Genomic DNA, 72,089 nt, shown 5'->3' with positions numbered 1-72,089 from the left:
AAATAGTGAAATTTTATGTATTTGACCCTGACCTTTTGACCTTTGACCTTTGACCTCATGACCCAAACTTTCACCAGAGAATCTTAATTGGGTAATACATGTATACACTAAGTTTCAAGAAAATATCTTCAGGCATTCAATAGATATGGTGGAAATAGTAAAATTTTATGTATTTGACCTTGACCTTTTGACCTTTGACCTTGAGCATGTGCACCCAAAAGTTGATAGGCACAACTTCACTTCCTAATACACATACATGCCAAGTTTCATTAGGATACCTCAACAGGTTTTGATAGTTACCTTGTCCACAAAATTCATTACGGACGGATGGAAGGACGGACGGACGGAAGGACGGACGGACGGACGGAAGGACGGACGGACGGACGGAAGGACGGACGGACGGACAACCCGAAAACATAATGCCTCCGGCACCACTTCGTGGCGGAGGCATAAAAACCCAACAAAACAAAAATAAGGGTCTCAAATAGCACATTTCTTGCGGGAAAAAAACCCACACACCTTATAAGCACCCCCTTTTAATGAATTGTGGTAATATGAAGCTTGACGCTTCTCAATATTATAATTATTTTTAATTGGTCCCATAATGCTGTATCAGGGCTTTAATCTTAAAATCCAAATTGTCCCCCTCCACAAATTTGCAATACCGCCCATGTGTATACAATGAAAAAAAAAACCCCAGGCAAGCAAATACACAATACCAATTCAGCATGGAGTGCCCGGACCGAAGTATTCTGACCATTTATGAATGGCACGAGCTGGAGTGGACGTTGGGGGGAGAGAAAAAAAATTACATTTGCATCTGGTCAAGGCAAAATTCATCCCAGCGGTTTCCCTTGGCGGCCACCAGACAAGGCAGAACAAAAGAAATTCCCAGAGGCCCGTGTAGTGGACATAGGCACTGGAAATGCGCCTGTGCATAGATTGGATTGCTGTGTAGCATGCTTGTTGTACACAATGCAAATTGTAGCTTGCCATGCTCCGTCAAACACTTTGAGCTTCTTCATCTTTCATTCCTGCTTCTCTTCAACCCCAATCTTTTTTTTTTTCTTTTTCTTGTCATCTTTTATTTTGTGTGTGCATATACGTCATCACGTACATGTGTATTCACAATTTCGTCTCAAATGCAAAATTATGCAACTACAGCATAGCGACGTTGGGTTTTGTAAGGTGGACTTTTTTTTTTCCCCCATGATATTACACCTGCCAACAAATAGAGAGACACCATTATTTTCTCTCTTATTCTATTTTATTGTATTTTTTTTTTTTGGCATTAAACTTTTATCAGATTCTCCCAGGAATACTGCAAGCGGGTATGAATATGGTCTGCATTAGAATTCAACCTACATCACTGGTATCTTTGTTTTTGTGGGATTATACAGACATTATTTTATTTCATCTTCAAATCTCACCTCCTTTGAATGGATAGCTTCCAGTAAAAATTGTTCATAGTGCCCACCGAAAAGAGCCATTCCATTATATCACTAACCTTTTCCTTTCTGGAAAAAAAAAAGAAAAGAAAAAAGGACTGCATAAAAATCCCCTTGAATCTTTTATGATCCAGGCAAATACAGATGTAACAGCTTTAGTCCCACACATAGGCCTACACAAAAATGACAGGGAGTAAGAGTGGAGCTCATAAAGACTACAAGATAATCTACGTACAATTACATGTAATTAGAGAATGACATAGGATCATTGCCAGTAAGGTAAGTCATCAATGTAACCATGAGAACAGCTGTCTATAGGTATACTGTATCATTGCAAACTGGTGGACTAATGACATGTAGTTTCATAAAGTGGAGCACTTGCCCACACAAGAGCAAGTAGAAGGAAATATAAAAGCAGTGTACAGAATGGCCGGCAAAATCCATTATTTATCACTGCATTGAAACCGCACACTGAAGAAAAATGTAAAGGAAAATAAAAAACGCAGGCAAAATGGGGAGTGCGGAGACAGGCACTTAGAGGAAAATGAAGTCATAGATACATCATCCACTTTAAAAGCTTGAGACAGCCAGACCAGTGGTCACTCTGTCCACTCTGCCCATATGATGCTGACCACTGTATATGAAGTACAATTTCCAACCCCCCCTTTTCCCCTTCAATTTTTACCCTACCCCCCTTGAGGCATCATGCATATTGCATTTACCCAGCCCAGCCTATGGGGGTGGGGTGGGGCGACAGAAAGCAAGCTCTAGTTTGTCCAACTGCTGTGGTCAGCGGCCGTTGGTTGGTCGGTTGGTCTGTTCATCAGTCAGTCGCGAGCGAGCAAACAAGCGTCCGGAGGAGTTCATCCCCGGTTACTGTACAGCTACTCAAGCTCCAGGTCAAGGCTGCTCCAATAATAGATTAGTGTTACGAAACCGAGGAGAGGGCGAGAGAGAAAAAAATACATACAGGGGACAGTGTATACGCATAAAATGCACACGAGTACACGCACAAACACACACACATATGAAAAGGATCGGTGATGCCAATACCAGACAGCATAGCATAAAATGAAAAATCCATAAAGGGGGAAGAAGGCAGTTATGAAAATACAGTTCAGCCATATTTCAAAGAAGATTGCGCAAGCTTTAAGTGCTATTTTATATGGCACCCCATTCTCCCCCCCAAAGGAAAAACAAAATCAGACGAAGAACATCATCTCTTTCACACATTTGAAAAAGAAAATGCATGACACATCTGATGAAAACACATCTCTTCTCACTTTAATGGTACACGCAGCTAAAAGAGAAATTTACTTCAAATAATTAGGTGAAACCAGGACAGCACTTCCACAAATTGTTTAAATGATATCACAAAAATGAATCTGGGGATAGATGTGGTTTAAATATTTGAACAATCATCTCAAATCATCCAACATGGCATACATTGTACATAGTGTATCCAACAATGGAACCACAAATGAGTTTTTCACACTGAGTCGCTCTAATTTTATGTCATAAGATTGATTTTCAGGATGTTTTGTGCGCATAATACTTGTATCAAAATAATGTTATGTTGTGGTATGGTCTGAGTACCTACAGTCCCTTCTTCAATGTATGTATACAATTATGCATCAATTCATATACAATATCATTTGTAATTCATTGATTACATACGTACATTACTTGTGTTATCTATCTATTCATGCATCAATGCATCTACTTGTGTAATTAGTTTTGAATTGTATATTTATTTTTTCCTGTGATATGTATTGTAATTTGCTGTGAAATATGAGAAGTTGCCCATCTTCGTACTTTCATTTCGCTATAGAAATGCAACTTTCTTTGCACAATCCTACCCCACATCTGAACTCACGAGGGAACTACCATAGGATTTTTTTTTTCCTTCTAGTATCCACTCCTCATGTCTGGGTCTTTTCACCATATGTTGGCTGAGATGGCATCAGGCAAGTGCTATTAAAGAGAAGAAAAAGAAAATATCTGGGGATAAGTTTTGATGCAGTTATGAATTACTTTGGCCAAGGAAGCACGGGTTGGACTTGGACCCACTACGAAATATCACTCGATATAGCACAGCATACACTGCCACAGTTTATTCAGAGTGGCAATGTACAAAGAAACACTCCCTAGCTTGAATACATGTTTGTAGTCTTGTTTGATGTTGACTACTATCCTTTTGTTTTATTAACTGTAAAGCAAGATATGTATTTTTGCAGTATGAAATTTTCACAAACTGGAGCCGACGGCCTATTTTTGCAGCATGAAATTTTCTCAAATTGCCCCTGGCATTCAATGCATATAGTATAAAAGAACTTTTACGTGAATTTTAATTTCAAAAAATTTCATGAACTTGTAAAATGCATGCAAACATTTCTGGTTTTACAGAACTTATTTCTCTATTTATCTATTAATTCCACAATTCATTTATTTATTCATTTATTCATTCATTTATTATCATTATGTTTTTGTTGTTGTTGTTGCTTCTTTTTCTTGTTGTTGTTGTTGTTGTTGTTGTTTTGTTTTGTTTTGTTTTTGTTTTTGTTTTTGTTTTTGTTTTTTTTTTTTTTTTGGGGGGGGGGGTCATCTTTCTTTCCTGTCAAATATTTCAAGATCCAAACTCCATAGACATACATTCCTGAGGAAACATTCTGTCCTTTGCTCTTTCTTAATAATCAGCAGATGTTTTATTTGTAGAATATATTCCTTCAGTATTGGGCTGCACAAAGGAGACATAATACAGTGGCGGAGGCTGCATCAACATTTTTCATACCTTGCCGGGACGATCGATATCACACCAAGTCGCAAAATTTCGGGCCTCAATCTCTTGGGTCCCTTTTTGCACAACTGCCACATGTGACATCAGGGATATTGAAATTCAGCCAATATTCGCCAATGACAATCCACGTCTCTTCATAAACACCTGCCTGGCAATAAAGGCTAGTTAATATCTTTTTTTCTTTTTTTTTAAAACAAATATTGATGACAATTTTCAATAAAAGTCTTTGAGTCAACTTTTTTCCTGAGTATAATACCTGTTTGCTCACAACTGACAAAGCTAGCCATATACCTACGATTAAACATACATGCATGAGAGGGCAAAAGCTATTTTTCTCACCCTCAAATATGAGAAGTGAATTTTTCCTTTGATAGTTGGCCACTGTTGTTGATACTTACCAGTATGCTCTCGGCAATAGGCAACAAAATGTCCATCTTCATTCAAACATAAAAAGGGACAAAGTATCTCTGACACTGAAAATAATTTGCTTTTGATTCATTTGAATAGAAATACACTGTAGACATCCTTATATAAACCTGTGCTGGGTCGTAAACAGTGCACCTAAATTACACCATAACATAGGCCTACGTGTATTTGCAGATGATTCTACATCCATTCTAATTGTGAGCTCAATTTCATTCTAAAAAGCATGTGTGATTTACCTATCACCACACAAATGTCCATCTGACGATTATTCTGCAATATATATCTTAAAAGATGGCGGCAAAAAGGCTTAACTTTTTCAATGCATTTAAATGGGAAATGTATTATACTTTTGTATTTTAGTACAAGCTAAGAAGCAGCATCAACGTTTTTGTATAATAAAAATAGAAAAAAAAAAATGTGTTATATTCATGTTTAAACTCAGGGACCCCTTCAATCTTCATACCAGTACTTGCACTATGGCATATTTAATTTTGTCAAAACCTGCAAGTCCCAAGGAAATCTGTAAATGTGATGAAATGTCACAACATTTCTATAGCAACAAGAGAAGGCATGCAAGGAAATTCCACTGTAACATATTCTGGATAATATCAATGGGAAAATAGAAACAACCACAGAAAAATAAAATCAATATTAGGGACCTGCCAACAAGTGGAAGGAATGTTTTTTATTTTAACCAAAAAAAAAAAAAGAAAGAAAGAAAGAAAGGAAAAACCCTCATAGCTGCACAGGACTGTGAAAAACATTGCACAGGCACCTGGCCATATTTTCATCCAGAAACATTTCTGTAAACAATCTTAATGCAGGTGTCTGCTTTCATCCAATTTGGCAACAGATGGTGAAATTGTGCAAATCTTGTCCTTATAATCTTTTTCTTTTTCTCTTTTTTCTTTTTCTTTCTCATTTTTTTTTTTTTTTTTTTTGGTGTGGTCTTTTTGTGGTCACTCAATGCTATGTTGGTACATGAAAAGGGAATTTCCCCTCATTGTTGAGAATGACATGACAGTCTGTTAGTCAAAGGTTACATGCAAATACATGTATGAACAGATAAAAAGACACTAGCAGTACATTAGAAAGTCACCTTCTGCAGCGTACAAGAAAGGCACGGAAAGAGGGAACGTGTGTCGAGAAATTTCATTTTTGCCCTTTCCACATTCATATGAAGAAAGGGGCAAATGGTTGCTGTCTTGGAGGACATAATCATAAGTTCTATGTATGCATGATTATAAAACATCACTTATATACACTCCATATAATCATTGTCTTGTAAAACTGGCAAATGCAACTGTGACTTATATTACTGCTTTTGGGGAAAGCATGTTAAAGTTTGGAATTCTGCTTCCTCACATTTTGTCCAATTTCTAGAAAACAGTCACTGCTTTTTTTTAATATGATATGCCTGATTGCCTGTTTCATTCTACATCTTCTATGAAAGTCAGCTTACATGATATGTATGAGAGAGTATGTGGCTGTCAACCCTTGCAAGTTGCAGAGCACAAAACGTGCTGGTGTTCAGAAACAAAAATAGCTTCAAGACAAAAAAGCATATATTTGAGTTTAACAGTTTTAAACTTGCACATACTGTATTAAACATGGAAAATCAAAAATATACAAGAACATCTTTTATCTAATAAAAAATGCATTTTCTTACTTTTGGCTTGCTGTAGAAAAAATACTAAATATTGTAAAAACACTGAATATTGCAAAGATACTAAATATTGTTTTAAAAAAATGCATATAGTCGGTAGCTTTGCGAGTGGAGTTTTCCTTGGAGGGACATGCACATCTAATTGTGGCTAAATGATACGGATGCTTTAAAAAATCAACTTTTTTATCATTACTAAAAGATGTGGAGCTGCATGCAACAGGATGACAAGCCAATGCCTGTAAGGTACAGTTCCCACACTTGGTTAAACCAGGAAGGTGGCTACCTCCCTGGTCAAACCATGGAGGTACAAAGTTGTACCTCCATGGTCAAACTCGGGACAGTCTGGCCACTGTGATTTTAAGGACATGGGGGAAATGGAGGGGAGGGGGTTGGTCAAGAGCTGCTAATTCATTTCACTGTCTGCAGACTTTGAGAGGAGAGAGAGAAATTAGGTTAATGCCAGGTCAAGGCGAAGGACCAAGTTGGCTTTCATTTCCAGCACAGCCCTGGTGCATTTGCTTTCTTCAATATACTTCTTCCCTTTTCTTTCATTTCTTTCCAACTTTGTATTTGGGGGGGGGGGGGGGGCAGGGGGGCGGAGGCTCTTTTTTTTTTGTCTATGGGATATGGTGAGGGGGATGAGGAGGGGAAAGTTTGGGGTGGGGAGGAGGTAGGCGTCACCTGCTTTACTCCCAGAATTCAGTGACAGTACAATTCCAATATGAAACTTTGCAGGTGACCTCTTATCTTCTCTCTTTTTTTTCTTCTTCTTTTTTTTTTTTTGGTTGTTGTTGGTCATCTTGAGGGCCATATGTATCTCACACTGGGGCTGGGGGGTGAAAAACTGGCCATGACCGATATATGTACACGTGGCAACACAGGGAAGCTTGGACTGGGCAGGACAGAATCAGAACACTCTGAAAGGAAACAAACACGAAACAAACACAAAACAAGACAAAAAAAAGTGGGGGGAGGGGATAGAAATTAAGAAACAGGAAGAAAGAGTGATGAAAAATGAAGCAATACCTGGTCAACTATAAAGCGAAATGGGTTGATTGAAAACTTGTCCCCAGGAAGAAGAAGAAGAAGAAAAAAAAAATAATATGGTGTCAGCTTGCATTACAGTGCAGTGTGATTGAGAAAGATCAGGATTCATTTTAAAAAGGAAGGGTTCTGCTTCCTTTATCAACGCTGTTCTTTCTTCTTCTGTTCTTATTTGCTATTCCCTTCTGATCATGAGGCTATGGTTTATAAATCAACAGCAAGACTGATTGAAAAAAAAAATCTCTCAATGGATAGATGAATTAATCATTGCAGAATTTCTCTCCGTACTGCATTATTTAATATTTTCTCTCTTTCTTAAACTCTAGTTAAGCCAAAGCAGGTGATGAGCTGTGAAATGCATAGAAAATGACACCAAATTATACTCTTATGCCTGTAATCATTAGCACACCTCATTCTCCAAGAGAATTAACCCCACAAATATTCTATATAAGCCTTCATCATCATTATCATTAGTATTCCTATCATCATAACTACTGTAAAAGTGGAAAGTTTCACGGTGTTAAAATTTTCATGTTCTCGAAAATAAAAGCACATGAATATATTTGCTTGTTTTATGTACCAGTACTTGTAGGGCATTAAATGTCTGGAGTCTGCAGAATTAAAAACATGCAAAATTTATCTTACCCAGCCATGAGCGAAAAATCGCTTGTGTGAAAATGTCCACTTTTATAGTAGTCGGGAATTATCATCACTACTGTTTAATACGATCACCATTCTTGAAAAGTCATATCCTTTCCCCTAGTACAAGTGTAGCTCGCTTGGGCATACACACACACACACACACACACACACACACACACACACACACACACAAGCATCCACACACATACTATACCAACATTCACAAACACACACCCAAGCACACACATGGCTAATGCATTCTCATTACCTGTAACTGGTTGACCTCAATCCAGGTCACACCATGTATGGAGGCAGAACAAATATTTTTTCTCTGTCTCACATTTCTTATCCCAGTATTGAGTAAAATGGCCCAGCAAGCCATGGCTGCATTCTCTCACCTTAGAAAAAAGGGTCAAAGATCAAACATCATTTTCAGGAATGGGAGTAAAATCTGTTTTTAATCATGAATTATATTAAAGCGAGTCACTGGTAGTTTGCATAGATATTTTGCATGAAAATTAGGATCTTTACACTGATGTTTTGCACTTTTTTTCCTATCACATAATATCCCCTCTATTTTCTTCTTTCACTGTATGTCATTCCTCTTTTTTCAACTGTGCATATTAAAGATTTGTATCTGGCATGAATTGCCAAAATGAAAAAAAAAAAAATATATGTACAATAAAGAAAAAACACCAAACAAGCAATTGTGATAGATTCTAATATCACTTCAGCTGATATAATTCTTATACAGGAGCCATCTTTTTTTTCTTTTTTCTTTTTGAACTATCATTCGCAGATTTGCGAGAAATCTGTACTTTTAGGATTTCTCTCAGGAAAAGAAAAGAAAAATCTGTGCAGGGTGGGGAAGTTAAGTACTGTAAAAGTGGATATTTTCGCACGACTAATTTTTCGCGCTTTGCCGGGTGAGAAGAGTTTTGCGTGTTTTTAATTCCGCGGAATCAAGACACCAAGTACACGAACATACGGCGAGCAAAAATATTCGCGTGCTTTTATTTTCGCGCTGGCTTCTGGTTGCGCGGAATGCGCAAAAATTTCAACACCGCGAAAATTTCCACTTTTACAGTATTACTCTTCAGTGTCGCTTCATTGTACGTGCATTTTGGATATCATACATTTCAACAGGGCCACTATAGAACTATAGACACACTTGATTGCTTATGAGCAGCAAGCTACATTGTCAGACCTCCCAACCTTTCTGACTGAAAAATATGCATGATTTGGCTCAGTAGTAGGAAAGACAGAGCAGTTCCCATAGGAGTGTGTAGTAAAATCATCATAAAGAATATGGAGTTCCCATTGAAACAAGAGTTGAGAATTTCCCTTTTAGATGTAGGCCTACAATGTAGCCACCATAATGTTGAAAAGTACCTTTAACTGGCAATTAGGTGATCTGAAATACTGGATGGTTTGCCTGCCTGCCATCAGAACTAGCCACAATTCACTTGATATCATGAATTAAAGTTTTAATTTTCAATCACCCTCCTACGCCAACCAGACTGCCCCCCCCCCCCCCACTTCCTCACTCCAAAGTTCGTGGTTGATAAATATGGAGTGGGTGTGACCACTGCAGAACTCCACAGGTTTTCAGTTCATCCAACACCCATTCAAGAAGGGGAACTTCCATGCCAAGGGGGCAATCTGACGCCCATCTGGGTCAAACCAACAGCGAATTCGAGCTCCGCAGAACCCACCCCCCCCCCCCAAAAAAAAAAAAAAACATGAGGGAGGGGAATATCCACAGAAAGCACATGGCAAAAGTAACTATACTCTTAAAAGCACACGCCTCCACAAAATATTCCCTCCCCCCCCCCCATACCTCCCTCTGTCAACTCCAACAAAACAATTTTTGGCGGGAATTTATGGACAAAGGCGTCTGCCACCACACCCCCTAGTCTTGTGCCTTCCTGAGGTCAGCGGGTCCATTGTTCCGGGCACTCATATTCAATGGCCAGTTTGGTCATAAGAAATACAATCCTGGCGGCATTTTTTTTTTTTTTTTTTGCATGGCAGTCTAGTCTGCGCAACTAGACATGCGCATCGTTTCTCACCTGGATTTCTGTATTTCTTTATACCTCGTGTTTCTTTTCCTCACTCAGGAGAGACAAATGTAAAGCGCCTACAAAATCTTATCCCTAGTGCTGATTATAGGCCGAATTTCACTAGTTCCAATCCTCATATGTCATAGAAATAAAGGAGGAACTTTAAAAAAAAAAGTTAACTCTTTAAAGGAATTGTATGGTTTTGGTTGAGACCTAATTTCAGGTTTCTAACATTTTTTGGTGAGATAATGAGAAACCTCTTATGAAATATGAAAGAGCATGTATTTTCCATGAGGAATTGAACGTTAATTTGATGAAAATTGGTTTTGAAATGGTTGAGATATCCAAAATAGAGCGATTCTAATAAAGTGTGGGACCAACATTTTATTACGATTGCTTTGTTTACTTTGTTTTTGAATGTTTCAGTCATTCTAAACCAAATTTTCATCAAATAAACATTGAATTCCTCTTGAAATGGTATGCTCTGTACTATTTCCCAAGTGTTTTCTTGGTATCTCACAAAAAGTTAAAAGCCCAATTCTCATCTCCGTCAACACTGTGCCAGCCCTTTAAAACAATCTGGAATATTATTTGGCCTAATTTTTCATAGACACAAGTGTATTAAATAACTGAGGTGTTCTCAATCTGACCACAGGCAGCATTTAATTATCACCATGCGTTATTCCGGTTTTAAATCTTTAACAGTATTTACCGTAGCATGAGAAATATCATCCATTAGGCCTATATGCAGAGGTAGACAGGTCTGTTTCTGTTCAGTGCTCAATGAACAACATTTATGATGTATTCCTTTTTTTCTTTCCAACGTTGCAGACCACATGGACTCAAAAAATTCATAAACTTTTTGAGAAGACGTTAGCCTTTAAGGAAAAGTTATTTCAAGTGGATTCAGTGTGCTTGAATGTAAGAATGGGAAGAATTGTAGCAAAACTGGGCAGGTGCAAACTATATGAGGGCCTATACAGCGTAGGTCTAGATATATTGTAGAGCATGAAATCAAAAGGAACTGTTCTTGGCCTGCCTCGAGCATCTTCCTTTCAACTTTCCCAACCAGCATGCCTTGTAACTATTTTAAGCTACACAGTGTGTATTCTATAATTTGTAAACTTATCAGTTTCATGGATATATGAGACAAGTGGTCAGTGTCTATGATGTGTATCTCTCACAAGAATGCCCAACACGGGATGTCGCTGAATTAAACAAAGTCAGATGAGAGGACCACTTAACACATTTATTACCAGTGGCAGCTTTTCTGTATGCAATGTCTGTGGCACCTTTAGACTGTGGTTGTACACAAGGATATTGAGGGTTAAAGGGGATGACTAGTAACCGATCAGAGGGAATCGGTGGGAATGCTGAAGGATGATTGTTCCAATCCTTGTGGGATTCATGTAAGAGTACATTATATATCTACTGTTGTGTGAAAATTATTTGCTTCAGAACGGTCTCATAGGGCCCTCTGGTAGAGCAGTGGCAACACTGAAGAGGCTACCCTGGGTAAATAAGACCTTATTATTATTATTATTATATTTAAGTAATGAGCAGATTAATGCCCCGTCACTGACCAGGCACGCTAACCTGGAAACATTAAACTGCACATTACTTGAATACGAAACCATTCTGAAGCAAATAATTTTCACACAACAATAGATGTATAATGTACTATTAAATGAATCCCACAAGGATTGGAACAATCATCCTCCAGCATTCCCACTGATTCCCACTGATCAGTTACATGTACTAGCCATCACCTTTAAACCAAGTATTGTCCTATATACCTATAGCACAAATATCCAGTAAAATATGTCCATATATTGACAATGGCTCAAACATGCTCAGGAAAAGGTCTGGGCGGCTAAGTCTACACCCATGGAACACATGCCCAATGTTGGCTATTTATGGTAATAATTCCAAGCTGAGCCCAGGATATGGGTCACTGATCAAATTAATCAAAAAAGATGCAGTTTCATAGGAAAGTGAATAATACAAAGCTGGGGCCCAAAATTGATGGATTAGATTGATAAGGTGGGGAGAAAGGGAGTACCCGGTAGGAGAGAGGTGCAGGAAAGATTACTGAGTACATTGTAAAAAAAAAAAAAAAAAGATCGAACGCTCAATATTCCGGGAGCAGGTGAGCGATGCTGTCACTCCTTCATCAACCATGATGAGGAACATTTTACTGACACAGTATAAGGATGAATCACCAGAACTCAATGTTGAGGAGAAAATGTCAAATCGAAATCATTTTTCTCCCTCACATGCCGCATTATTTCGTCAACTTTATTCTTTTCAAAACTTTCTTGTCTTCTCACTGACTTTGAATGAATTGCGGAGGATTTAATCCCTAGATTAAAATCATTGACTCCAACTCTTTTATTGCTTCAAAACAAGTTTATTCCAAACTTTTACCCTGATTGTGGCCACATTGCATACTGACACAGGATCTTCACTCAGTCTTCTCAAAGCTTTTGCAGAGAGCTAACAATTCACTGGCCTGCTTGCGGGGGTGGGATGGAGGGAGCGACTAAAACTTGATGCCACGCTACTGCAAGCTACTAAAATGGATGGCACTTGCATAATTCAAGGCTCTAGTTCATGATATTCCTAATCAGGCGAGGAGAAATCTAAGTTGTACTGTCATGTTTTATTGCGTACACTACATGTAAACTTATAAAAAAAGATACAAAAGGGATGTCCCTGAATCAAACGATGATTACCATTTGAGACATTTATGTAGATTTGCAAACAAATTAGTCCAAAATATTTGACATCCTAATGGAAAATGTTCAAAGTGGATTGTGGAACAAAATAACACTGAATGACATCCAATCTGAAAGGGAATTGTGTAGGAAAATTCTCTTATTCCTCCATTTCCAGACATGCTGTTTATGTGGTATGTGGAGAAATTGCTAGCAATTGCTTAATTTTTTGTTAATGACATCCTGTTTTGATACATTGCATTAGTCAGCTGTAAGGTGATTATGTATTCTCTGAATCATGTATAGCTAAACACAGGACCTTCTGTAATTCAAATCTACTTTGAATGTTGAAAGTCTGGCTCCATTTATTACAAATAGTGTTGCATTTACTAGTCATTGAGTAGTAGGGCCTACCCTTCGTATTGAATATGTATACAGTATAGGGCCTACCTGAGATCAGGAGAACCACAAGCAAATTACAGACGTATACACTGCAGCCAATTAGAGAGGTTGCGTGTGAGTAAAAATGGGCTGTGTGACCACAGGACTGGCAGTCTCGTTGAGAATAGAATGGGAGCAGCAAAAAGTCTTACGCATGGGGGGGGGGGGGGGGGGATGGTCATAATGTGGATTTCTCATTGAAGCAGTGCATTGTACACACACACACACACACACAAACACATGTACTCCCTCCTCTCCTTTAATATATTTCAATCTTCTATTCTCCCTTTCTCCTTCTCTCCCTCCTTCTCTCCATATATTCATTCTCTCTATCATTCCCTTCTTTTTTCATTTTGTTCTACACTTGTAAATCTCCCCCATCTCCTCTCTGTAGTGTGTATTTCATCTCTTTCTCTCTCTCTCTCTCTCTCCATATAATTACTATGCTGCGGCCATGATTCACCATTTCTTCATGCCCTGACCTTGGCCTGACCCCATGCGGCACAGTACATTTAGCCCCCACTGCAGGCCTATACATCCTGGTCCCCTACGAATCACGTTCATCCTTATACTCCGCCAGCATACACTGTACATACTCCACTTATAGGCTGTACGATGAATAAACCAGCATTTTCAAACCACAAACATGTGTGCATCCACCGCACGTGCTATAGGCCTACGCTGTAGGTAATGAGATGGGACCGGCTAGAACATTGCCACAGATTAAAAAAATATATATCACCTGGACCCAATACTATGAACGAGGGGGAAGGGGGAATACCAATCTATACATCAAATTTGTCATTACTATTGGCGACTTGATTGCATGCAATATCAGTGGATTCTTGAAAGTGTAGTTGCCTAATGGTTAATCAGGTTAACTAGTGATGAAGATGCTCATTCATAAATCGGGGCTGCCAACATTCACACATCAAAATCATGGCAGTTTCAAATTGAGCAATCTACGAACTGCTTGTGTGCGATATAACTCCCAAATCAGGGAAACTTTTGCATGGAATTCACTTTTCGTGTCGTATTAAAGAGATGTCAGTTTCTTCAGGGTGCCTTGATTCTACAGTCCGAACCAGGGAGCCTTGGACATTAATCAGTTTAACAAATTTGATGCTCTGGCAAAACTCCTGAAGATTACACTGACAAGCTGTTCAATGGGAAAATAAATCATACCGATAATGATATGATATACTCAAGGCAATTATGTACAATATTCAATCACCCTCTTGACCTGTTATGAGTGATCACAGCAAAGCAGGTAAATATTGAAATTGTCTATCATGAGTAAATACTGTCTACCGTGATCTTGGTAGCAATGGTGATAAGGAAAACAAACTGGTGTTACTTTAACATTGCAAGCAAAGAATTCCATAATAATCTTATTGGATACAACTGATTCTGATTAAGCTTGTATCATTCATTCCATTTCATCTGTAAATACTTTTCAGTCAACTATACCTATACCATGGCTCGACACTAACTTTTTTGTTTGGTGGCCCGATGGGGCCACCAAAATCCTAAATTTCAAATTTTTGGTGGCCCGAGAGAAAAATTTGGTGTCCCCCCCCCCCCCAAAAAAAAAACACAATAAAAAACATTAAAAGTCCTTTTTTTTTATGAGTCAAATATTTAAGTTTATGATAGTAAGAATTAGAAGTTGGACATATCTACTCATAAATAAACTTCAACAAACTTGCAACACTCACTCTCAGGCACTCATTCAGTCCTTTTCATCCATCCTTTAAACAAATTTAACTGCTAATTTCCGGCGCAAAAAGTTACGAATTTATTGACATACTTTTCAAAAAATTTTGGTGGCCTGAGGCAGGCCACCAAATTTGCCCTTTTTTGAAATTTGGTGGCCCGACTTTCATTTTTGGGGGCCCCGGGCCACCGGGCCACCATTAGTGTCGAGCCCTGCCTATACTGTGGAATTGCATTTTGCATGTCAATCTGGCACCAATGTCTTTTTGACATGGCATACAAACCCCATTGCCGTTATGGCAGTTGTTGATTAATCAAAGTCTCTCTGGCGCTGAAGTCCTCCATTTCAAAAAATGCATTTTAAACCACAAAGACAAATAGCACGGCAAGAAATAGCTTTTAAACCAATGGGTAATGCTTTCAAAGTCATGGCATCTCCTTCTTGCTCGTCCCTATAGCTATTTATGATGTTTGCTTTGGCATTTTATCTGTTCTTATTTTACCAAAAGTCTAAAGTTAAAGCGGATTGCCCTCTGCAAGAGTATGGAGTACACTCAAACTATGAGAGAAGCACTTAAATTCAACAGAAATGTTGCCAACCTCCAGAAAATGGCAAATTGTAAATGACAGGCAGCACTTTTTTCTTAACTATTATTTTCATCCAAAGTTTCATCTAAATTCTCCTTATTTATGATGTATTTTATCCACATGCATGCCATCAAGTTCATTAGAATGAAATCCATAATTTTCAACCAGGCCAGAGAGTCTGAAAAGGCAGGCACATATTCAAACTTGACATGGGCAGAAAATGCATGCATGATGTAGAGATTCCCCCCCCCCCCTGCTTTTTGGATGCATTTAGGTGTACGTAGGGGGATGAGTACAGCACTGCAAGACTGAGTATGTGATACTTTTGATGAGTAGGCCCACATCATACTATACACCTGCTGTTTTGGTTTCATATGATTTTAATTCATTTCTAGATTCTTAACTGTTTGGCTGAGGTTCAATGTTCTGACGCCCTAGACATTTGAACAACCACAGCGATGCTAAAATCACATTGTGGGACTTCGATGACTCTGAATAACAGCTAAACCAGCACCTGAAAAACACTGTTCCACAAAAGGGGGGTGTGCAGACATAAAGATGTTGTATTATATTAAAGGCACTGCTCAGGAATGTTTCCTAATATTTGGTGTTATGATTAAGTCTTGATTAGATGGTCCTACATACATCCAGAGTCTTGCTATTATTATTGTGCTAGTATGAAACTTACAAACAAAAAAGAGTTGGCTATTAAGAAAATGATTTAATTTTAAGTATTATGATATTCTTTCATAGATCAAGTGACAGTGACAGCCTAGGCGTAATTCTCCAAACTTTGATACTCTAGTCTGTACGGTCTGTTTTCAGGCATTGGAACATTATCACTAACAGAGCTTCATAAGTCTGCAAAAATTGACAAGATTTCTAAAATCGAGCCAGCTCAATTTCAAACATATTCTTGAACTGACAAAGAGGCATCCATTTTTAGTCACTTCTTCGATCAATACTTGCGGTTTATAGTAGAGAAAAGGATGTATACATGTACACAGCCAGCAGTAAAATTATTATTGTCATTATTTCAATTCTATTACTTAATCATTACCACAACTTTTCTTGGTCAAATGCTTCTTTTCTTGTTATTTACAAATACCATCCTGGTTGATGTCCTATTCTTTTCCCTCTTTTTCCTATATATTTGTTACTGTCATGGTTAATTTTTGAAGCACACATACAAACTGCACCTTCACTGCTCAGTCACAGTTCAAAATATTTGTATTGTTTCTTTGCACAGAATTCCTTTGTCCAGTATTTGTGTTTATTTCATAGGGGGTTGAATGAACACTATAAAGGTACCTAGAGTGAAATCTACATCATTCAGCACCAGAATATGTTGCTTATACTGCATGGAACATGTGGAACACATACCAAATGTATGTATTCAGGTGTGCTTCACAATTCAGCACAATAGCTATCAGCACGTAACAATGTGTGTGTGTGTGTGAATATCCCATTTTCTTCATAGACATCGTGCATCAGCGACATTCACACATTTGAGAGTGTGTATGTGTGGGGGCAGTACACACACTGCCACAGCAGGCACTTAAAGGTCAATGAATGTCTGAAAACTGCACAAGCTCAATCCTGTGTATGTGTGTAAGTTATCGCCAGTGTCTGGAAAGAGTAGGAGAGAAGGCAGGGTCCATTTTTGGGCAGTTACTAATCAATACTCTCTACAGGTGACTTTGAAGAGCTTCCAGTATCCCCCCCCCCCCCCCACACCCCACTACCACCACCACCATCACCATCCCCATCCCCACTCCAACCACCAACCCCATCCTCCTTGTCCATTCTGCCTTCTTGGGGAATAAAATTTAAAAAAAGAAAAGAAGAAGAAGAAAGAACAATGATTATGGTTTCATCATCCTTGCTCAAAGGTTTCTGGTATATTTTGTATGCTTGCATCCATCCATCTTCAGCTAATGTTTGTGAGTGAAAGTGTGGGTAGGGATGGGGGAAGAGGAAATAGGGTGGTATACCCTGGGACTTTCATATGATATGCCAGATAACTTTGAACTGAACTGAAGGTGTACTCAAAAGTCTGCTAGTGTCACATGATATGTACTACATTCCACTCAACGAATCAGGAAACATTTCTCTACAAGGGGGGGGGGGGGGGGGGGGATAGACAGATGCAAAATTATGCCACTTCAGTCATTCCCTAGTCCAAAGCAAAAGGGTTCCATTTCCATGTGCATCAGACATACATCAAGTATATTTATAGCGTCATTGCCAGGACAGGGAGAGATCCAAAAACATGTGGGGGGGGGGGGGGGGGGGGGGCCTCCATGTTTTTTCCTCCAAGATGTCTTGTCAACATCAGACAAAACCTAATTCTCTGTAGACTATTAAAAAATGTAGGAAATGAATGGGGAAAAAAATCCAGCCCATATTTTTACATGGCCTACTTGTTTCAATTTCTGACATATCAAGATTCTTTTTTTTTTTTCCATTGATAATGCACAGGGCCTATGTAGGCTTAGGCCTACATGTTCTTTTTTTGTTTTTTGTTTTGTTTTATTTTGTTGTTGTTGTTGTTGTTGTTGTTGTTGTTGTTTTTTTTGTTTTTTTTTTTTGGGGGGGGGGGTTGGTTTGATCTAACCACTCTACTGGATGCAACCATTATTTGCTCTTTTTAATGGGTTCTTAAACAGCAACACAGACATAAGAAAACGAACAAGTGATACAATCAGTGAATACATCCAAAAAAAAAAAAAAATAATAACATAAAATAACAAATAAATCATACCAGCCACACACTCAGATATGTGGACAGCTGCCATCTATAGAAGATGCACACATCACACACTCCTGAAAATTATTTACCAACAGGGAGGATAACTTTTTCTACTTTAAATGCTGTCATCAAATAAAGTTTTAATTTGAGCCGAGTTCATAATACATATTGAATGACATTTGATGAGATTTCCGATACAAACACATGTTTTTAAATATGAGGCATATTTTCATTCCCTCGTCGTGAGTAAAATATGATGTTAACATTTAACAGATTCCTTGAGTAAGTGGGCGGGAAGATTTGTGAAATCCTCTAATCGGTGTGAAAGGAAAGCAAGTACAGTGTACCAAGAAAGGATATTGGAAAGGACACAAGACCTCGTGATTACCAATATCTTGTCGACTGTACCGACCAAAATGCACTTTGTCATTATATCTCGCGTCTCAACCCTGAGCCAATCAGTATATTCATCCCTCTGTCAACAATTGGGCACCAGACAGGCACTTACTATCTTTTAAAAACATAATTCCCTTTTTTTTTTTTGGGGGGGGGGTTGTGGGAGAAGAGTGGCAACACAATATGAATTTATATCATTTTGCCTTTAGAGCTGATATTCTGTTTCAAAGTACAAAACAATAGCAAAAGCAAACTGATGCCTCTGATGCCCTTAAGAACAGTCTTAAAAATCTCTTTCTTTATTCCATAATGGTAGGTCCTATGGAGATACAATGTAAATGATGTAGTCCCTATGTATTTGATATATACATGTGAAAAAGAATGGTTTTCAGGAGTGACTTTATTGTGTCACAGCTTCAACTGCGAAATAATGCAATTTACTTTCAAATTCACAGGCACAATTGTGTGTTTCAAGTTCTTTTCTTGGCAAAGAAGTTTCCCAACCGTAATTCTTTACAACATCAGAAGCAGGTCAAAAGGGTGTTGTGGTCATACACACACTTTCATAAGAGATTCTTTTTTTTTTTTTTTTTTTTTGTCTTCCAATTTGCTCATTTGAGAGAATGAACATTTTGTTGAACTTTGTAGAAATGGCTTATTTGCCTGACATAGATTTCAGACAGTTTAGAATGACATCCTGGTTGCAAAATCCATATCACATCTTTAATCCCTGAATAACACAGAAACCTTGAGCGCCCTGTCTGGCTGATTATAACGGCAACAAAAGCGGTCACAAACATCTTTGATCGGAGCAGCACGTCACCCAGCCCAAACGACAGCCCACGAGGACACTCTAGATATAATGCATTTTATGTCACAGAAGGAAAAAAAAAAAAAGGAGAGAAGGCCATCAAGAGATGGCGCTGTTCACACCGACATCAGGCTTACATCAAGCTTCAGTGACTCTGTCGGACATTGGTGAAATCCCCAGAAAGAATTGGCCATAACAAAAAGCTATTTTGCACTTAAATCCTCTCATTATATCTCTGGAACTTCAACAATGTCGTTTCTCATTAATTTTCATAAGAGTATTTTTTATTCTATGTCTTTTCTTCTTTTTTAAAGTGAGGAAAAATGGAATAAATGCTTTGAAAAGCAGAGTGATTGCAACAGCTGTCTCACATGACACTGACCACTAATAATGAGTTCCGAAGTTCCAAAACAGTGACTGTCCCAACACACAACTCTTCTTTTGTAAGGTGACAACCAAAGGGCTTACAATGACTACATACTAGAGTGCAAAGTATGCATGATATGCCCTGTAAAATTGCTCTTTGCGCAAAAGGGGAGCACAGGGAGACTTGAGGCGCTAGGCTCATCCCTTATGAAACACAATAGCATATGAGCAACCAAGGAGCAGCCAAGTTGTGCGTACTAGTCATCAACATATCTGCGTAAAAGTTCAAAAGTTCAAATACGCGCTGAAAAAAACAGTTCTTTGAGCGCCCAAAGTTCACCATTACTAAGTGTGTAATGGCAGCCTCCATGAAATCTCAGACACCATCGTATAGTTCGCCCTCTAGTGGTGGAGAGGAGGACAAAAATCTCTTCGGCGACAACACACTCCCTAGCCCCTGGAAGCATATCTCTTGGTCAACACTAGAGGGGGCTCTTACACAAATCTGAGCAGAGCCCTTTACCACATTTGGCTCTGAATTGGTTCCACTTTTAGCTGGGCACTGTCTAACATGCAATCTCACTAACAAATTATCAGAGAAAAATATTCAACATGATCTTAAAATGCCTTTTTAAATGAGTCCTGCTTTCCTGTTTTTTTTTTCCAGCTTTTGGTGCTTTGGATTTGTCAAACTTGTTGGCATACTCTAGATATATTGGCCCCATCACTGTAGGTCCTACTAAATATTATAAGGCCAATAAAGCCCTTAGAGCTTTAATATCCCTCCATCTACCTGGCAAGACTGTTCTATATTCATGAATTCAGTCCCACTGTATGGCATTCAGCAGTCCATTAGCACAGCGGTGGGGCTTTCTTGCACAGCATAATATTTTGTGAATGTGGTCCCACCAAACGGTGTGAATGCACGACTGCTTCAGCGGTGGGCTGATTTGCCCATTTTCTGACTTTCCTCTCTTTTCTTGTCTTTCTTTTACCTTTCTTTTGTATCTTCCTTTTATTTTCGGAAAAATTTCTTAATGTTCCTCCCCTAAATTTCGTTACAACTCTACACTACCCTAACCTTGCTTGATTATGCACGGATGCATGCACTACCTGCGCCATGAGGTGGGGCATATTTCGCCAACTTGTCAGTGTAACATCCTTCCGCAGAAACAACCTGCAGTTTTCGAGCCAATAGTTGCCTAAAACACTGATCTGATCTGATCTGATCTGATAGATGTTCCACAATGGAGTGTTACGATCAAGTCTGTAAAAGGTGAAAATCTTACCTCTCTCTTCATCGGCATAGAGAGTATGGCATTCCCTCAGAATTTTTTCGTTCAGAGAAATGGTCGCCGAATCTGTAGGATTCGCGGATTCCCGTCGTCTGACTCTTCCTGACATACTAGTAATGTTCTTGAGTGTCTGGACGCAGAATTGAATGGACAGTTGTCTGTATCACTATCACCACCACACAACTCAGCTCACGTCACTGCAGATAACCGTCTGTGCGTGGTTTGGCCTGGTTCTTCGGATAGAAGGTTGAGTGATTTCTGTTGTCGGAACAGTTATTGTCTATCTGTACCAGAAATGAAAAAGAGCAGTAAAATGCCCACTGTCAGATGTTCTGTTTAGACCTAGAGCAAAAGCAGTCTAAAATGAAATTCTGACAAGTTAGCAAGTATATATGTAGATGCCATAATGATGTATAAAAAGTACATATAAGTGTATGTATCTCTCTTATCCAGCAAAATCATCCAGATCCAGATGGCTGCCGGTCACGACATGGGCAGGTACTGTATTGAGGTTGGACTGGATTTCCCAATGGACAAATCAGATGGCAACCGACCATACATTATGCAAAAGACCTCGTCCAGGCATATTTCTGACTGTTTCTCTTCACTAACAATGTTTTAACACACATCCTTGTCAACACAGTGTAATTGCTAAGATTGATAAGCTGTTGCTGTTACATAGTCCAGTGTAATTATTCCCATTTGTGACAGGGTGCCAATTTGCAGTAGGGGCTGTTTCATTCATTGATAAACTAGAAATGTCGCTACGGCGACTGATGCCTCCGCCATAATGCATGATTCTCCCAATAGGTGTATAGTACAATGTCTTCACAATGTGTGATGACAGTTTCACATTACTGGCAAAATATCGAAATAACAGGTTTGTCAGAAATATCTTGAATGTTCACTTTCCACGAATTGGGTTTGCTATAATTGTCTATTAAAGAGTGCAGGTACACATATTTGGGAATTGAAAATTTTTACTTGACTTCTGACCGACCTTACTATAGGTTTATGCATTGAGTATAATTTTCAAGGTATGAAGAAAGAGTGTAATTACAGTACAAAATATATCTTTTTTCTTCATTTAAACCTGACCTTTGACCCTTAACCTTTGACCTTTGACCTTCTGGCTGGAAATTTCCAAGAGAATCTCCATTAAGTAATACATGTACATATATTAAATTTTAAAACTAATAATGCAATCATTGCACATATACTAGTATATGAGGGAAATAGTAACATTTTGAGGAGTTGACTTTGACCTTTGACCTCCTGACCCATGGCCCCTAAATTCCCTAGATAATCCCTGCAAGTCAGTACATGCATATGTACCAAGTTCCATGAAGATACATTGAAACATTTGCGAGAAAAGTGATATTGCAACATTTTCACCTAACCTTTGACCTTTTGACCTTTGACCTTATGACATGAAACTCTCTCTGGAGAATCTTTACGCAGTAGTACATGTCTACACTAAGTTTCAAGAAAATAACTGCGGGCATCGCATAGATATGGGGGAAATAGCAACATTTTTAGCATTTGACCTCGACCTTTTGACCTTTGACCTCTTGTCAATGTCACTAAAATCTACTCAACTAATTGTCCCATCATACATCATCCTTGGACCAAGTTTGGTGAAAGCTGGTTCATCCAGTTTTGAGGTATCACGTAAACAGATAAATTTTAGGATTTGACCTTGATCTTTGACCTTTGACCTCTGTCCAATTTCACTGAAAAACTAATCAAGTAATTGTCCTATCATACATCATCCTCCAACAAAGTTTGGTGAGATTTGCTCCATCCAGTCTTGAGTTATCGCGTAAACGGATACAATTTCATGATTTGACCTTGACCTTTGACCTTTAGCCGATTTCACCCAAAATCTAATCAAATCATTGCCCCATCATACTTGGACTAAGTTTGGTAAAATTCCAGCAAATATTACTCAAGTTATCGCGTAAACGAAAGCGGACGGACGTACGTACGTACGGACGGACAACCCGAAAACATAATGCCTCCGGCACCACTTCGTGGCGGAGGCATAAAAAATGCTCAATCAGGTGTGAGATCTTTAGAGTACAGTACCCTCACTTCCCAAAACATTTGCAAGTAACTCCTGCTTTTGGTCTTAACCCATTGAGGATGGACTGATTTTGCTGCAACACACATTTCCCTTTAACAGAACCCCTGCCCGAGAATACTCGGAACTCGTCCTCAAAAGGTTATAAAGTGGGACTATGCACACTTGACTCTTGTATGTAAGCTGTTTTATCGATCAATAAAACTGCCCCTACCACAAATAGCTATCCTGTTGCATACAACAGGGATAGTTACTTTATGGTTTGTAGCTACATTGTATGCCTGAGACTTTCATGGTAGGCCTAAAGATAAGTAAATTATTGCTAGATTCTCTGGATAACAGAGCACTGCAGAAGATAAGACTACTGTAAAAGTGAATATTTTTGCATTGTTGAAATCTTCAAGCATTTCATGCAACCAGAAGCTAATGCAAAAACAGGATAAGCACGACCGGTGCATATTTTTGTATGCAATATTTTTCAATACTAAGCAGTAGTTGATGTCTTGATTCCGCAGAATTAAAAAAACCCATGAAACTCATCTTACTCGGCAGAGCACAACAAATTACTGGGGCGAAAACATCCCCTTTTACAGTAGTCAAAACCTTGTGGAAACGGTGCACTTGTTGATGAGGAAAGTCCCAAGTTCATGTCAATGCAAGGGCTAGGGCATATGACATATCAATACAGTGAAGAATCCAAGGTACATTACTCACAATCATACAGTAGCTCTATAATTTACTTGTGCTACACATATGTACATGTATAATGTCCGTATAAATGCATGGTGATGGTGATGTTAGACTCTTGATGTCCGTATAAACGCCTTTTCTTTTTTGATGAATTATGCAGATTTTCAAAAACTGTGTGGATGTGTTGTGTATACTGTATCACATTTTATCTTTGAATCTCAAATCAGAACAAAATTTGACTACCGGTATTAAAGAAGATACAGCATGCTACAAAAACTTTTAGTACATATTTCTATGGACGCAGACATACATGTGTAGTCATTACGGGGTACACTACAAGAGGTGGAACTACATGTATAGGCAAGCATGGTATTACCGGACACCATGGTATTACTGGACATGCATATTTTTGCGTACTGATGACATTCTGCACGCCCAAGACTTCGTAGATTAGCCTAACAGAACTTTGTGTGGACCGAAATTGCTAAAAACACGACATAAAAATGTAAAAACACGAAGAAATTCACATTTTACCTCAAATTTACAGTTGAGTGACCCGCACCTCGTCATAGTTAATATATTATGCATGTTTGAATCACGTACATTTCACAACTGAAATTCTGTGAAATCCCATTCACAAACAGGAAAAATGCTGAAGATTCCAATAGAACCAAAAGCTCACTGATCGACTTCGGAAATTTGTAGCTATCATCCTCAGACGCAAAAGATGCAGAATACATCCTCAGACGCGAAAGATGCAGAATACAAATTTAGTTGTGCGTTAAGGGGCCCGCAACTCGTAATCCGCGTGTGCAGCTCCCATAGACAAAGCACGTAAACTAGAAGTAGAGTCTAACCACTTGTCTATTTCTCATAAGGTTTTTTCTCATAAGGTTTTATTGCGTGAACTGTTCGAAATGTTCAAGACAGACATTTTATTTACCGTAAAATACGAAATTTGGGCCTCATTTGCCGATTTTTTTCTTTGTCATCCGCTTGGTGAGAATGTACACAGTGACTTGTGGGATGAATTGTGATTCTGGTGCAAGGACTACGTGCGAAAGACCTCGATTATTCGATTACTAAAATCGCGTCCGATAATACAATGCGATTTTGCACCACGCAAAAAACAACTATTTTTAGAGGGGTATGTTTGAAGCATATTTTCTAAAAACTGGAATGAACAATAGGCATAAGTTGGCTGAATTCGTAATTTCCCGGAGTCTGTGAATATAGTGGTGTTATTTTTAGCCGACATTTCATCCTCTGAGTACGGAATTCAAAGCCACGAAAAAAAGCTTCCCGTAATTGGATCTACCACCCTATCAATGATGTATGATGTACAGCTGTAGTCCAATGTTCACATTTCCAAACAGAATTGTTTTCTTCCGATGACATATTAAAAATGAGTCTTCAATTTCATTCACAGTATGACAATAACATAAGTCATAATTTCCACTCCAGAAGTAATTTTAGTGATTTTACATAGGTTCCTATGCTTCAGGCTAGGGCCTACCCACGTGTACATGTTCTTAATATAGAATCCTAGACAAGTAGATCTAGGCCTAGATATATGTGTAATACAACAAATGCTACATACAGATATAACTAGATATGTAATACACATAATGACATAAAGATAAATTATGTGTTGGCATTAATAAAAAAGAAAAAAATATCTTTGAATGGCTACTAGATATATATAAATGTCTTTGAAAAAAAAACAGTTTCTAAATTAACAGATTCTAAATTGGAACACAATTTCTTATCATATCAATTTGATATGATCGACTCCTGTTTTTTTTCCTGAATACTTTCCAGGGTAAAACAAAGGTGTTTTGATTTTCATTTTTTCACCCTGGCCTTAATGTGCCTTGTTAGAATAATTAACGTTAAATTAGATTTCTAACACGTTAGATTCTAGCTTCAAACCTTGGTAACTTTTTTTTTTCTTCCTTCATGGTCGACCCGCGTGTTTTTTTTAGACGGCACAGATTGGGGAAACTAAAAATCTATCGGGGACCCTATCCCTAAACCTAACCCTAATCCTAATCCTAACCCTAACCATCAAACCCTAACCCTAACCCTAACCCTAACCCTAACCCTAACCATAACCATAACCAAAAACCCTAACCCAACGTTTTTCCCATAGGTTTAACACGCGCCATGCCCCAATCTGTGCCGTCTTAAAAAAAAACGCGGCCGGGATTGCCCCTTCTGCTTGTGACTAGCTAGACAGAAAGATCCGTCTGTCTGGAGGATCAAAGAGTCTTTTATTTATTTATTTTATTTATTCATTCTTCTTTTTTTGGGTGGGGGGGGGGGGGGGGGGGTGGGGGGACGTTATTACCTATGTATTGGTATTGCTCTTATCAGGAGAGGGGATTCCGTGAAGCCAGACGCAGTCTCCGCGGAACATATCCCCGACTACCGCCACCAGATACAGACCGATCTTTCGGTCAAGTGACCACTGACTAGCCTACTATTGTAATGTTCTTTTAGTATTTACTGGATATAAGAAATAACATGAGCCCTACCGTACCGATAGTCTAGGTCCGTCTTGAACCCTATCTTGTCATTCTAGAGAAAGACGAAATGCTTGAAAACACCAACACCTGGTGCTGCAGTGTCCACGTGGATGACGTCCAACCTACCGGCAATTTCACACTTTGAAGTGTTTTGACACGTCGTAGATGCGATGCTACTCGCTCCAGCAGTACACCAAAAGAAGTACACGGGGCAACGCTAAAACCAGTCTAGTAACTCACAGAAGATACCTTCGATCGCATTTGTACCACGCACGTCAAACCAACCAGGGAGGTCATCCGAATGACTTTCACAGTTCGCTCGATCGCTGGCAATCGTAATCTTGCTGGCAGAAAATTTAGCGATTGCACGTTGCATGCAGAAACATGCAGCAAGCATTTTAGTCTGCAATTATCAGACCCATAATTATGTGATTATGAATATAAAACGTCGAAAGTTAAAAACATATCCATTAATGTAACCTGCGTATTGGAATATCAAATAAACCAGATAGTGAACAGCACTCCAACGAAAAGAAACAATTAGAACATTTCTGCATACAGAAAAAAAAAAACAGACTAAAGATTATTTGATGGCAGAATTAGGCTGAGCCATATTATATTACATAATTACCACATAGATTATATGAGATAAATTTTTGAAATTGGCTTCATTAATCTAGAACTTATTGAGAAAAAATGCATTGCAACACATCTGGAACATTGACGATTATTTTCTGCATTGAAGTTGATAAATTTCCACAGTTTTTAATTGGTGTGTAGTAATGATTTGATATCAATAGGCCTAATAATAACAGTTGTTACGACCAAAATCACTCTGAGAATGATCGCACAAAAGAAACAATCAACTGATGTTCAGGCGGTTTATTAACAGTGATATTGTGGGTACAGACTGGTAATCGGTTTCACATCAGTACAATAATGATCAATAGAAACAAGTATAGTCAGTAATGGAATCACTTACGTACGCATTACACGCAATATCCCTGGAAATGTCCAAATACGATGTTCGATGCACAAACGAATGATCCGCGATGCACCGATGAATGATTCCTCTGACGTAACTCCAGAGGTACAGGTTACGATAGTCCACGGTATAGATCCGGGGTAAAATCCACGATATACGTCCACGGCGAAACGTGCAGAGTCCAAATGTTGTGACGACCACGTCCAGTTGATGCGTTGAATGATGATTCACTTAATATTGTCCAGCTAGGAATCCAGCCCGTCACAGCTTTTCCGTAGCAATGTCCATTGACATAAAAATATGGAGTCTATCTTCAATGTAGGCAAATTAATTATCTGCAGGCAAAATGTCTCCCAGGCCTTATCTCCACAAACATAACAGGTCAGCAGGTAACACAGGACTGACTATAACAAGTCGCTTCAGAGCCAGAAGTGACGTAACTCTCAGAGCAGAGGTGTTGGGTACTCTGCCTACTGCAGAATTTCTCTGGCTTATATACTATCCATTCATCCCCTTCTAGCACATTCTATAACTCTCTCCAACCTACTAGCAAGCCCAAGTTCCAGGAAACCTGGATGACTCACTGCCTAACTATGTACAAAACATCATTGCCAAAATTAACTACCAATCAAATTGGGCTACAGGGACAGTGCCTCACTCAGCCAAATATGTTAGCACTTCCCAGAAGATTCTGGAATGGGTGAAATCAATCTAGATTGAGTGAGCTATAATGTATTTCCTGTTACATGCATGTACTGTATAGCTACATTGCATACCACCTAGAAAATTCTCCACTGATCTGGTCAGCCTGTATGTACTATATCTATACCACATAGAATGTTCTCCATTAATCTGGCCAACCTGTGTACATACACATTAAAACAACCATGCATACAGTACATCATACATGTACATAACTACTAGTGTGTACATTTGTGACACCATCCCCCATGGGAAAAAGAAAGCCTTGCCGTAGCAAGGGTTTCTTTTACCTTCACAATATCTCATTATTATTTATAATGAATGTGAGGTAAAATCCAAATCAAGCTACAATAATCACATACTATCACATGTCTTTTGGATAGCTGTATTAATTCCATGTTCTCTTTCCATGGATACTATTTACAATGATATTGCTTGGATTCTCGGAGCTTATACAATCATATCAAACTGTTTTGCACACATTAATGAATATGCTTAACACATACACTGGAAATGATATGCGGTGAAAACTTTTCACCTTTAATACTCTCTTCATGTTACACTCTTGACAGAGCGTCGGCAATTACATTGTTTTTGCCTGCCACATGTTTGATTTTGAGTGCATATGGCTGCGTCATCATGCTCCATCTGAACAATCTGTTGTTCTTCATTTTGAACCGGTCTAAAAAGACCAAGGGGTTGTGGTCAGTATAGACTGTGATCTCCCCTTTGCTATTTGTCAAGTACACTTCGTATTGCTGGAGGGCAAGGATGAGACTGAGAGCCTCCTTCTCAATTGTGGAGTACTTCTTCTGGTATGTGTTCAATTTTTTGGAGAAGTAGCTAACTGGTCGTTCAGTGCCTTCTTCATCTTCTTGGAGCAAAACCGCTCCCACTCCTACATCGCTAGCATCTATTGCCACCTTGAATGGCTTTGCGAAGTCAGGAGCTGCCAAAACAGGCTCATTAGCAAGGACTGCCTTTAGTTTCTCGAAGGCTCTTTGACACTCATCAGTCCAGGTGTACTTTGCCTTGCCCTTCAGCAGGTTTGTTAGGGGGGTGACTACAGTGCTGAAATTTGGTACAAATTTCCTGTAGAAACCAGCCATGCCCAGAAATCTGAGCAACTCCTTCTTGGATTGGGGGATGGGAAAGCCTAGTATAGCCTCTACCTTGGCTTCTCTTGGCAATACTTGTCCCTGACCGACTACATGCCCGAGATACACCACTTTGGCCTTTGCAAATTCACTCTTTGCCAGATTAATCACCAATCCGGCCTCCTGGAGTCGATCAAAAAGTTGCCGCAAGTGTGTAATGTGCTCCTCCCACGTGTCACTATACACGAGGATGTCATCAATGTATACTACACAGTGGTCAAGTCCGGCAATGATTTGGTTTGTCAGCCGTTGGAAGGTGGCTGGAGCATTTTTCATGCCGAATGGCATTACTTTGCATTGGAACAAGCCATCTGGTGTAGCAAAGGCAGAAATCTCTCTGGCTTTGTCGGTCAAGGGCACCTGCCAGTATCCCTTTAGAAGGTCTATTTTACTGACATATGCAGAATTTTCGACCCTGTCAATGCAGTCTTCTAGTCTGGGAATGGGGAAAGAATCTGTTTTCGTCACGGCGTTTACCTTGCGGTAATCAATACAGAATCTTTGAGACCCATCCGGTTTGGGCACCATGACGATTGGGGAGCTCCAACTGCTTTTACTAGGTTCTATTATGTCATTGTCTAGCATGTATTGAACCTCTTCCCTTACTTTTTTCAATTTGCTTGGGTTTAGTCTGTAAGGGTTTTGCTTGATAGGGTCAGCATCTCCTACATCGACATCATGTACAGCCAGAGGGGTGCAGCCTGGCTTGTCCTTACACAATTCTTCGTACTCGTGTAACAGACTAGTCACATCTTTCCTCTGATTTTCAGGTAGGTAGTTCAGTGCCTCATCTACTTTCCCTAACATCTCTGAGTTAGACAACCTGGCACTAGAGGGCTCACTTCCATTCTCATCTTGAGCTTCTCCCTCTTCATCTACTTCTTCTACTACCACCTGAGCTACGCCTACCGGCTGACTAGCCTTTCTCTCGTAGTACTCTTTCAGCATGTTTATGTGACACACCCTCTGATCTTTTCGTCTATCTGGCGTACTGATCACATAGTTCACATCATTGAGTTTCTTTTTGACACTGTATGGGCCACTGAACTTGGCTTTCAGTGGTTCACCTTGTATGGGCAGCAGTACAAGAACTTTGTCACCTGGGTTGAAAGTTCGGGCTTTGGCATTTTTGTCTGCCTTTCTCTTCATAGAGTCTTGTGACACTTTCAAGTGTTCCCTAGCTACCTCACAAGCCTTTGAAAGCCTTTCACGAAACTTTGACACATAGTCAAGTAGGTGGACCTCATCATCCTCAGTCATGAATTTCTCTTTGATGAGCTTCAGTGGGCCCCTAACTTCATGACCGTACACCAACTCAAATGGGCTGAAACCCGTCGACTCATTTGGGGAGTCCCTCGTTGCAAACAGCAGGAAAGGGATGCCCTTATCCCAATCCTCGGGATACTCCTCACAAAATGCCCTAATCATTGTCTTTAGGGTCTGGTGGTAGCGCTCCAACGCACCTTGGGATTGGGGATGATAAGCTGACGACTTCAGCTGCTTCACACCCAAACGATACATCACCTCTTGAAATATGCCTGACATGAAATTTGACCCTTGGTCAGACTGCACTTCCTTGGGCAACCCATACCTAGTGAAAAACTGCACTAGAGCATCTACCACAGTCTTAGCAGTGATATTTCGCAATGGAATAGCCTCTGGAAACCGTGTAGACATATCCATGATTGTCAAGAGGTACTTATGACCCGACCTAGTCCTAGGCAAAGGTCCAACACAGTCGACTAGAACCCGACTGAATGGTTCTTCAAACGCAGGAATCGGAATCAATGGCGCCGGTTTCACTGAATGCTGTGGTTTACCAGCCACCTGACATGTGTGACAAGTCTTACAAAACTCAGCCACATCCACATTCAACCCTGGCCAATAGAAATGCCTCATGATCCGATCCTTTGTCTTTCTGACGCCTAAATGGCCGCCAACAGGTAACTCGTGAGCAATCCTCAAGATCTCACCGCGGTAACTAGGAGGGACAACAACTTGACGGACCACCGTCCAATCCTCATCAGCTGGCCTATGGGGAGGTCTCCACTTCCTCATCAAAATGCCATCTTTGACATAATAGCACTCAGGGACCTTTTCAGCCTCAGCCTCAGAACACGCCGTCTGAGACAAGCCTTTCAACTCAGAGTCTGCCTGCTGTGCTTCAACCAAGGAAGACTTGCTAAACAGTCCATCACTGTTAGCCTCGGAGCCTAATACAGCAACCCCATCATTCAAATCCTTGAAAAAGGTTTCTGCCAACCAAACACCGGAATTCTCCTCCACATCAACGGAATCCGCATCATCTTGAACAGCTCTATGAGCCTGAGACCTAGTCACAACACAATCTGGGAAAATCCCAGGAAACTCCTCCTGCAACTGCTCAATTTCAGCAACCACCACTGGCTTATCCGAAACAACTGGAGACGCAACCACCTTGTCCCCAGCCAAGTCATTCCCCAACAAGAAGTCAATGCCTGCCATGGGCAACTCAGGAACAACTCCAACAGTAACAGGACCAGAAACCAGGTCACACTTCAAATCCACTCTATACAGTGGCACTGACATATAACTGCCATCAACAGTCTGAATCAAGACTTTTGCATTCACTGCACTGTCTGGTGGAAAAGTCAAACCACCATTCACCATCAACGACTGAGAGGCCCCCGTATCCCGCAGGATGACCACTGGCTTACCTGCCTCACCAGAAGTACATGGGGTCACCTCACCATCAAACAAAAAGCTACGATAGCTCTCATCCACCTGTTTCATCCTATCTTTGAATTTGGGAGATTGACTTTCAATGGCCTGTGTTTCACTGAACGGGACACTGTTTTCGGGTAGGACACTTTTTGACATAACAAATCCCAAGTCCTTCTTTGTTTTGTTTTGCAACTTCCAACACTGTGACTTTACATGCCCTGTCTTGTTACAATGAAAACATTTGATGACATTTGCACTTGTACTGGACCCTTTGTCAGATTGAGGCTTTGGTGCCGATGAAGTTTCAGAACTCGTGCCTTTTTCAGAACCAGCATTCTTTGGACTGCTCGACTGATTTTTGTCTCTCTTATTTCCAGAGAAATTCCTGAAAGGTGGTCTGTTGTCATTTCTGTGGGTCAGCTCATACTCATCAGCCATCAAGGCTGCTTTATGAAAACTTGTCACTTTGTGATCATCCAAATGTGACCTCACACTGAAAGCAACACTCTTTTTGAATTCTTCCAAGAGAACAACCTCACGTAGGTTATCAAAGTCCTGATCCACTTTCAGGGATCTGTACCACCTATCAAACATCATTTCTTTTTCACGAGCAAACTCAACATGTGTCTGGCCTGGTTTGCGGTACGAATTTCTGAACTTATGTCTGTACGCCTCTGGCACCAATTCATAAGCATTCAACACTGCTTTCTTGACTGTAGCATAGTCACGTGATTGCTCTTCAGAGAGAGATGAGTACACATCAGCTGCTTTGCCGACAAACACACTTTGAAGGAGCAAGGGCCAAAATTCCTGTGGCCAGTTCAAACTGTTAGCTACCTTCTCAAATGACACAAAATATGCATCAACTCTATTTTCTTCAAACTTTGGCACCAATCGAATGTTCTTGGCCAAATCAAATTTAGAGGGAGCCCTTTCACGATTTCCAACAGTCTGTGCATGAGTCAATTCTATCTCACGCAACTTCAGTTGTTGCTCCATTTCCTTTTCAATTCTCTTCATTTCTATTCTTTCCTTCATTTCTAATCTCATCTTCTCTTTCTCCATTTCCAATCTAGCAAGTTCAAGCCGTGTTTGATCAGAAATTTGAGCTTGATCTGGAGTGTCAATTTCTTCTTTGAGCTCCATGTGACCAGCTACTAAGTCAAGAATCTCTGCCTTTCTTGCACCTTGTGGAACATCTACATTCAAATGCTGTGCAATAGCAGTCAAATCACATTTGCGTAACCTTTGCAAATCTTTGAGGGACAAATCTGTCCTCTGAACAAATGCCTGAACATCCATTGTACTGATTGACATTGTTACAATGTATAACACACAATATACAATTGAACAATCAACTCAACTGGTATTATGTCTGTACCAATATTCTGGATTCCGGAACGTTCCAAATTCTAAGTTTTGGCTTTAAATTCAATTCTCGGACACAAGCCCCCAATTTTGTTACGACCAAAATCACTCTGAGAATGATCGCACAAAAGAAACAATCAACTGATGTTCAGGCGGTTTATTAACAGTGATATTGTGGGTACAGACTGGTAATCGGTTTCACATCAGTACAATAATGATCAATAGAAACAAGTATAGTCAGTAATGGAATCACTTACGTACGCATTACACGCAATATCCCTGGAAATGTCCAAATACGATGTTCGATGCACAAACGAATGATCCGCGATGCACCGATGAATGATTCCTCTGACGTAACTCCAGAGGTACAGGTTACGATAGTCCACGGTATAGATCCGGGGTAAAATCCACGATATACGTCCACGGCGAAACGTGCAGAGTCCAAATGTTGTGACGACCACGTCCAGTTGATGCGTTGAATGATGATTCACTTAATATTGTCCAGCTAGGAATCCAGCCCGTCACAGCTTTTCCGTAGCAATGTCCATTGACATAAAAATATGGAGTCTATCTTCAATGTAGGCAAATTAATTATCTGCAGGCAAAATGTCTCCCAGGCCTTATCTCCACAAACATAACAGGTCAGCAGGTAACACAGGACTGACTATAACAAGTCGCTTCAGAGCCAGAAGTGACGTAACTCTCAGAGCAGAGGTGTTGGGTACTCTGCCTACTGCAGAATTTCTCTGGCTTATATACTATCCATTCATCCCCTTCTAGCACATTCTATAACTCTCTCCAACCTACTAGCAAGCCCAAGTTCCAGGAAACCTGGATGACTCACTGCCTAACTATGTACAAAACATCATTGCCAAAATTAACTACCAATCAAATTGGGCTACAGGGACAGTGCCTCACTCAGCCAAATATGTTAGCACTTCCCAGAAGATTCTGGAATGGGTGAAATCAATCTAGATTGAGTGAGCTATAATGTATTTCCTGTTACATGCATGTACTGTATAGCTACATTGCATACCACCTAGAAAATTCTCCACTGATCTGGTCAGCCTGTATGTACTATATCTATACCACATAGAATGTTCTCCATTAATCTGGCCAACCTGTGTACATACACATTAAAACAACCATGCATACAGTACATCATACATGTACATAACTACTAGTGTGTACATTTGTGACACAGTAACGATAATAAAGATAATAAGTATGATCTTATTTACCCAGGTCAGCCACTTCACTGTTCCATCACAGGATCCTGCCAGGATCACACTATCACCAGAATTTCAGATACGAAACTTGGGCCTAAGGCCCGAGGACATTGTAAACCGTTCATCTGTCACTGGATGAACACAGCCGGACCAGGATTTGAAGCCAAAATCTTCAACATTAAACTTACAAATCCAACACATGCCCTATGTAATAATATTATTTCCATTTCAACTCTCTTTATATGTTTATTTTCCTTTTTTAAGAAAAAAAAGATAATCAAAAAAAAAAAAATAATAATGATCGAAGTAGCAAGCATTTCAATATCACATCATGACAGCAGATGCGAAAGGGTGGGGGAGGTATAGTGGGGGAGGTGTCTACCACGAATGTATCCTGTGATCGTAAAACCCAATTAGTACCCTTTTTACTTGTTTAATCTTAATTATCTGTTCAGTTCCATTCAATTTTGTGCCGAAGGCTGTAATATAAACTAGGACAACTACTGCACAAAGTAACAAAATTGTATAATTTGACACAGTTACCCAAATGAAGATATTTTACACACTTACACACACACACACACGCACACACTCACACAGAACACACACACACACACACACACACACACACACACTCACTGAAAATGTCTCATGGCCTGATCATGCGCTCAGAGGGTAGTAAACTATCATTGTGTGACGAATAATGATCAAAGAAATATAATTCATTCATTTTTCTTCATTCATTTACTCATTCATTTATTTTTTTTTTCATTTCCAACAGAAAGCATTGGACCCCGACCTGCCAAAAACATCGAAAATCCTTCATAAAATCCATAAAAATTTCCAGATCACTACCAAAATTTAATCATCTCTTCTTTGTGTCAGTTTCAAGCTTTCCTGCAAGTTTCAACCTTTCCTGCACGTTTCAAGTTTCAAATAGAGATATGCTACTTTGAGTTGGCCCCGCCATCCATTTCAAGCTTCCGTCCTACCTTCGGCCCCATACATTTCAACGAGCTTTATCGCTCACAATGGTCGGGTCTCCTGCATACACTTATCTCTGTACATTGCCGAAAATTGTTACTATCTATCTTGTCACGAGTGGAGTGACAGACGCTCTTCTCCACTGAGGTCAATTTGCATGGAATTTGTAAATAAGCACTTAAGCATGTAAATTGATGCAAACTGTTTAGCATTTCAATAGTAGACATTCCAGACCGCTCTCGGTAGAGCCACGATAGTGCTATGTGTGGCAAGGAGCGGCAGTATGACATCAGGCCGTGAAGGGGACATCACGCTGTGGTGCTGTCTCCGTGACACAGTGTATGTGAATGGCCACTCGGTAACGGTGACAGGGGCCGCCACCCCAGTCAGTATTAACTGAATTGAGAGTGAATTGTGATAAAGGTTTCAGTTAATATGTGATGTAGATATAATGGTTATTGTTAAACGCTCCAGATAATATGTGATATAGAATATAGAATGGTTGTTATTTATGGTTGCATGAGCTGAGATACATTTGTATATTTATAATGAGGTAATTTGAACGTTGATTAGGATAATATGAATGTGCTCAAGTGCTCTGGCTGTAAGTGATCTGAATATTTTAATATTTGAAGGGTTTCCGGGTTTCCCGAAGGGTCAAGGGCCCACTGACACTGCAAGAGGCAGGTGCATAAAGGCGTCGTTGACTGTCGACCAGCTCCGAGGCAGTAAGGGAGCATAGACTGTCGACTGAACTTCATTCCTGGATGCTGAGGAGACATCGCGAAGACGTCCGTCGGGAGAGCGACCACGCGAACGGCAATCGCGAAGAGTTGCTACGACAGACCACGCGACAGTCCATACCAGCACCAGCGTAACGGGGCCCCGTCATCGACTTACATTGTCACCGTCGTACGTCATCGTCATACGTCGTCGTCATAAGCCATCGTCAAACAACTTACATCCATGACAGCCAGTTGCATAATCGAGGTGAAATAAGTCCAATTTAAGTTAAACATAAAGTCCTAAGAGCCAGAAAGCCACTGAATAGGAAGAATTTTATGTTCGTTTTTTCTCTTTTTATAATTTGCTGTAAAACCAAGATTCACAGTTATAGACAATTAAAATATTTGAGTTAACTGAATGCACATTGTTTCCTCCGTTTCATCTTGTATGAGTTACAGCCTGCCAACAGTTCTCAGAGGTTATGAAAATTTCTTTGTTCCGTTTATTTCCATATAAAAGGATGGAAATCGGGCAAATTCTGTGACACTGTACATCTGCTCAATACAATTGTTTATGTGTATCATTATTGAGTCTAATTTTATATTATCATTCTAAATCATCACTGCACTTATTCTTTGTCTTTGTGCTTTTGAAATTTGTATTCAATTTGTATTAGATTAAATGCGGAAATAAATCAAATCAAATCAAAATCAAATCCAAATTGTGGATGACTCAATGTGAAAAAACCCCCAAACAAACAAGTTCTCAACTCCATCATGAACAGTTTCGCATGGATCATTGTTTTTTAAGAATTAAAATGACTAACATAAAGATGATTTGTTAAAAAAAGAAAGAATTAATGACTGAAGCAAACAGAAAAGCAAAAAGAAAGAAAAGACAAAGTGAAGGGGAGAGAAATAAAGAAAGATAGGCCTAAATCTAAGCTAACAAATAATGAACATAGACCCCCTACCCCCCCCCCCCCCCCAAAAAAAAAAAAAGGTCAGGCGTAAAATGTAGTGACTATATGAGTCTCGATTGTAGACTATCTTACTTGCCAGACCAGCGACACGCAATGACAGTACGAGGAGTCCACCTGTTGCGCAATCGCGTGCTTTTATTGTAAATGCTCTTGACACCCTCATTCTCAAGCAAGCAGGTTCCACGTAGAATACGCTAAATGAATGAATGAATAAATAAATAAATAAATAAATAAATAAATAAAACACTCCCACATTTTTTCTTTAATATGCTATAATAAAATCAATTTGCAAAATTCAGTGACGAGCCTTACGCAAGATCTTTATTCAATAGGCCTTTGGAGTCCTTTGAAAACGTGGGCAAACTCAAATTGCACGGTTATCATGCTTCTAATTGCCTTCATGTTTGTTATGCCTCGTTCAGTATCATCCGTCATTACCATAAAAGTCATTCATCAAATGCCCCAGTCACATAGACATCCCGGATCACCCCGGACCACCCCGGATCTGATCCGGGGAGAGATCCGTGTTGACGCCGGGAGGCCAACACGGCAACTTTTGGAGGTCAAAAACATCCGGCGTCATCCGGGGATCGCCGTGTTGGCAGAGCAATCCGGGATGGTCCGTGTGGCTGCCGTGTAGCTGCCGTGTTGATCCGTGTAGATGCCGTGTTTGTCCGTGTAGACGCCGCGCTCTTCCGGCCTTATCCGTGTAGCTGCCGTGTTGATACCGTGTGTACAATCATACCAAAATCCCGGATCTCCCCCGATCTCCCCGGATCACCGTGTAGATCCTTGAGCATCCGTGTTTAATTATGTGACTAGGGCGTAATATCACAACCCTTGCTACAGATAGATATTGCTCATGATGCTTCACAAAATTCTTACCATGATTACTATTATGTAGAACATGTGGAGACCTTGGGTGTATTCCTTTAATTTGAAAAACAACAATATGAGAAAGTTGGAGAAACGTTTATAAAGAATTGAGTATCTGAATATAAGAACGACCTAAGTCCATGGAAGACCATTTCGAGTAAACTTAAAAAAAAACTTCATATATTTTTTATATGTCCAATAATATTATGTTTAACTTTGATGGGAAGGCAACATTGCATATACAAATTAGAACACATATTATTATGACAATAAACATTTACATTAATTGTGGAGAGGCCATTTTGTGTGATGGACTTGGGTCGTTCTTTGAATCATACGAACTTGGGTCGTTCTTTGATTCATATACATGATATTCTGCTATAGAGATGAGAGAAGGATGAGAGAGGGCGCTATAATATGAATGACCCAAGTCCTTCATTCTTACATTCATAAAAGATTTAACTCATTCATTTCAGGCACTTCCTGGGATAATTAGGATTTATCATTTATACACAAGATGAGTCAATGCATAAGCTACAATTTCCCATGTCAAACTGAATTTGGCCAAAAATTGAACTTGGGTCGTTCTTATATTCAGGTCTTCAATTCACTACGCACCATAATCTTTCCATCTAAAACAATCAAGCTTTTACTTTGGCAGAGCTACCAAGTCTCACGCATTCTGCGTGAGACTTAAGCATTTAGGGACCATCTCACGATCTCACGCATGACACCCATTTTTCTCACGCATCGGGCGAAGTCTGCAACTTGGGCCTATAATAATGAGCATAGCTCAAAAGATTAAAGTGATAGTTGCAATTGAAGGTATATTTCCCTTTTGTCTTTCAAAATAAGCAAAAAATAGCCACTTACGAATGCACCTGATCGCACCATTAAGAGCTAAACATTGAAAAAGCTCCCTACTGTGGGAGGCCGCAGGGGGAAAAACCCCTCCCACATCCTCGCTCATATCGCATTCGCATGCCTAAATGCCGAGTCATGAGAATCTCACTTATAATTTTTTTTTTTTTTTTTTAACTTGGCATCCCTGCTTTGGGGCCGCGCACATTCACCCATGCCAGGCAAGCAGAAATTGAGAAAAAGACAATCAGATAAAATATGTAGATTCAGTGTTGGCTGTTGTTTTGAAATCCACAGAGTCGTGATTCAGGACTGACCCATTATGATTTGATCATGGGGTTTATAGGGCCTATTCTATGAGCATTTCAATAGGCCTACACTCAGCAGGTAGGTCATACCAAGGAGGTTTAACCTCCTTGGTCATACAAGAAATTTAACCCACACTATCCTAACGGGAGAACCATGTGGAAGAAATGAGCATATATAGATTCAGAGCTACCAAGTCTCACGCATTCTGCGTGAGACTCAAGCATTTAGGGGCCATCTCACGATCTCACGCATGGCACCCATTTTTCTCACTCATCTGGCAAAGTCTGCAACTTGGGCCTATAATAATGAGCATAGCTCAAAAGATGAAAGTGATAGTTGCAATTGAAGGTATATTTCTCTTTTGTCTTTCAAAATAAGTAAAAAATAGTCACTTAAGTATGCACCTGATCGCACCATTAAGAGCTAAAAATTGGAAAATCTCCCTACCGTGGGAGGTCACAGGGGGAAAAAAAACCTCCCACACCCTCGCTCGCGCGCACATTCGCGCGCCGACATGCAAAGTTATGAAAATCTCACTCATGAAATTTTTTTGAACTTGGCATCCCTGTAGATTATGCATTTTCTAATTATTTCGTGTGTTTCATGTCAGCCTGGATATCATAGAGCCTAGAGGCTCTCGCCGTCTCGTGCACATCGGGTTTGATTAATTGACAGGATCAAGTTATGCTAATGACATAGCCGTTGTCGTTCTTGACTTTTGTGAACTTTCCGTTCTTGCTTCTTCTTTCTTCTCCTTTTCTTATACTCTTTTATGGGCAGGACATAAACTGGAACAGCTGTATTGTCATTTTTCCTTGTTTTGCGTCAAAGCTCGCTGAGTATTCAGTGAGCACTGCTGCATGTTCACAACACAGGGGAATCCCCTGCCTGTCGATCGATCAATAAGCAACACCAAAAGAACCACCACGCCAAAGCGGTCAGGCGTGGAGGCGTAAGCACTGGGGTGGGTGGTCAGGTGCTAGGTGCAGGTACCGTTTAACACACTGATCTGAGATCAGTGGTTTAACACCACATCTTACTTCAAAGAATATCATTATTATATGTCTTTTTGTGGACCTAATTATAATTTCGGATCTATTGTGGTGTCGGTAATCCACGCAGCGGCGCTTCCATGCTGATTTCTGATTTTTGTTACTCGACACTGTGTAGTCCCATGTATTGAAAATATTGTTCGTAAATTTAGAATACATTTATGTTAGAGATTTTGATTTATCCAGGTGGCGCCTAGTATGATAAAATCGTGTAATTAAATCTGTTCGACTGACTTACTTGTTAAAATGTGATGAATGAATGAATGATTGAATGAAGAGGGATACTCTACGAACATGAATCGTGATTCTCTTATATTAAAATTATAACTTTAGTCCTACAAAACTTTAATCGTTTAGGTCTTTAAATTTACTGACTTTGTAAAAGGGAACAACATGATTGCTCAGCTAGACTGTAGCTGTTGTCATGGTTGTATCAAATTGGGAATCAAACCCAAGCCCTGGCCATTTGGATTGCGGATAGTAGACGTGTCGGCTCATAATATTGTGAATTTATTTTACTTTTACTAAAAAGTTTTAGTGTGATAATTCGCATTTCAATTGATGTTCATTTTTTACACATATTGTGATGCAGGTCTCATTTCTGACTGGACAGAGATCTAGAAGTGAATGTTGACAAGTTGTCAGACAGTGATTGGATTTGGATGAAGGAGGCATGGAGAAGCTAATCAAGGAAGCTGTGAATGCCAGTCGCATTAAACGTTTTGGTGGTGGTGGAGGAGGATGCATCAGTGACGGCCAAAGCTACGACACAGACAAGGGCAAATATTTTGTGAAAGTTAATGGCAGGGATGAGGTGAGCTCTGTATTGTGTTGGCTGTTACTTTTGATAAAGACTTCAAATCACACTATGTCGTGATATGATATTGCTTGTTAAGAATTATTTGTATCATTGTAAAGAAATAATAACAAATCCATCAGCTGCTCGCCTGATAAACTTACCATCAGTGGAATTTCTTCTCGCCAGAACTATGAATTTGTGAAGATGACCTAAGATTTCCTTATGCCTTCCCCCCACTTATTTTGCCTTGCCACTCTACACTACCCTACCTTCCTTAAGGCCGTGTCACACCAGCCTTGCGTGCGACTTGCAAAGAACAATTTTGACTTTCCCGGAGGTCCCCGTAGATGATCCGCACATGACAGTACCTAGCATGTATCTCAAAAGTAGTCACCTGGAGGTGCGCACGCATTTTTTTTTACCCGCAACCGTGTTTAGGCCCTGTCACACCTTTCCGGGCAAGCTACTCGGGCTTGTTACGTGTAGGGATTTTCTAGCGTACCGGACATTCCTGGGGGCGGAAAAGGATTTGTGCAAGTCAGCGCATGTGTCTTACTTGCTGGACGCGTTATACTTGCGAGTATACTGTGTGACCTTTGTACCAGTCGCGTGGGGGCTGACAACTCAGTGAAGGAATGGCTGAAATCTCACAGAATTTCATTATCTTGGCTGCCCCTTACGAAAAAGTCCTGTGGTACTCCTGTGGTAATTACCACAGGATGGTACCACAGGACAGTACCACAGGACAGTACCACAGGAAAGTACCACAGGACAGTACCACAGGAATTGTCCTGTGGTATTTTGGGACATACCACAGGACAGTACCACAGGAATTCCTGTGGTATTTTGGGACGTACCACAGGGGAGTACCACAGGAAAGTACCACAGGACCGGTACCACAGAGTAGTACCACAGGACAGTACCACAGGAATTCCTGTGGTATTTTGGGACGTACCACAGGGCAGTACCACAGGACTAGTACCACAGAACAGTACCACAGGAACTGTCCTGTGGTATTTTGGGACAGTACCACAGGACAGTACCACAGGTCGATCATTACCACAGGGCACTACCACACAGCATTTCCATGGTACCACAGGAGAGTACCACACAGGATAGATCGAAAAAAAAAATCTGGGAGAATTTTAGCCACATATCAAGGAATATTCCTGATAGGTGAGTCATGGATTTCAGGACAAACATGGCCCTACTTAATAACCTGTCCTACTCCTAACATATAACCTCAAACGAGAGTCTAATGGCCAAGTGCCATTCTAGTCCTATAATAGATCTATATAGACTTCCTAGTCATATTCTATTCCTAGGTAGCCATTGACCGTATCAGTACATATATATATGGCCGTCTATCCGTAAAGCATTAAGGCATGGTTACTAAGTCGATTATACTTTATTATCAAGATATGAAATTACACTTTCATAACAATATCTATGATATTGGGAATAACATAACATAATCAGACAATCTTTCATAAAGTTCAAAGTAAGTCCCATCATTAATACTTTGACTTTTTAAGTCATATATGTATTTTCTAAAATCTGGAGTGCCTTTTATGAATATTCATGAGATATGTAAAAATTTGTACCACAGGAGTACCACAGGAGTACCACAGGAGTACCACAGAAGTCCTTATGAAATTTCTCATGCTTTACATCAGCACTTTCACTAAATAGTTAATACTGTAGGAGTATAGGACAATATGAGTAAGGGCAAATCAATTGCTATAATTCACAGCATAACTTATCTATCAATTAATTGAGGAATACTAATATGTGCTTTTTTGTTTATATTTTTGTTATAAATTTCAGTTGATTCTGCCTTACAATTTTCCTGTGTGGTACTCCTGTGTGGTACTGCTGTTTGATATTCTCCTGATGTGATAGTCCTCTGGTATAAAATGTTAAAAAAAAAATATCCTGTACTAGCATTTTTCTGTGGTACTTGCATATGGGACTGCGAAGTACCTGCGTGGGAATTGCCCGGGAAGTACTGCCGCTAAGGGTCTCCTACTGGCATTCTGCGTGGACCTCTACGGGCATTCCCGCGACTCACCCGGAAAAAGTTTTGGTCATGCTCAAAACTTGGCTGCGGTTAAATCGGACTTGCGTGAGCACCTCCGGGCAACTATGCGCTAGATACTGTCAGGTGCGGACCAACTGCGGAGAGCTCCAGGGAGTAAATTCGTTTCCCCGCAAGTCAAGCCGCAGAAGTTCCCCCGTACGGTATGACAAGGCATGAATGAAAATTGCAAACATTCTTGTTCGCCTGCTGAAAATCTTCTACGTGCTGGAAACTACCTCCTCGCCACAAGCCCGCGTAGCTTGCCCGGAATGGTGTGACATGGCCTTTAGCTTACGTGCAAACTCATGAATACGTGCACATTTGGCAAGTGCTGGGGACAGTCTGTATCCATGTGTAAGCTAACCTGGGTAGGGTAGTGTAGAGTGGTATTAAAATTTATGGCAATATAAGTTAGTGGGGAGGGGACAAGGAAGTCTTTCCAACAGATGATCTTATCATCAAAGACACAGTGCTGCATATTTCATCACTGAGCACCACTTGATAAACATTGGGAAGTGTTGTCCTGCACACAAAAACCCTGTTACATTCAAAGTAAGCATTTGCACAAAATTTTGATGTGTACAGCTACTAGCAGTACCAGTGATGATTAATAACTGTATTCATGGTGGACTGAAAACAAAGAACTGTCCACTGTATGTCAATTATATGAACATGTAGCGGTTTCAATTTAGGGTGTTCACTCACCAGGCTGTATTCAGTGCTTGCAAAGGTTACGCTTGAGATCATTGATAACTTGTGTTCACATTGGCTTGCAGACTACAAGTATGATGCTTCACTGGGATTAAATCATCAAGGTATCCATGACTCAACTATAAGATTACTTGCCGAATACAAGTGTTTATGATACCTTGAAGCTAGAATAATTCAAGAGCATTCACATTGTACCTATTTTTGTTATTATCAAGTCTTTTTATTCTTGAGTCAATTTTTATGCTAATATTTCCAGGCCAGAAGGATGTTTGATGGGGAGAAAGCCAGCCTAGAAGCGATTCTTGCCACAAACACAGTCCGGTGTCCCAAACCCGTGGCAGTGCTTGACAACCCCACCGGCACTGGAGCCATCTTCATCATGGAGCACCTTGACATTGGGGGACTGAACAGGCACTCTGCCACCCTTGGGAAGCAGCTTGCCAGGTACAGATAAAGCAGAGCAAATTAACATTTCCATATTTACCTCCACCAAGGAGGTCATGTTTTTCTTGACATTGGTTTGTTTGTCTGTCTGCCTGTTTGTTACAATCTTTGTCTGTTTGCAACATAATTCAAAAAGTTTATTATGCATTAAATTTTCTTTGAAAGTTGATAATGACACCAGGAACAGATGATTAAATTGATTGGATTTTAAGGATTTTAAGGATGCTTTCTCATTCATAGATACTCATAAGTACCAAAACGATTGAATTCAGGCTGCACATAGCAGGTCTGAACTTACTAGTTTGTGTAGTGAGTGCTCACTCATGCACTTCAGTGACTTATTATCAGCTCATTGTTGGTGACTTATAGGAAAATTAATTCTTTGTAGAAATGGCAGATAATTGTATACCAACGTGTCTTTCAGAATGCACCTCCACAACGGTGAACTCCGAGCCAAGGGCAAACAGGATGAGGGGCGAGTGGAAGGCATTGGTGACGGTAAGGGGCACAGAGAGGGTGCTGCAAGCTACATCAGCCAGTTTGGCTTCCATGACACCACCTGCTGTGGCTACCTGCCCCAGGAAAACACCTGGACTGATGATTGGGTGGTGAGTGGCAACAGTGACATCTTACCCTTGACCCCCAGTTCACAATCAAGTGATTGATGCAGTCTCAAGGTCGTGGGTTCTGACCTATTCTTGTGCTAATACCTTTGTACCTTACTCTTTGCTGTTCATTATTGGTATTCAGCAAGGTTGCTATTTATATGTACTGTTGCGTTTTGCTCAGACCTCTGTGGATCTGTGTTACAATTACACCACAAGAAGACTCTGTTATAATCTGATAGTCTAGGTTTAACATGAAGTCACTTTATTGCAGCGCAAATCTACACTTCTCACATATACAATGAGCCAGTCAATAGAGAGAAAAATCAAGGACAACAAGCTCTTCCAGTTGTGCCGTCAATGATTCTCCTCTATCTTAAGTTACATATTTGAAATATTCCTTGCTTTTTCAAAGTTTCTTGTTTTGGGCTGATCAGTGTCATTGACTTGTTATCCGTCCTAAAAGAGAGAGGGTTTTGTTGTTTGTGATCAACATTGAAAAGGATGGAAAGGGTTAGGATGTGCTTTGAGGAAAGTGAGAGAGATGTGTACTGGTGGTGCCTTGACCATCTCTTGGGAGGTTGACACATACTGTGACTTCAGAGGTAGAGACTTGATGTGGGGCTTCTCTGAGAAAGTAGTTCGTCTTTTTTCTCCCGTGAAAGGGATGTTATAATAGCTGTCTTTTGACAGACCTGAGCTACATGACAGTATTGATTGCCCCATCCTGCCTCCTCAGAGGACCAATTAAAAAGTATTATGTGAATTCACCTCCGCTTGTAAACCAACTCTCAAAACTGTAAATCCGGCTTAAATGCATGAGACTTTGCTATGTTTGGTTGTCAGGAACCACTCTTGAGTCAGAAGTGTGCTGATAATTGCAATATGTGTTGTAATCATTGTGGTGATCTGGGGATTGATTGCCTACACACACACTGTATGATGGTGCAATATAAACGTGTTGTATTATTATGTTATTATGATGATGATGGAAAGGCTCTTCTGCTTTGCTGATTACCTCTTCCCAAAAGTTATCTTTTATGGAATTTAAAAAAAAAGCACCATGGATCCCCTCTGCATATTCCATCAGTACATTGAGACCCTTTTGTCTTTTTACATTTTCTTTCTTGTGTGGAATATGATATGTGACCCGCTACAACAAAAAGGTCCTAAAGTCGCGCACGGTCGAAGCCGTGAAAATCGTGTTTGAAGTCAGAGCATTAAAATTGGTCAAAACTTACGATTTTCTTATTTTGATATATTATTGGAGTCTAACATGTCTTCTATCATCTGTCGAAATTTTGAAGCAAATGATCAAAGGAAAGACAAAAAAATAGCGTTTTTCTGAGCCATGTTTTTTGGCGTTTCAACGAAGCAGAAACTGGTTCGAAAATTTGGATTGAGCGCCACAGATAGGTTCCGCCCCTAACAACGACCAGAGTGATCTCATTGGTCAGTTTGCTGCTCGCTGCTAACCGAAGCGTGAAGCTCGCACACTACCCAGTCGACTGCTGCGTGCGGGCGGGGTGCGCTATGCTCAGCCGCTTCTCACATCCTGGTCACTGATTGGTTGGTGAGGAGACCGCCGACGCTGATGTGCTTGATTGAACTCTTCGGGGGTTGCTAGGGCTTACCTTCTATTGTCCAGAGGTGAAAACTGACTTGCGTGTCCCTTGATTGCGATTGCGTCGAAAGGAAGACTTTTAGGGCGCTTTTCTCGAAACAGCGATTTTCCAGACGTCTCGACATGCTCTCTTGTAAACATCGATATCTCCGCAGCCGATTATTTTTATAAAATGTGTTATATATCAATTTAAAGCAGAAAGATTAGGAGATTATATCATGCAATTTTCAAATAATCGACCTCGCCCGACTTTAGGATCATTTTGTTGTAGCGGGTCACATATATACTTTTGAGTGTGTGTAGTCTTAGAATTCAATTCAGTTCAGATTCATTTTCAAGATTACGTAAGTTCTTTCAAATTGGAATGCAATATTTATGAGAAGTTAATGTAGTGCAAAATATATGAGTATACATTTAAAAGCGGAAAATAAAAATAAGCAGGAAAAAAACAAACAAACACAAAAATAAGCAGAGGAAAAGAAGAAAAACTGTAACTTGGACTATACCATCATGAGTCATAGCTCCTTGAGGACAGAGTGATTGCTGTGCCAGAGTGCAAATGTTGAGAATCCGTCCTTTCCTCCGCTTGCTCTCCCAGAGTTTCTACGCCCAGCAGCGGCTCAAGTTCCAGCTGGACTTGATCGAGAGGGACAGCGGGGACCGGGAGGCCAGAGAGCTTTGGCCGCGCCTTGAGCGCAAGATACCGGAGTTCTTCCATGGACTGGACATCGTCCCTGCCCTACTCCACGGTGACCTTTGGGGAGGGAATGTTGGACAGCTGGAAGACTGCCCAGGTCAGTAAGTAATGATAAAATGCCTTGCTTATGTTGTGCCTTGTTCCTTTACAGGGCTGGTTGAGATGGGCTTCAGGTTTCCAAGTTTTTTGTGAGATAATGAGAAACCTCTTTTTCTATGAAATACATGTATGAAAGAGCATATACAAATTCTATGATGAATTCAAAGTTTATTTGTTGAAAGTTGGTTTTGAAATGAGTAAGATATCCAAAACAAATTGATCCTAATAAGATATGGGATCATCCTTTTATTTCATTTTGTTTTTTGATATCTCAGCCATTTCAGTGCCAATTTTCGTCAAATAAACTTCGAGTTCCTCTTAAATGCGTATGTTCTTTTACATATCTTAAGTGGTTTCTGAGTATCCTGCAAAAGCTCAAAGCTGGATCCTCATCTCAACCAATACTATGCCATCCCTTTAACATAACCTCTTTTAAGTGCTTCAAAAGAGGTTCCATAATGTTTGCTCATGCGACAATTGTTCCCATGAAATATCTGCATGCTAAGTAAAACATAAATTCTACCCGCAAAGATAATCCTAACCTTCATCCTCACATAAACCTAAGACCCTATCACAACCCTAACCCTATTAAGTCCTTGGAGAAAATAAGACCGAAGAAATTGCTACAGGAGTAAATGTTGTTTCACCTTGAAAGAAGCTTTGGGGTGGGCAAGTGGGGACAGATTTAGCCTGTAGTGACATATTGAACAGGGGCTTCATTTTTTTTTTTTTTTTTTTTAGTCAGTCTCCAAGGTTCTCTTATTTTAGAAATATTTACAAGTACTTCCATAGAAGTGGTTCAGGCCTTTGTAATCAGTTTATGGAAATAAGAATAATGTTTGTACATTTTGTGTGAAGAATTATGTTCCATATTTGATTGAATTCTTGTGTCAAGTTGTTTTATTGCAACTGATTGACAAATTGCCCTACAGCAGTGTACATTAAGCACTGAATTGATCAGAGTTTTAGTAGTAGCCATGACGAATGAAACTATTAGCATACACACTCAAGCAGCATTCGAACCTACAACCTCCTGATCACCGGACAGACGTCTTATTTCATCAGTCAGAATTTCATCAAAATGAATGATTATGCAGTACCCGCTGCATGCTATAAGGATTAGAACCAACACTGGCTGTTGGGCAAAAGCTCAGTGATTGGTGAATAAGACACCTGTCTTATGTTATGTAGTATGGAATTTGTTATTATTTTGCAATTTGTAATATACATGTACATTGTTTGGAAATGAAAATAAAAATGAAATGAAATGAAATGAAATGAAATGAAATGAAGTAAATAAAATGAAAGAAATATATATCCCTTAAAGGACAAGTTCACCTTCATATACATGTAGATTGAGTGAGGGCAACAATATTAGTAGAACACAGTGAAAGTATGGGGAAAATCCGACAACTCGTTCAAAAGTTATGAATTTTTAAGGTATCTGTGCAATCACTGCTGGAGGAGAAGACTACTACAGTGCATGATGTCACATGCGTACAACAATATAAGGAAAATAAGAGAATTTCACAAAACTTGACTTTTTGAATAAAGTGCACATTTCTTCGACAAGTTACTGACTTATGTTAGGGGTAATATTATCTCCCCTGACTTCTGAAAGAGAGAAGTCGAGTGTTCTTTTATTATGTGAGAAAAGTGAGAATATCTTGAATTTTCTTTATACTTTCTTTATATAGTTGTACTCATATGACATCACAAGCTATAGTAGTCTTCTCATCCAGCCATGACTGAGCAGAAACTTCCAAAATTCATAACTTTTGAACGGATTGTCCAATTTTCCTCAAACTCTCATTGACATGTTCTACTAAGGCACCACAGAAAAACCTGATAGAGAGATATCTTCGTCGCGACGATGTCGCATTGTGCATGTTTGATGATTTGCATATGAACAGGCGTCACGTGCATATGAATAAGCAACCGTGCATATGAATACACGTACTTTCTATTCATACCTTTGTTTATTCGTCCCGACGATAAGCGACGATAGAGAAAGGATTCCCTTTCACTAATCGTCGCTCTTCGTCCCGACTTACTAGCTATTTTCAAAGTTCGGCTTCTATTGTGCCTTGCGTTTCTTTTGTTAAAAACGTCGCATATCGTTCCCGACGAATCATTGTTCAACCGTCGGGAGACGTTCTGACTACATGGCTTCGTTTCAATGCCGTTCGTGTTCAAGTTTATGTTTTGTTCAGCTTTACTTGTCACAGCATAAAGCCTGTTATCCGTGTGATCTAAAACGTCGCATATCGTCCCGACGAATTACCATTACTGTACAGTACCACCGAAATTCCGTCTCTGTTCCATCGTCGAGCAACGTCCAAAACGCGTGGCTACAGCTAATCCGCTGGGTGATATGATTCGCAATGCCGAGTACGATAATGAATGGGAAGTTTTGCGTTTTCACGAGAAAAGAAAAGTATTCTCGCTGCTATAGATAATTGTGAAAAACAGGAAGACTTTCTGTCTTTTGTGCAAATGGTAGTTACGGCGATGTGAAAGGAGACTTGACCGCAGTAGATAGACATTGAATTTGTATTATCTTGTCTTTACGCGTAGGAAACACGGCGGAGAGATTTTGTCCGGTTTACAAACGAAAACTTGACCATCGTTGCAAAACTTATTTGATGGTCGCCGTTCGTTGTCAAACTCCGACAACTTCTGTCATATTTTTTTTTGCTGTAGAATACATTGATTTTTTTTTTGTTATTTCACACAACATTGAATCAAATATTTGTATTTTAACAACGTGTTTACCTATTTATTCTGTTGCGGCATTTACTTCAACTGGTCGTTGGCCTTCGCGTGGTTGTAATCATTGTTGACATTTATGTCGTCTTGTAAAATTTTAGAGCGGGCGGAGAGATTCTGTCCAGCGTTCAAACGGGAATTCAACTGCAGAACTTGTTTCAGCTGTCAATCCCTGCTGACTGTTCTCATTGTTTGTTATGCTAAAAAAAGGATATTGATTTCATGTTGTCAACATACCAAAAATGTCAGCTGCATTCGCCTTTTAACCTTACTGTAAAGGCGGATTTTTTTTCACCCACTTTGCGCAACCAGAAACTAGCGCAAAAAGAAAATTATGCGAATGTTTTCACTTGCCATTATGTTTCAGGAGATGATGTCTTGGTTTCGGTAAAATACGAAACTCTCTTTCACGGCCAAGTGCGAAGAATTGGCCACTAAGATGGTTGATGGTAGCTACGACGACTTGTAAGGAAACTTGACTGTTATCGAATTAATTGTTAAGCTTCAGGTGGAGAGATTTTGTCCGACTTCCAAACGGGAACTAGACTAACATTCTTATACTTATTTCAGCTGGTTGTCTTTCTTTGTTATACTCCGTTGACTTCTGTCATTTTTGTAGCTGCATAGAATACATTGATTTCTGTGTTCTTTGACACATCATTGAATCAAATCTGTGTATTTTAATACCAGGTTTACCTTTTTACTTTGTTGCGGCATTTACTTGAACTGGTCGTCGGCCTTCGTCAAGGTTGCAATATAATTGTTAAAATTTATGTCGTCCTGTAAAATTTTAGAGCGGGAGGAGAGATTCCGTCCAGTTTTCGAACGGGAATTCGACTGAAGAACTTGTTTCAGCTGTCCATCCCGCTTTTGTCGATCCCTGTTAACTGTTCTTATTGTTTTTTATTCTTAGAAAAAGAAACAAAACAAAGAAAAAATTGATTTCATGTTGTCAACATACCATAGAATGTCATCTGCGTTCGCCTTTTAACTTTACTGTAAAGGCGGATTTTTTTTTTCGCCCTCTTTCCGCAACCAGAAACTAGCACCAAAGGAAAATTATGCAAATGTTTTCACTTGCCATTATGTTTCGGGAGATGATGTCTTCGGGAACTCACACACACACATACAAAATAAACCACACACACACACACACACACACACACACACACACACGGAACTCTTTTTTTCACGGCCGAGTGCGAAGAATTGGTCGCTATAAGCCCCTTTTACACTTTCACGGATTGCATCACGGATGACCATGGATCGTCGGTCTGGGATCATCCGTACTATTTCCGGCATGACCGTGTTGACTTCGTGAAGTCATCCGACATTATCCTTGATCATCCGGCATGTCCGCCGAAAAAAAAAAAATGAGCTTGCTTAATTTTTCATCCCGGACATCACGGATGGAAATCAATACAAACTCTTCCTTGTCGGCACCGTCTACTCCGTGTTGCATCCGTATTCCTTCCTTGTAGGCACCGGCTACTCCGTGTTGCCTCCGTGAAGACATCGGAACGTCCGTATTAGCATCGGCTCCATCCGGGATGAGAAATTCGTGTATATTTTGCCAATACAAGCTCAGAAAGTCAAAGAAATTTGCTCACATCTTCACCCATCAGTACAACCAATAGACTCGTCTAGTAGGTTTATATCGCATGAGAATCTTCAAGTGACCCACACACATCTTCTTGCTGTTTTTTTTTTTTTTGGGGGGGGGTTGATTTGTCTTAGTTCGTTTTGCTTTGTTTATGTTGTTATGTTCCCGCAAAATGAGATTTTGCAACAAAGAGATATGCCTTTATGATGTCGACAAGCAGATGCGTATGTAATCTGCTGTAGATTTTCTGGTGTGCTTGTTACATATTACTTAGCTCTGGAAGCATGTCGCCCAAGAATGATAAAGTATCAAAAGAAAAAGCAAATGTAATGTGTCAACTTTTTGGGGATATCCGCGTAAACACCGCGAAGGGACCCAGTTGCATCCGTGCTCTTCCTTGATATCCGTGTTAGCTCCGTATCGTTTCCGCTGTGGTCCGCGTTCATTCCTTGTCTGTCCGTGAAGGCACCGTACTTGTCCTTGTAGCTTCCGTACTTGTCCGTGTAGACAACCAGTTGGGACTGTATTCACACCGGCATTGAAAGGAAAATCGATATTTTGCATGCCGGAACACCACGGATGACGATCCGTGGTCATCCGTGAAGCAATCCGTGAAAGTGTAAAAAGGGGCTTGTGATGATACTAAAAGATGGTAGCTACGAGTTGTAAGGAAACTTGACTGTTAGTGATATAATATTGTTTGGCATCAGGTGGTGAGATTTTGTCCGACTTCCAAACGGGAACTAGACTAACATTCTAATACTTATTTCAGCTGGTCGTCGTTCTTTGTCAAACTCCGTTAACTTCTGTCATTCTTGTTGCTGTAGAATACATTGATATTTGTGTTCTTTGACACACCATTGAATCAAATCTTTGTATTTTAACACCGGGTTTGCCTTTTTATTCTGTTGCGGCATTTACTTCAACTGGTCGTCGGCCTTCGTGATGGTTGTAATATAATTGCTAAAATCTATGTCGTCCTGTAATACCTAAGAGCTGGAGGAGAGATTCTGTCCAGCTTTCAAACGGGAATTCGACTGCAGAACTTGTTTCAGCTGTCCTTTTCCGGCTGAGTGCGAAGAAATGGTCGCCAAGAAGGTTGATGGTAGCTACGACGAGTTGTAAAGAAACTTGACTGTTATTGATATAACAATATATTGTTAAGCTTCAGGTGGAGAGATTTCTCCGATTTCCAATGGTTTGTTTCATTTAACATATTAAAGATATTTTCTTTCAGTTACATGCATTCTTTCAAACGTTGGGGTAAGTTTACAATTATGAATGAGTATCTTATGCTTTGAATTGCACCATGTGCCCATTTCTATGCAAGAGCCAAATTTTCCTTTTCTTGAACTTGTTGGACACCTCAGTGTCTATATAGAATAGTTATTTCAGGCTAGAGAGGCGTATCAATTTTGAACTTTGTGTTTGAAAGGCTATTGTCATCTTAAAGACGACTTATAATGTCGCTCAAATCGACTGAATGGAGCAAGCCCTCTTACGATGCACGCTCGGATCTACAAAGACTTTATGGTCTAGTGCTCCGATATACCCAACAAAGAGACGGGACGAAAAGCATCGGTGTCTGTTTTCTCTGTTCTGTCCTCACCCTTTCCTCTATTCTTCTATCATCCCTCCTCTTCCATGATATCCCCGCCTATCATATAGGCTAACACTAGAGGCGCCTGCCCCCGGGAAAGGCCGAGACTTCACCGGCGTCGGCGGGCGGGTCCTCTACCTGCTTGCCGACGGGAACGGCGTAACCCTGCATGTCGGTGCAGGAGTATAGGCAGGCGATATCTTTTCTTAAAACGTGTCCCCTTTCTTTCTCTGTAAATATCTCGATTGTAAATATTGATATATATATATATATATATATATATATATATATATTGTTATTATTATTATTATTATTATTATTATTATTATTATTATTAGATTTTGTAAATAATCAGAAGTATAGTGTAGGTTTTTATAATTGAATTTAAGTGTATATTTAAATTGAATATATTTTTTGGAGTAAATTGCCCACCCGGCACACCCGGCAGAGAGCTCCACAAAACTAAAAGAACAACATCAGCATCGGTGGTACACAGGATGCGGTTGCTTAGGCGACGCTTTCTATTGTCGGGATGGGGATGATGATGTACGCGACGCTTTCTATTGTCCGGATGGGGATGAAGAAGGTTCTTTTATAACGTGAAACGTTCAGCGTAGCAAACTTAATCTCCTGAAAGTAGATAGCGGGAGTCCATTCAAAAAGAAACTGCCGCGTACTGTTGACGTGCTTGTACATTATACGAAAAAGCTATTCTTGCTTGTTGTGATGACTACACGCTGGCACAGCGGTATTCACACTGTTGCTGATCACTTGATGATCTGACAATCAACCTACATGTTGCATAATATTTTAAATGGGCCATTGGAAGTTTGACGGAAATTTGTATACATTGCTAACCATTCCCCTTTCGTCCGTGTATATGAATTCGTCAACATAGAATGAAATTTGAAGATTTGGCGCCTAATATATTTGAACCGAATTTTGGAATATGCTTCAGGTTCTCTTCCTGCAGATGTTAATCCCACAATGTCGATCAAATTATAAGACAGTTAATCTTTCTGAAGCGGTGGACACACAAAATTGTCATGTCAGTGATCATCCTAAGAATGATGTGTAAAGAAGACGAAGTTTAACCTTGCCTTTGGTTTTGTATTGTTTTACCGCTTAAGTTGCAACATGCGAACACAAGGTTTTACTGTAAAACGAGGAATAATTGCGTGCATGATAATTTTGCAAATTTCCCGAGAACCAAGAAATTAGCATGCAAGTGGAAGTTCTTGCCTACACTATATGCATTGAATGCCAGCGACAATAAGCATAATTATTATTTATGCCACGGATACTTTAATGATATTAAGAATCGCAAATCTTCAGTATTGCAGGGATGAACCATAAAAATCAAGCATAATCATGACTGTTTTATGCCAAATAACATTGTTTTTTTTCTTTTTTTTTGTTTGGGTGTTTTTTGGTTTTCCTCTTTTTTGGGGGGGCGAGGGCGCCGTGGCACGGTGGATATTTAAGCTTCACGACTCCCAGTCGAAGGACCCGAGTTCAATTCCCTCCCCGCAGCGATTACGTCCTATTCCGTCCTATAGCAACTCTATATACGATAATAATGTCAGGCGGGCCCTCTTATAGCTAGAGCACTGATAGCATTGAAGAGGCTACTCTAAATAGAGAAGAGTTTTTTGCAGTTATCATCATTGTTATCGTTATTGTTATTATTATGATTATTGCGGGGTTGGTTTTTTTTCTTGGGGGGGGGGAGGGTACTATTGCTACAATATCATTAGTCTTGCATGAATGCGGTTAGGATATGTTCTACCTCCTATCTCTTTGTAGCATTCATCTATCATCTTCACAACAAATTTCAAGACATCATTATGTTTGTGTCATGTACTGTAAAAGTGGATATTTTCGCGCGACTAATTTTTCGCGTTTGGCCGGGTAAGAAGAGATTCGCGTGTTTTTAATTCCGCGGAATAAAGACATCACGCACAGGAACATACAGCAAGCAAAAAATATTCACGTGCTTTTATTTTCACGCTAGTTTCTGGTTGCGCGAAATTCGCGAAAATTTCAACACCGCGAAAATTTCCACTTTTACAGGTAGTAACTAGTTAGTAGGGATATTCATTTCACTTTGATATACTGCGATAGTAATTGACATAATCAGACAGTGATTATTTTTTTTTAGTATGACAGGAAGGGCTCATCGTGAATCCAAAACCCAAAGAGAAGTGCGATTTGAAATGGCTGAGATATAGGTGCCCGCCTTTATAAGTTATCGAGTCTTATACGATACACTGTTACCTGTAATCTTTAATTATAATTTTGCGATTTTCGTCTTTTACGTTAACTTTCAGTATATATATTATGTATCAAAATGGACATGCGCCATTTTAGATATTGAATAGAGTTATTTTTGACTTTAGATGTCAAATAGAGTTATTCTTGACAACGGTTTGTTACATTAAACATATTCAAAGTGCTTTTTTTTTCAGTACCATGCATTCTATCAAATGTCTAGTAAGTTTACAACTAAGAATTAGTATGCTTAGAATTGCACCATTGGCCCATTTTTATGCAAGAGCCAAATTTCCCTCTTTTTTTGTACGCGGTGGACACCTCAGTGTCTATATAGAATATGAGAATGATAGTTATTTCAGGCTAGAGGGGCGCATCAATTTTGAACTTTGTGTTTGAAAGGCTATTGTCATCTTAAAGACGACTAATGATGTCGCTCAAATCGACTGGAGCAAGCCCTCTTATGATTCATGCTCGGATCTATAAAGACTTTATGGTCTAGACATTCCCAGTAGAATACGCGAAAGAGACGGGACGAAAAGCATCGGTGGTACACAGGATGTGGATGCTTAGGCGACGCTTTCTATTGTCGGGATGGGGATGAAGAAGGTTCTTTTATTATGTGAAACGTTAAGCGCGTGGTCATCTTAATCTCCTGAAAGTAGCTAGTACAATATAGGAGTCCATTCAAAAAGAAACTGCCGCGTACCATTGAATTGTATATCAGAGAGGCTTACAACCTGTTTCTTTTCTCGGAAGAAACGCTAAAGCAGTCCTGCTTAGCGACGGCGTTCACGCTCCATCTCACGCACTACCATGAGAAGGAATAGCGATACCACGCATGATACATGAAAACATGTTTAAAAGGCGAGAAAACTAATGAAGTTTAAAGTTGACTTCCCCTTCTTCTTTCAATGTAAACAGAATAATTGAATAGATCTATTGAAGCGGATTGTCACTGCTGCGAACGATCGCCATAGCATCGTTAGTCTTGCGAGCAAATCGAAATCCTAATACTTTTTTTTTTGCCTGATAATATGAGTAGTAACCCTTTAAAGGACTCGTAAATTCGACGTTTCAAACAGTATAGTAAAACAATGAAATGTATTTCAAAAACATTTGGATGCGTTGGGTGTTAGCATTTAATAGCATCTATCTGCATTTTATTTTCCGTCCGTATTGCACACAGAAACGCAAGCAAACATTATACTGTGAATACGCTGTAAAGCATCGTATCATTATTAAAAGTGTATTCATTCTTCTTTTATTTTCAGCCTGCTTGAAGTAGTAGTCAAACCATGTGATCAGTTAGGCAGCCTATGTATAAAGATAGTCGTTACTCAATATTCGTTTGATTTGTTACTGTGTGGTTACGATTACGAACGATGGTTATGAGTCCGAAACACTCGTTCATATTGAACTACATGTATAAAGGTCAAAGCTGTTTCGATAGTATAGCTCGGTAAGTGTTCAAAACGCAATCGAAATCATCAGAATGCTATCATAGGCGGAAATTATAGCTGTGGAAAACTTGTATTAAACATAGGTCACTAAAGATTGCCATATCCAATCTCCGTAAAAAGTTTTGATTCATGCCATCCTCTGAGCATTTTGAGATATTTTGCTTAAGTTTTGATTATGTTACGATTTAGGTTTGAACTATGAAAATTGAAAGGTGTGGTTACCTCAACGATGTCGCAGTTCCATTAACCATGATGGGTAAAGGGAATTCATGACTTTATAAGACTAATCCTTGCTAAATTGAAGATCAATTCTTTAAACCATCACTTATGTCTTGTAAATAGATACGTCTGTAATCATAACCAAAATGCCTTAGGAGACAAAAATCATCAAACGTTTATAAGCGTCATCCGACAAATTTACAATTGACAATGCAAATGTATGATTGCCCCATTTGAATGTAGCTGGAAGCTATCTTTACGTTGAAGTTAACTTCCCTCCTTGAGAAAAAGAACAAAAAAGTCGGGTTTTCGCTAGAGGTACTTATTAGGAAACGGTATAAAAACAATTATCAAGAGATAACCTATACAAACATGAAACAAACGCATATTCTGTTCGTTATATGCATGGATCTGTTTATTTGTTTGTTTGGTCATTATTTTAATGGCATTGATCTTGTTTTTTTTTAATGGCATCGGTCTTGGTCGGGGGAAAGATAACAAAAAAAAAAAATGTATCACTCTGTTATCAGATCAGGATGATTGCGAGAAGGGTGTACATGTATTCCCGCCTTTTTTATACAGGCAAACAATAAGAGCTTTGTATGCTATTATAAAAGCCTGGAGGCAAAAGGCAGTTTCAACGTTCAACTCATAGTAACCATAGTTTATCCAGGGCTCGACACTAACGGTGGCCCGGTGGCCCGGGGCCATCAAAAACGCACATCGGGCCACCAAAATTTCAGAAATGAAGACTTTGGTGGCCTGATCGGGCCACCAAAAAAGGACGGATGTTTACCTTTGGGCCACCAAAATAAAAGTTAGTGTGGAGCCCTGGTTTATAGGACATGAAGTAAGTTAGCGTCTCACTGACTGTGGTTCTTTTGTTTTGGCAAAACATGAACACAAAGGGGGTCTGAATTTTTTTTGTACATAGTACTTGTAGCAGACATTTCTTTTTATGCAGATTCTCCAACAGCATCGCTCCATTACGTCACGTCTTCCTGCTATCAATGGCGAAGAAAGGATGATGGCTGCTTGATTATCCATTCCTTGAGATTGCAGGAAGCTCACCTTTCTTGTGTGTGTGTTTCGTTGTGTGTGGTTCTGTGGTACTCAGTTACAAGGCGTGAAGGTCCGAGTCTTTTCATTCTGATTACACATTTCAATACAGGCAACTGATTCGAGTTTCGCAAAGCTGTTGAGGCAAATTCTTTGCACACTTGACCTCTGAACTGTCAGGTACACGTACTACACGAAAAACATTCTTATTTAACAAACACATTTTGTGTAGCGACAAAGCTTTCTGTCATTTTCTCAAATAGGCCCTACTTCTAAAAGTGCTCAGATGAAGAGATTTCACAAAGAGAACACGAGTTAAAAATGGGCATCAGTTATTGTTCCGATTTCTCTCCCTGCCGGCAATAACTTATTCAATAAGTCTTTGGACTGGGAAAAGTACACATATATTCATTTGGCGAATTAGCGAATGAATTATTACACGAATTGTCTTTGCGAAAAGGAAATTAACCTTGTATATCTCCAAAGATAAACTTTGAACAGCCTGTCACATAGTAGGGAACAGCTGATTATTATCATTATTTGAATGAATTATCTATTGATGAAGCCAATAACCTTTGTAAATGTACACACGGAGAGCTGTCGTAAGTTCGCTATTTTGTGTTTTAGCTGTTATAAAATATCTCACATTATATATATATATATATATATATATATATATATATATATACATATAGTACTTTGTGTCTACACTTTTCAAACGCCATTGTGCGTCATGCCAATCACCACTTCATGAAATGTGGTGCGTGTATATCGCCGATCAGAGTCTTGCTCAGCTCATCAGTATTGCGCAATATTCTAAAGCCCTCGCCGCCGCACGCTCTATGCCTTTTGTCTTCAATGGGGTCAAGAGCAATGCTCATTAGTATCTTTAATATGCTCTACAACGGAAGCGGAGTCTCGATCGGGCCAGCCTTTTGTCAAGGCCCTCTTGCCTGTATGGTGAAGAAAGCCCAAATGTAGCTGAGTGGGGTTGCGCGCTGGCGCGGTCGGCTGGGCTCGCTTCGCTCGCCCATTACAGCGAGAGGGCCTTGACAAAAGGCTACGATCGGGCAAGAACAATGGGTGCAAAGCGCACCGTAAAGTCGATGGTTGGAAAAAAAAATGTAACGGAAAAAAAAAATGTCTCAAAGCAACCGTGATTTGGGACACTTTTACTAATTTTTCACACTGAAATTTTCTGAACAGATAAATGAAACACCAAGGAATCATTATCCGTCATTAAATAACTTCCCTATTTGACCCGAGTAGTGCATCCCCTTCATCTCTGGCTCAATACTGGAAAACTCCACGTGCGACATAGTACTCATTGTGAGAGAGCGCCACACCGAATAGACGTCACCTAATAGGTTGCAGCGTGAAAAGCTTAAACTTCTTTAGACGAGCATGGGATCATTTTCTTTCTTTCTTTCTTCCTTTCTTTCTTTCTTTCTTTCTTTCTTTCTTTCTTTCTGTCTGTCTGTCTGTCTGTCTTCCTTTCTTCCTTTCTTTCTTTCTTTCTTTCTTTCTTTCTCTACATATGTAAAATAAAGAGAATATGTGCGGAATCAAACACAAAATCCTTACGTTTTGTTTTCCCGTTACCCGACTATTGCAATAATGTCGAAAGATAACTTTACAACGAGAAATGACAGTGTTTGAGACAGAAAAAACAACAACAAAAAACGGGAAATAAAGTTTTGTTGGATTTTTTTTTTCATCACTGGGTAATACTGTTCCGTAGAATCTTTGGTTAGAGGGATTTAGCATTGCGTGCTGGCCAACGCGGCTCTAGCTGAAAGTCAGGGGATCGCGGTGATCGAACAGCAATTACTCGTTTACCTTCCTGTATATCAAAACATCCTTTGAACTACTGCGTATTGAAAGTAACGTGTAAAGGATGGAGAAAAAGACAGTTTGTTTTGAACAAAACAAGCACAAGTGTGATGATGGCACAATACCAATATACACACTGTCTCGAATAAAGAGAATCAGGCGCTAGTGTAGGGCCTATTTTCATACCCATGGGGACTTATCAAATTAAACAAGTACCAACTTGCACCAAAATGACGAGAACGCTAAATATAGAATTTCCGATCATCTTCGTAAATTTGAACCAAACCCGTTATCGCGAATTACGGCAAATTGCATGGCATCGATCAAAACAACTCGTGACTATATCTGTTCGATCTGAAATTGAAATTAGCCTCCTACACTCTTAAAAAGAAAAGGGTAAATCAACATTTAAAAGGGCTGAGGAGTGACAACGTTTTTAAGGTAATGTTGCATTCACCCTATCTATCCAGCTGAATCCAACGTTAGATGTGCTAGATACAGCTAGAAAAAGGGTGAATACAACATTTTGAAAACGCTGTCGCTCCTCGCCCCTTTTAAAACGCTGTTTTACCCTTTTCTTTTTAAGAGTGTAATGCTACGGGTTTTGGTTGAGCAACCGCCTCGACAGACCAACTGACATTATGCGCAATATGTAATCATACAGCCAACTTCACTTTCGGATTGTGTACGTGGCGGTCGTCGCAAAGCGAATAACTTTGGAGCTGTATTTCTTTATTTATTTATCTATCTTTTTATGGCATTCAGTTACATATATATACCATCCATTCAATCCTAGATTGGAACTACTTTCTCGATGTTTTCCTCTCTATCTGTCTTTCGGTATATGCAATGCTGAATTTCGTGTAGGATATTTTCTGCTATTACTTTTCGAACAAGAATCCGCCTTAGGGCTGGGTTCCACTGCCGATCAACTATTCTGCATGTTATGATCTATAGTCCGACAGAGTGTTAAAAAATATCGTGTATAGGAGGAAGCCAAAACCAATGTCGATCAAGGTAGATCGATCACATCCAGATCGATTCCGATCGCGTCCTTGTCGAGAGAGATTTGATTGGCAGTGGGAATCCATCGTTTCCATACTTGACTTCATGTATAGTTGCTATTACAGGGCCTACAGTTCGGGACATAGAGTCAAACTTTCGTTTTATAGGCCTATACTGATGGTATTACGCGTGCATTGATACATAATAAAAGCATTTCCTTCCTTTGTACGTTAGCGTGGGGACGATTAGTGAAGTTCACCACGATAGTAATGAAAGGCTTGACCGTCAAAAGAAAGATGACCCTTTCCCAGGAACAATGAAAGCAGCGTCCAGCTGTCTTGAAAGACACCATCCTGGCGGAACAATACAAGAAGAATTGTATGGGCATAGTATTCGCGCTGTTACGTCACTGATAGGCAATCACGGGACGGATACACTGATTTGGTCTATCAACAAACATCAATTAGAAAAGCTATCTTTTTCGATTCTCTGATTAGATAGAATGATGTGGAATCGGGTTCTTTAGTGTGATCACTGTACAGGTAAGATTATATGCTTAACTAAGACTTGACTCATTTCAAAAGAGCGCGTACCCTATTATGTGATCCCCAAAATTCATAAAGAAAGGGGGAATGGAGTAGGGGATATAATAGGCTTCACCAAACATGCCAAATGGAGCAGCATCGCGCTGTCGACGATGCTTTTAACACATGTCCGAAATCATTAATTTTCCTTCAAAATATATGCAGCTGAGAGTGATAAATTTCACTAACATAAAAGTCTTAATCTCATTTCGTTCTGTCCCTTCTTTTTCATTAATAGAAACCATAATGATGAACGAGGATTCAAATCCTTAGGTTGTGGCATTTCTATTGCGTTTGACGGTTAAATTGCGGTATTGTGAAGGTTTCCAATTGACAGGACACATAATTCGCTGTAATTTAGATCAGCTGTAGAACGCGGGCATCCAATATTGATCATTATTTTAAGAAATATTTGTGAAAGGTCGTGAAGATATCTTACGATACTCAAATTTACATAATCATACTACCAAATACCCAACGTCGAAGAGCTCTGCAAACTTCATAGTTGTGTTGATGATATTAAGCGATGGTCTCGCGATAATCATTTGAAATTGAATTCTGATAAATCAGAATTGTCAGGCGGGCTAGTTTTCTCACAAAAAATTATCTTCCAGTCCGTCAGAGATCTAGGAGTTATGGTAGATAAGCATCTGAACTTTAAAAAACAACAACAAACGAACAAATGAAATAACACACACATTAAGAACTCATGTCGTTCTGCTGCTTCAGGGGTATTTGTAAAAATACATTATTAAAGGGAAGGTAAACCCAAAGAGCAATGTGGATTGAGTGAAAGCAGCAACATTAGTAGAACACATCAGTGAAAGTTTGAGGAAAATCGGACAATCGATGCAAAAGTTATGAATTTTTAAAGTTTTGGTGTTGGAACCGCTGGATGAGGAGACTACTAGAGGATATGACGTATGAGTGGACAACAATACAAAGAAAATATAAAGGAAATTCAACAAAAACTCACTTTTCTAGAATTATGAAAGAGCAGTGGACCAACCGCTTTCAGAAAGCAGGGGGAATAATTGCTACCCTTAACATATGTAAATATCAAGTTGATGGAATTTGTAATTTTCATGAAAAATGGAATTTTGTAGTAATTTCTTTATATTTTTTTGGTATTGTTGTCCACTTATACGTCATAACCTCTAGTAGTCTCCTCGTCCAGCGGTTCCAACACCAAAACTTTAAAAATTCATAACTTTTGCATCGATTGTCCGATTTTCTTCAAACTTTCACTGATGTGTTCTACTAATGTTGCTGCTTTCACTCAATCCACATTGCTCTTGGGGTTTATCTTCCCTTTAATATCCGTAAGTTATCGGAGCTGTCTTCCACCGAACGTCTAATTCACGCATTTGTTACTTCTCATCTTGACTACTGCAATTTCCTTCTTGTTGGTCTCCCTGCTTCGAGTATTGCACCAAATTCAAAATTCAAAATACAGCTGCAAGGCTTGTAACCCTGACAAAAACATCTGACCAAATTAATTCAGTTATCCAATCCCTCCACTGGCTCCCCATACATCAACTATCACCTTTAAAATCATCCTTATCGTTTACAAGACAAATATTATGGATTAATCTTACCTCCCTTCCGCTCCTCCACTTCAGCCTGTTCTCTCTCTTCTCTCCAATTATCACGTGGTCCCGCACATACCCGCTATGGTGATATATGACCTTTTCTGTATTTCCCCACCCCTTTGGAATAAACTCCCTCTCTATATTCGTATAGCTGAAAGTGTCCATATGTTCAAATCATTGTTGAAAACTTGTCTGCTTACTCAATCCTAATCTTGTTGTTGTTATTGTTGTTGCTGTTATGTACATAATGCTGTATCTTAATTATACCTCAATATTTTTAATGTATATATCGGGCATCCTTTCTCTTTATAAGATTATTGGTGCTGTTCGTTATTCCCAGGTTCGGTATTCCGAAGGGTCATTAATCTGAAACGCACAAATTTCCTATACCGAGGTTCGTTAATCCGAAAATGAAAAAGGGTTCGTTAATCCGAACATTGCGTTATTCCGACGGGTCGTTATTCCGGAGATTCGTTAGATTGAAAATGAAATTCGGAATAACGAAGCTTCGGAAAAATGAATCTTCGGACTAAAGAGTCTTGTGAATAACGAACCTTCGGAATAATGAGCTGTTACCAAGATTATTGGGCAATGGCAGGTTGATGTGCGATGCGTTGTAATGTGCTGGATTGTAAGCAAAAGTAAATATGTTATTTTTTCTTAATTGATCAACTTCATGTACATTAAAGTGTAGAGAGTTATATACGCCTACGCATGATCATCTTGATCTCAGTGGCCTCAAAATATAATTTAGAAGACATCCCAGTGCAGCTGTAACAAATCTGTTAATCCAAAAATTACACGAAGGTTCGTCATTCAAAAAGGCGAATTATCTATCTATGCCGAAAAATAATCGTATGGCTCATCCTGCATGATTTAGAAAATGAAATAAAGTCTCATCCACAGTTACAAAATAAGGAGATGCAGTTGAAAATAAAACAAAATGACCGGATTTCACAGCACACTCACCCGAAAGAGGAATACGTATATCACACACGAAACCGCTTTCATCAATATTGGAGCATTGTACTATACATGGTGAATGTATGCTTTGCGTAAATCCAGTTTCCGAACACAAAAGCTATACTCTTGATAGCTTAGTCAGGGGAGCACAATTGACTGAAAAAAAAAAATCATATCAATGAGATACTTCAACAGACTAACCACAGGCCTGCTTCTTAACTCTTTATGTGCCATGGTGGAAACACCCTGTGTGCCACGTTATTTTGAGACACGAAGGTAGTCATGCTTTGAGAAAGAATACTGTTTTTCCAATTTGTATAACTTCTACAAATTTCTGTTAAGATGGGCGTAATAGTAGGTAAAGTTAAAGAGGAATGCCAAGCTTTGTTTCGATATAAATTGTATGCCGACTCTATTTTCATTTTTTTTTTTAATGACCAGTTGCTACATTACTATAAAGGCATGACTTTTGCACATTAAACCGTGACAGAAACATAGAATGTACGAGTAAATCTAGTTGGGAACATCGCTTGATAGTCGTTCACCACATAGAATGCAAGTATGTTAGTATGAGAGGAACAAAAGCACGAGAAACGCTTTCATTGTGCCGCGGGATTAGCAGTAATTAGCGGTTTATTGATCCGTCTTGGCGGCTTTGTTTGTTGAGCAGAATATGCGAAGTTGGCACGCCGTCGACTGAGTCGGAGGTGCGAACGTGGCACATTAAGAGTTAAAGAGTTAGTATTGATATTATACACTCGATTTATTTAGTGCTCCACTGTGAATCGAGCGTAAAAATACAGTTTTGGTTATTGCTGAAAGCAAAACAGAAGAACACTTTGAATCGCAGCGTTTATGATTATATCATTATGCTTTACTTTAATGTAGCTTGTAGATATATGCATAGTACCTCCCGTGTCCGAGGCACTCGGATAGAGGTCATGAACTTCATGTCCAGTTTTATCATTTTTAGTATGTCAGTGTAGTTCATTCTTTTAATGCTAGATTTCATCAGCCCCCCCCCCCCCCATGCTGAGTCTGATTATCAATACCCGCCTTCACGATGTGCAAAATAGCGCGTTACTGAACATGCTCCAATACTCTCGGTTTTTTTTTTTTCCAACTTCTCAGACAAAAGAGTGTGCACGCGAGGATTGTACACTTTTTGGTTCAGACGCTCCAGCCACCCTCGGAAAGTTGAGGTTTTTTTTTTTGCAACCGTTCACACGTACAGAAAATAACCCGCTAATTGCCAATCGATGAAACTATTGTTCTTGTGCCTCACAGTGGTGTGGAGAGCACGCTGTTGTTAATGATGGGAATAAAAGAACTCAATCAAGTTTCTAAACCCGACCGTTCAAGTACTGCCGGGGCAAATACCGCGCTCATTCAGAAATACATGTATCAGCAAGATTTCTGAGGTTATGCATCGCGCTACAGGTTCGCACTAATTTTCTGTTGTGTGTGTGTGTGTGTGTGTGTGTGTGTCCACATGTGCAAAAGACTGGAGTTTGCTAAAGGGTAACAAAAATTGAGTTCTGTAACATGCTAATTTGTGTACGTGTGAACCCCCGATTACAGGTATGTTGTAAGACTTTTGTTGGACTTTCCTACAAAAGGAGGTTTGATTCTAGCCTGCTCGCTTGCTGTGTTCTATCATTTATTTTGCAGTAACGTGTCTGTTTGTATTGCTGGTATGCCATACGGAATATTGTACCATGAATCCACCTTCCTGGGGACCGTTTCATGAAACTTGTTGTCAGTGATTTACACTGACAACTGTTAAAAGCTACTGAAATCCTTGCGTCTGATTGGCTGATGGCAAATTTGTCGGTGAAAACCTCCGACGAACTCGTTGATGAAACGCCCCCCCCCCCCCCCGTTGATCTACTTTGCGATTCGTTTGCTTTGTATACGCCCTTGAACGGGTGGCGTTTTTTTTCCTCTCTCTCTCTCTCTCTCTCTCTCTCTCTCTCTCTCTCTCTCATGTCATGATGATGATAGTCGTGTATTGAATGTTATAGGATATGACTACAAAACTGATCTGAATAGCAATGGTGATGACAATTACTACTGCTGGCATAAGTGACAGCTAAATGAACAGATGTTTCCTTGTTCTGATTTCACCTCTCCCTCATTTCTCACTCTTGTTTGCCCCCTCCCATGAATGATAAAAAACAACAACAACAACAACAACAACAGACTTAACCGCACAACAAGTCAGATAAATGCGTGCTGGCAACCAATAGACCTACGTGACACGTATCTTTTAGGTTGAAACTAACTTAATGGCCACGACAAATCATATCAGAGGAAATAATGGCAGAAGAAAAAAACTGACAACCCTTCTAGTATAAATTTCTGCGAAAACAGGTGGCCCCCCCCCCCCCCCCCAAAAAAAAAAAAAAAAAAATGCGCGCACTGCAACTATTTCAGGTTATAAGCAGTCTGTAAACCGACCGAACGGCATAATTCTATTAAAATGTCGCCTTATCTTGGCTTCTTTAACAGTAAAAAAAACCACACGTTGAACAGTATTGGTGTATTACACATTAATGTTAACACTAAAACAAAACAAAGGGGTTATTCGTCGCTTCATACTTACAATCATATCACGTGTCAAAAAAATAATGATGATATAAAAAAGGTCCCGAATGCCGAAGAAAATATCGCTTTCCTAGATGCCGCTGCAACAAGCTGAAGTTTATAGTGTAAGAGCTATACCTACCCAATTACACAACAGTAGGCCTACATAATATCATGGCAACATATATTGAAACTTCTTTCGATCTCACGCTCATAAAATCTGCGTACCACTGCGTGTGAAAATTAGAATGAACATCACGGACATATCAACTGAGAAGTTCCTCTAGATACTTCTTCCCGACTTGGCGATCATCAAACAGTAAAAGACGTGACTATTAATTTATTTGTATCGAATGTAAACTGTTTACTGTAAACGAAAAAAAAAAAACTATACAGAGTGCCTCCTCCGTTTATTGTCTTTGCCGTAACCATGGAGCTACTACGAAACCAAACAAGAAGCACGCATGGACGGCGCGTTTCATTGAACTTGATAACCACGTGTTTCGCACTTCGGCACATATTGCACTGCGCGAAACGTAGCGATTACCGTACTTGTGGCGGACATACTGACTTTGGTCAAGGAATGAAAATGGAATACATTAAGAAAAATATTATGATATTGAAATACCGACATCATGAAAATGTTTGGAAACAACGAATGATTATGGAGTATAGAAATGAAAATGCCAAACAAAGATTTTCATTCGCTCATAGGGAAGCTCTCTAGAAGAGCTGAAAGCATCTCCCCTCGTGTGGCAGTATAAATTTCCCCAACAAGCTGAGATTAGTGAGGTGTACACCAGGGCTCGACACTAACGGTGGCTCGGTGGACCGGGGCCACCAAAAACGCACGTCGGGCCACCAAAAAAGTCGGATGTTTGCCTTTACTTTTGGAAATGGACAGCGGTAACAGTCGACTCCGTATAAGATGCTAAAATAAATGTCAGATGTTGTTTTTATTTTTGGAAATGAATAACGGTAATATTCGACTCCGTACGGTACTAAAATAAATGTCGGATGTTTGCTTATATATACCAAGGATGCTTATACTTTTCGATTTGAATAACGGTAAGATTCAGCTCCGTACGGTGCTAAAATTAATGTCAGAAATTCGATTTTGCGTTCGGAAATGAATAACAGTAATATTCGACTCCGTACGGTGATTAAATAAATATCGCATGTTTGCTTTGACGTTCGGAAATGACTACTAATGATATACAACTCCGTACGATGATAAAATAAATGCCGGGTATTTGCTTGTGCGTTCGAAAGTAAATAGCAATAACATTCAGCTCTGAAAGATGTTAATATAAGTGTCGGAAATTTGCTTTGACGTTCGGAAATGAATAACAATGATATTTAACTCCGTACGTTGATAAAATAAATGCCGGATGTTTTCTTTCAAGCTCTGGATTTGTGGAAAGATAATAATGTACGTTCATTACTTTTTTTTTCATGATTCATTCAAGAATTTCGGGAGTCTGACAGCCATCGGATCTCGTTCCGATGTTTTTGTATTGTTTACAGACAAGTATGGCAAACATGAGAGCGAGGCTTCACAGAAGATGAATTACCCTGGTGGCAATCATTGAACGACAATTTCAATTCAATGGGCAATCGTCGGGACCACTCGCGATGTTAGAAAAAATAAACACCTCAGCATCGAGCAATTTCTATTATTGAATGAGCAATCGTCGGGACGATGTGCGACGTTTCAAACTCATACCAAACGGTGATTTAAGTTCAATGGGCAAGCGTAGGGACGATGCGTGACGCTTTAACAATTACTAAACGCGTCTCTGACCAGTGATTCAAGTTGAATGGACAATCGTCGGGACGATAAGTGCGACGTTTGAACAATTATGGATAAACAAACTCGCCACGGAACGGTGATTTAAATTCAATGGTCAATCGTCGGGACGATGAGCGACGCGAAACCATCACCAAAACCTTTACAAAACGGTTAGTCAAGTTGAATACGCAGTCGTCGGGGACGATGTGCGACGTTTGAACAATCACTGAAACGCTTCGCCGATCGACAAAAGACCTCCTTAATTGATTAGTCGCGACGAAAAGAGACGACTTCGTTCCGACTCGTCGGAACCATCTTTTGTTGATATTTATAATGAGCCAAAAAGAGCGCAGTAATGAGCACATGAGGCCCAAAATTTGGATCGTCGGGGACGATTGGCGACGATCTTTTGTCTCATATCGTCGCGACGAAGATATCTCCCTAACACAGTTTTTCTGTTGTGCCTAATATTGCTGCATTCACTCAACCCACATGTCTATGAAGGTGGACTTGTTCTTTAAATATGCAGAAACCACCCCCCCCCCCAAAAAAAAAAGAAAAAGAAAAATGTAAATGTTCATGTGATCATATACAGTGGACTCCTGTTATAACAAAGTGCTGGGATCGGCAGTTTTCTTTCATTATATTGAAATTTCGTTATATCTGAACAAATAAACAATTAGAATAAAGAGCGCGGATAATGTTACAACCTGAATTTTTATTTTGTTGTAACCGTGTTCATTATAACGGGAGTGCACTGTACTCCGGCAAAATGTGTTGTATCTAAATACACTGCATTTCTTCTTCAGTCATTTTTGATGCAGCAAGCTTCTATGGGCACCACGAGTTTGACTTAGCCATAGCTGGGATGTTTGGGGGCTTCAGCAAGGCTTTCTACTCGGCCTATCACCGGATCATCCCCAAAGCCCTTGGTTTTGATCAGAGGCATGAACTTTACAAACTCTTCCACTACTTAAATCACTGGTAAGTTATCAGACGTCAGCAGATCAAGGATGTGGGCCATATATAATGCATGATCAATGTATGATATGTGATCAATTTCCTGTGTTTTTCTTTTTTTTTTTGGGGGGGGGATGAATGCTAGATCTCTTTTGAGTAAAGAATATGTAAGTAATATGTGACCCTGCACCACAAAACAAACAAAAAGTCGCCAGACATGGATTTTTAGTTAAGGACAGATTCTAAAAGGGCAGACCCTAAGCTTTAAAATGATGTATAACCCAATTCAAATGGACATTCCTAACCTATCTAAATATTGGAAAGAAAGCGCTCACTCTGGAAAAGTGCGAACCGAGAAAAGAGGCTCTGAAGTAAAGGGTCTATCTGTCTATTCAAGCGTTTAATCTCCAAACCGTGCTAGCTGTGCGATGAATGGGACAAAAAACAGGATGTAAACCACTGGAGCAACAACAGTGAAGGGATTATCAGATTAAATTGAAATTGAGTACACTGTATCTGTCCATGATTAATGCCAACATTCAAAGCAGTAGTGTTATCCTTTCAAAAGTTATCAGACTTGAAAGTGAAGAGTTTGCATAGGGTTATCAAGAAATGAGAAGGGGCCTCTAAGACATACCTGATCTCACTACTCTACAAAAAAAGGGTTGTCGAAAAACTACTGAAAATACACTTTCCCATTCATTTTATGATCCCAAACTCAAAAGTAATGTAGAAGAAGAATAGCTCTTTCAGGAAATATGGAATACTCAAAATTGACTTGGTTGACCCGTTTCACCTTTCTTGAGTCCCCGACGTGAAATCAAGGGGTGAGAATTTTTGTTCGTTTTGTGGTGCACGGTCACATATGTCATCTCACTGGGATAAAAAAGATTTGAGATTATCCATACATAATATAGATTATTCCCCCTGCTTTCTGAAAGAGGCAAGTGCTCTTCTAGAAAATGAGAACATGTTTAGTCTCTCTATTTATATATGTGTTTCCTTTATATTGTTCCTCTACTGTGACATCACAAATTATAGCCGTCTTACATAGGAATGATGGCATGTGGATTTGACCAAACTGTAAATATTCACAAGGCTTGTTGAAATGTCCTCAAACATCACTTATGTGTTCTGTTTAAATTTCCACATTTACATGTTCTAAACAAACATACATATTTTACCAAGTATATAAAAATTAGATGGTAGCATTAATGAAGTATTCAGAAATAGCTGTCTCTTAATATTGTGTTTTGTTTCATTCCTTGTTCATTGTCTGACCACTTCCCACTGTCTGTTTGTCCATTTGCCTGTCTGTCAAGGAATCACTTTGGGTCAGGTTACAGAGGCTCATCACTATCCATCATGAGAAGCCTTGTACGGGACTGAGGGAGAGCGCCGTGGCCTGTAATATCTGATGGAGGCAGGACTGGACCGGAGGTCGATGTCAGTCACCATGGCAACAGAGTCAATTTTGTTTGTTGTCACTCGTATCCAGTCTGGCCCTCCGGTGTCTTTGATCCTCTGGTGACTGTGCTCGCCTATGCTCTCTCTGAGCTGACTTGAGCAATTATATTGCAACTGTGCATGAAAATGTTCCCCAAAAGCATGAGACATGTTTGCAGTGCTCACCGGAGAGCTGCCGCATCTGTAATTTGCAGTTGTTACAGTAGTTACAGTTGTTGTATAGTAGTATGTAATCTTGAGGACTGCATTTTAAACATTATTTTGTGCTCATGTGAAGATTGATGTGTGTAATGTTTCAGATAGCAATTCTGATTCCTATCTACATTTAAGAGTATAGCTGATATCATTCATAACCTCACCAGGGATGCCAAGTTCAAAACATTTTTACGAGTGAGATTTTCATGACTTGCAATCTCGGCGAGCGAATGTGCGCGCAAGCGAGGGGGTGGGAGGGGTTCCACCCCCCCTCCCCCCCCCCCCCCCCCCCCCCCCCCCCGTGGCCTCCCAAGGTAGGGAGCTTTTTCAATTTTTAGCTCCTAATGGTGTGATCAGGTGCATACTTAAGTGACTATTTTTTACTTATTTTGAAAGACAAAAGGAAAATATACCTTCAATTGTAACTGTCACTTTAATTCTTTGAGCTTTGCTCCTTATTATGAGCCCAAATTGCAGACAAGGCCCGATGCGTGAGAAAAATGGGTGCCATGCGTGAGATCGTGAGACGACCCCTAAATGCTCGAGTCTCACTCAAAATGCGTGAGACTTGGTAGCACTGCCTCACAATATGGGATCAGACAGTTCATAATGTCTCATGACAAATATCATGCTTGTAAAACTTTATGAAAAAAAATCTATGATTAT

General features: G+C 39.7%; 1 protein-coding gene across 1 annotated transcript; it reads left to right on the top strand.

Moving 5' to 3' along the window:
- The first annotated feature begins 40,293 nt into the window (after positions 1–40,293).
- LOC139731448 (ketosamine-3-kinase-like) lies at positions 40,294–71,586 on the top strand. The gene is made up of 7 exons (XM_071642332.1): positions 40,294–40,340; positions 40,996–41,217; positions 44,250–44,437; positions 44,862–45,045; positions 47,265–47,460; positions 69,611–69,785; positions 71,084–71,586. Exons 2-7 carry the CDS (start codon positions 41,077–41,079, stop codon positions 71,148–71,150), a joined length of 951 nt encoding a protein of 316 aa, XP_071498433.1. The 5' UTR covers positions 40,294–40,340; positions 40,996–41,076; the 3' UTR covers positions 71,151–71,586.
- Positions 71,587–72,089: the final 503 nt, after the last annotated feature.

The sequence above is a fragment of the Diadema antillarum genome, unplaced genomic scaffold (genome assembly GCF_040938485.1).
Source record: "Diadema antillarum isolate AM-2024a unplaced genomic scaffold, OU_Dant_1.0 seq00000373_RagTag, whole genome shotgun sequence".
Lineage (NCBI taxonomy): Eukaryota > Metazoa > Echinodermata > Echinoidea > Diadematoida > Diadematidae > Diadema > Diadema antillarum.
The sequence above is the reverse complement of the archived record's forward strand: the minus strand, read 5'-3'. Positions and strand labels throughout refer to the sequence as shown.

What these genes read in the sequence shown, in the direction of transcription:
- LOC139731448 (XM_071642332.1), top strand. Translation starts at nt 41,077, where the DNA reads ATGGAGAAGCTAATCAAGGAAGCTGTGAATGCCAGTCGCATTAAACGT. An exon ending in CCTGGACTGATGATTGGGTG is followed by an intron (nt 45,046 to 47,264) that starts GTGAGTGGCAAC and finishes TTGCTCTCCCAG; the next exon opens with AGTTTCTACGCCCAGCAGCG. An exon ending in TTCCACTACTTAAATCACTG is followed by an intron (nt 69,786 to 71,083) that starts GTAAGTTATCAG and finishes CTGTCTGTCAAG; the next exon opens with GAATCACTTTGGGTCAGGTT.